Genomic DNA, 72,089 nt, shown 5'->3' on the forward strand with positions numbered 1-72,089 from the left:
AAAAACACTCTGTTTTAGAGAAAACAGCATTCTTTCACTCCGCTGTGTTTCCTATAGGGCACGTACAGTGAGCTAGCTCAGAACAAAAGAACTGTGCTTCCTACACAAACGGGGCATATCTAGTTCAACTCAGTATTGGAAAGTGAGTAATACAGGAGCTTCTCTTCAGTCCAATACACTGTACTGGCTGGGAACAGACGCGAATGCTATTTGCACTGTATATGGCCAGAAAAGCACAAGTGTTCTATTCATAGCCTGAATGAACACTTGCTGTTAGAACTTGAATCTCAACGTGATTCAACTCCGTTTAGGAAGTTTAATTGATCCCTAGTGTGCCATGCAAGAAAAACACTCTGTTTTAGAGAAAACAGCATTCTTTCACTCCGCTGTGTTTCCTATAGGGCACGTACAGTGAGCTAGCTCAGAACAAAAGAACTGTGCTTCCTACACAAACGGGGCATATCTAGTTCAACTCAGTATTGGAAACTGAGTAATACAGGAGCTTCTCTTCAGTCCAATACACTGTACTGGCTGGGAACAGACGCGAATGCTATTTGCACTGTATATGGCCAGAAAAGCACAAGTGTGCTGTTCTTAGCCTGAATGAACACTTGCTGCTAGAACTTGAATCTCAACGTGATTCAACTCCGTTTAGGAAGTTTAATTGAACCCTAGTGTGCCATGCTAGAAAAACGCTCTGTTCTAGAGAAAACAGCATTCTTTCACTCTACTGTGTTTCCTATAGGGCACGTACAGTGAGCTAGCTCAGAACAAAAGAACTGTGCTTCCTACACAAACGGGGCATATCTAGCTCAACTCAGTATTGGAAACTGAGTAAAACAGGAGCTACTCTTCAGTCCAATACACTGTACTGGTTGGAAACAGAAGCGAATGCTATTTGCACTGTATATGGCCAGAAAAGCACATGTGTGCTGTTCATAGCCTGAATGAACACTTGCTGTTAGAACTTGAATCTCAACGTGATTCAACTCCGTTTAGGAAGTTTAATTGATCCCCAGTGTGCCATGCAAGAAAAACACTCTGTTTTAGAGAAAACAGCATTCTTTCACTCCGCTGTGTTTCCTATAGGGCCCGTACAGTGAGCTAGCTCAGAACAAAAGAACTGTGCTTCCTAAACAAACGGGGCATATCTAGTTCAACTCAGTATTGGAAGCTGAGTAAAACAGGAGCTTCTCTTCAGTCCAATACACTGTACTGGCTGGGAGAGACGCGAATGCTCTTTGCACTGTATATGGCCAGAAAAGCACAAGTGTGCTGTTCTTAGCCTGAATGAACACTTGCTGCTAGAACTTGAATCTCAACGTGATTCAACTCCGTTTAGGAAGTTTAATTAAACCCTAGTGTGCCATGCAAGAAAAACGCTCTGTTTTAGAGAAAACAGCATTCTTTCCCTCTACTGTGTTTCCTATAGGGCCCGTAAGTGAGCTAGCTCAGAACAAAAGAACTGTGCTTCCTACACAAACGGGGCATATCTAGTTCAACTCAGTATTGGAAACTGAGTAAAACAGGAGCTTCTCTTCAGTCCAATACACTGTACTGGCTGGGAACAGACGCGAATGCTATTTGCACTGTATATGGCCAGAAAAGCACAAGTGTGCTGTTCTTAGCCTGAATGAACACTTGCTGCTAGAACTTGAATCTCAACGTGATTCAACTCCGTTTAGGAAGTTTAATTGAACCCTAGTGTGCCATGCAAGAAAAACGCTCTGTTTTAGAGAAAACAGCATTCTTTCACTCTACTGTGTTTCCTATAGGGCACGTACAGTGAGCTAGCTCAGAACAAAAGAACTATAGTTCCTACACAAACGGGGCATATCTAGCTCAACTCAGTATTGGAAACTGAGTAAAACAGGAGCTACGCTTCAGTCCAATACACTGTACTGGTTGGGAACAGACGCGAATGCTATTTGCACTGTATATGGCCAGAAAAGCACAAGTGTGCTGTTCTTAGCCTGAATGAACACTTGCTGTTAGAACTTGAATCTCAATGTGATTCAACTCCGTTTAGGAAGTTTAATTGATCCCTAATGTGCCATGCAAGAAAAACACTCTGTTTTAGAGAAAACAGCATTCTTTCACTCCGCTGTGTTTCCTATAGGGCACGTACAGTGAGCTAGCTCAGAACAAAAGAACTGTGCTTCCTACACAAATGGGGAATATCTAGTTCAACTCAGTATTGGAAACTGAGTAAAGCAGGAAGTTCTCTTCAGTCCAATACACTGTACTGGTTGGGTAGAGACGCGAATGCTATTTGCACTGTATATGGCCAGAATAACACAAGTGTGTCGTACTTAGCCTGAATGAACACTTGCTGCTAGAACTTGAATCTCAACGTGATTCAACTCCGTTTAGGAAGTTTAATTGAACCCTAGTGTGCCATGCAAGAAAAACACTCTGTTTTAGAGAAAACAGCATTCTTTCACTCCGCTGTGTTTCCTATAGGGCACGTACAGTGAGCTAGCTCAGAACAAAAGAACTGTGCTTCCTACACAAACGGGGCATATCTAGTTCAACTCAGTATTGGAAACGGAGTAAAACAGGAGCTTCTCTTCAGTCCAATACACTGTACTGGCTGGGAACAGACGCGAATGCTATTTGCACTGTATATGGCCAGAAAAGCACAAGTGTGCTGTTCTTAGCCTGAATGAACACTTGCTGCTAGAACTTGAATCTCAACGTGATTCAACTCCGTTTAGGAAGTTTAATTGAACCCTAGTGTGCCATGCTAGAAAAACACTCTGTTTTAGAGAAAACAGCATTCTTTCACTCTACTGTGTTTCCTATAGGGCACGTACAGTGAGCTAGCTCAGAACAAAAGAACTGTGCTTCCTACACAAACGGGGCATATCTAGCTCAACTCAGTATTGGAAACTGAGTAAAACAGGAGCTACTCTTCAGTCCAATACACTGTACTGGTTGGAAACAGAAGCGAATGCTATTTGCACTGTATATGGCCAGAAAAGCACAAGTGTGCTTTTCATAGCCTGAATGAACACTTGCTGTTAGAACTTGAATCTCAACGTGATTCAACTCCGTTTAGGAAGTTTAATTGATCCCCAGTGTGCCATGCAAGAAAAACACTCTGTTTTAGAGAAAACAGCACTCTTTCACTCCGCTGTGTTTCCTATAGGGCACGTACAGTGAGCTAGCTCAGAACAAAAGAACTGTGCTTCCTACACAAACGGGGCATATCTAGTTCAACTCAGTATTGGAAACTGAGTAAAACAGGAGCTTCTCTTCAGTCCAATACACTGTACTGGCTGGGAACAGACGCGAATGCTATTTGCACTGTATATGGCCAGAATAGCACAAGTGTGCTGTTCTTAGCCTGAATGAACACTTGCTGCTAGAACTTGAATCTCAACGTGATTCAACTCCGTTTAGGAAGTTTAATTGAACCCTAGTGTGCCATGCAAGAAAAACACTCTGTTTTAGAGAAAACAGCATTCTTTCACTCTACTGTGTTTCCTATAGGACACGTACAGTGAGCTAGCTCAGAACAAAAGAACTGTGCTTCCTACACAAACGGGGCATATCTAGTTCAACTCAGTATTGGAAACTGAGTAAAGCAGGAAGTTCTCTTCAGTCCAATACACTGTACTGGTTGGGTAGAGACGCGAATGCTATTTGCACTGTATATGGCCAGAATAACACAAGTGTATCGTACTTAGCCTGAATGAACACTTGCTGCTAGAACTTGAATCTCAACGTGATTCAACTCCGTTTAGGAAGTTTAATTGAACCCTAGTGTGCCATGCAAGAAAAACACTCTGTTTTAGAGAAAACAGCATTCTTTCACTCCGCTGTGTTTCCTATAGGGCACGTACAGTGAGCTAGCTCAGAACAAAAGAACTGTGCTTCCTACACAAACGGGGCATATCTAGTTCAACTCAGTATTGGAAACGGAGTAAAACAGGAGCTTCTCTTCAGTCCAATACACTGTACTGGCTGGGAACAGACGCGAATGCTATTTGCACTGTATATGGCCAGAATAGCACAAGTGTGCTGTTCTTAGCCTGAATGAACACTTGCTGCTAGAACTTGAATCTCAACGTGATTCAACTCCGTTTAGGAAGTTTAATTGAACCCTAGTGTGCCATGCAAGAAAAACACTCTGTTTTAGAGAAAACAGCATTCTTTCACTCTGCTGTGTTAACTATAGGGCACGTACAGTGAGCTAGCTCAGAACAAAAGAACTGTGCTTCCTACACAAACGGCACATATCTAGTTCAACTCGGTATTGGAAACTGAGTAAAACAGGAGCTTCTCTTCAGTCCAATACACTGTACTGGCTGGGAGAGACGCGAATGCTCTTTGCACTGTATATGGCCAGAAAAGCACAAGTGTGCTGTTCTTAGCCTGAATGAACACTTGCTGCTAGAACTTGAATCTCAACGTGATTCAACTCCGTTTAGGAAGTTTAATTAAACCCTAGTGTGCCATGCAAGAAAAACGCTCTGTTTTAGAGAAAACAGCATTCTTTCCCTCTACTGTGTTTCCTATAGGGCCCGTAAGTGAGCTAGCTCAGAACAAAAGAACTGTGCTTCCTACACAAACGGGGCATATCTAGTTCAACTCAGTATTGGAAACTGAGTAAAACAGGAGCTTCTCTTCAGTCCAATACACTGTACTGGCTGGGAACAGACGCGAATGCTATTTGCACTGTATATGGCCAGAAAAGCACAAGTGTGCTGTTCTTAGCCTGAATGAACACTTGCTGCTAGAACTTGAATCTCAACGTGATTCAACTCCGTTTAGGAAGTTTAATTGAACCCTAGTGTGCCATGCAAGAAAAACGCTCTGTTTTAGAGAAAACAGCATTCTTTCACTCTACTGTGTTTCCTATAGGGCACGTACAGTGAGCTAGCTCAGAACAAAAGAACTGTAGTTCCTACACAAACGGGGCATATCTAGCTCAACTCAGTATTGGAAACTGAGTAAAACAGGAGCTACGCTTCAGTCCAATACACTGTACTGGTTGGGAACAGACGCGAATGCTATTTGCACTGTATATGGCCAGAAAAGCACAAGTGTGCTGTTCTTAGCCTGAATGAACACTTGCTGTTAGAACTTGAATCTCAATGTGATTCAACTCCGTTTAGGAAGTTTAATTGATCCCTAATGTGCCATGCAAGAAAAACACTCTGTTTTAGAGAAAACAGCATTCTTTCACTCCGCTGTGTTTCCTATAGGGCACGTACAGTGAGCTAGCTCAGAACAAAAGAACTGTGCTTCCTACACAAATGGGGAATATCTAGTTCAACTCAGTATTGGAAACTGAGTAAAGCAGGAAGTTCTCTTCAGTCCAATACACTGTACTGGTTGGGTAGAGACGCGAATGCTATTTGCACTGTATATGGCCAGAATAACACAAGTGTGTCGTACTTAGCCTGAATGAACACTTGCTGCTAGAACTTGAATCTCAACGTGATTCAACTCCGTTTAGGAAGTTTAATTGAACCCTAGTGTGCCATGCAAGAAAAACACTCTGTTTTAGAGAAAACAGCATTCTTTCACTCCGCTGTGTTTCCTATAGGGCACGTACAGTGAGCTAGCTCAGAACAAAAGAACTGTGCTTCCTACACAAACGGGGCATATCTAGTTCAACTCAGTATTGGAAACGGAGTAAAACAGGAGCTTCTCTTCAGTCCAATACACTGTACTGGCTGGGAACAGACGCGAATGCTATTTGCACTGTATATGGCCAGAATAGCACAAGTGTGCTGTTCTTAGCCTGAATGAACACTTGCTGCTAGAACTTGAATCTCAACGTGATTCAACTCCGTTTAGGAAGTTTAATTGAACCCTAGTGTGCCAGGCAAGAAAAACACTCTGTTTTATAGAAAACAGCATTCTTTCACTCTACTGTGTTTCCTATAGGACACGTAGAGTGAGCTAGCTCAGAACAAAAGAACTGTGCTTCCTACACAAACGGGGCATATCTAGTTCAACTCAGTATTGGAAGCTGAGTAAAACAGGAGCTTCTCTTCAGTCCAATACACTGTACTGGCTGGGAGAGACGCGAATGCTCTTTGCACTGTATATGGCCAGAAAAGCACAAGTGTGCTGTTCTTAGCCTGAATGAACACTTGCTGCTAGAACTTGAATCTCAACGTGATTCAACTCCGTTTAGGAAGTTTAATTAAACCCTAGTGTGCCATGCAAGAAAAACGCTCTGTTTTAGAGAAAACAGCATTCTTTCCCTCTACTGTGTTTCCTATAGGCCCCGTAAGTGAGCTAGCTCAGAACAAAAGAACTGTGCTTCCTACACAAACGGGGCATATCTAGTTCAACTCAGTATTGGAAACTGAGGAAAACAGGAGCTACGCTTCAGTACAATACACTGTACTGGCTGGGAACAGACGCGAATGCTATTTGCACTGTATATGGCCAGAAAAGCACAAGTGTACTGTTATTAGCCTGAATGAACACTTGCTGCTAGAACTTGAATCTCAACGTGATTCAACTCCGTTTAGGAAGTTTAATTGAACCCTAGGGTGCCATGCAAGAAAAACGCTCTGTTTTAGAGAAAACAGCATTCTTTCACTCTACTGTGTTTCCTATAGGGCACGTACAGTGAGCTAGCTCAGAACAAAAGAACTGTGCTTCCTACACAAACGGGGCATATCTAGCTCAACTCAGTATTGGAAACTGAGTAAAACAGGAGCTACTCTTCAGTCTAATACACTGTACTGGTTGGGAACAGACGCGAATGCTATTTGCACTGTATATGGCCAGAAAAGCACAAGTGTGCTGTTCTTAGCCTGAATGAACACTTGCTGCTAGAACTTGAATCTCAACGTGATTCAACTCCGTTTAGGAAGTTTAATTGAACCCTAGGGTGCCATGCAAGAAAAACGCTCTGTTTTAGAGAAAACAGCATTCTTTCACTCTACTGTGTTTCCTATAGGGCACGTACAGTGAGCTAGCTCAGAACAAAAGAACTGTGCTTCCTACACAAACGGGGCATATCTAGCTCAACTCAGTATTGGAAACTGAGTAAAACAGGAGCTACTCTTCAGTCTAATACACTGTACTGGTTGGGAACAGACGCGAATGCTATTTGCACTGTATATGGCCAGAAAAGCACAAGTGTGCTGTTCTTAGCCTGAATGAACACTTGCAGTTAGAACTTGAATCTCAACGTGATTCAACTCCGTTTAGGAAGTTTAATTGAACCCTAGTGTGCCATGCAAGAAAAACACTCTGTTTTAGAGAAAACAGCATTCTTTCACTCCACTGTGTTTCCTATAGGGCCGGTAAGTGAGATAGCTCACAACAAAAGAACTGTGCTTCCTACATAAACGGGGCAAATCTAGTTCAACTCAGTATTGGAAACTGAGTAAAACAGGAGCTTCTCATCAGTCCAATACACTGTACTGGCTGTCAACAGACGCGAATGCTATTTGCACTGTATTTGGCCAGTATAGCAGAAGTGTGCTGTTCTTAGCCTTAATGAATACTTGCTGCTAGAACTTGAATCTCAACGTGATTCAACTCCGTTTAGGAAGTTTAATTGAACCCTAGTGTGCCATGCTAGAAAAACGCTCTGTTTTAGAGAAAACAGCATTCTTTCACTCTACTGTTTTTCCTATAGTGCACGTACAGTGAGCTAGCTCAGAACAAAAGAACTGTGCTTCCTACACAAACGGGGCATATCTAGCTCAACTCAGTATTGGAAACTGAGTAAAACAGGAGCTACTCTTCAGTCCAATACACTGTACTGGTTGGAAACAGAAGCGAATGCTATTTGCACTGTATATGGCCAGAAAAGCACAAGTGTGCTGTTCATAGCCTGAATGAACACTTGCTGTTAGAACTTGAATCTCAACGTGATTCAACTCCGTTTAGGAAGTTTAATTGATCCCCAGTGTGCCATGCAAGAAAAACACTCTGTTTTAGAGAAAACAGCATTCTTTCACTCCGCTGTGTTTCCTATAGGGCACGTACAGTGAGCTAGCTCAGAACAAAAGAACTGTGCTTCCTACACAAACGGGGCATATCTAGTTCAACTCAGTATTGGAAGCTGAGTAAAACAGGAGCTTCTCTTCAGTCCAATACACTGTACTGGCTGGGAGAGACGCGAATGCTCTTTGCACTGTATATGCCAGAAAAGCACAAGTGTGCTGTTCTTAGCCTGAATGAACACTTGCTGCTGGAACTTGAATCTCAACGTGATTCAACTCCGTTTAGGAAGTTTAATTAAACCCTAGTGTGCCATGCAAGAAAAACGCTCTGTTTTAGAGAAAACAGCATTCTTTCCCTCTACTGTGTTTCCTATAGGGCCCGTAAGTGAGCTAGCTCAGAACAAAAGAACTGTGCTTCCTACACAAACGGGGCATATCTAGTTCAACTCAGTATTGGAAACTGAGTAAAACAGGAGCTTCTCTTCAGTCCAATACACTGTACTGGCTGGGAACAGACGCGAATGCTATTTGCACTGTATATGGCCAGAAAAGCACAAGTGTGCTGTTCTTAGCCTGAATGAACACTTGCTGCTAGAACTTGAATCTCAACGTGATTCAACTCCGTTTAGGAAGTTTAATTGAACCCTAGTGTGCCATGCAAGAAAAACACTCTGTTTTAGAGAAAACAGCATTCTTTCACTCCGCTGTGTTTCCTATAGGGCACGTACAGTGAGCTAGCTCAGAACAAAAGAACTGTGCTTCCTACACAAACGGGGCATATCTAGTTCAACTCAGTATTGGAAGCTGAGTAAAACAGGAGCCTCTCTTCAGTCCAATACACTGTACTGACTGGGAGAGACGCGAATGCTCTTTGCACTGTATATGGCCAGAAAAGCACAAGTGTGCTGTTCTTAGCCTGAATGAACACTTGCTGCTAGAACTTGAATCTCAACGTGATTCAACTCCGTTTAGGAAGTTTAATTAAACCCTAGTGTGCCATGCAAGAAAAACACTCTGTTTTAGAGAAAACAGCATTCTTTCACTCTAGTGTGTTTCCTATAGGGCCCGTAAGTGAGCTAGCTCACAACAAAAGAACTGTGCTTCCTACATAAACGGGGCAAATCTAGTTCAACTCAGTATTGGAAACTGAGTAAAACAGGAGCTTCTCATCAGTCCAATACACTGTACTGGCTGTCAACAGACGCGAATGCTATTTGCACTGTATTTGGCCAGTATAGCAGAAGTGTGCTGTTCTTAGCCTTAATGAATACTTGCTGCTAGAACTTGAATCTCAACGTGATTCAACTCCGTTTAGGAAGTTTAATTGAACCCTAGAGTGCCATGCTAGAAAAACGCTCTGTTTTAGAGAAAACAGCATTCTTTCACTCTACTGTTTTTCCTATAGTGCACGTACAGTGAGCTAGCTCAGAACAAAAGAACTGTGCTTCCTACACAAACGGGGCATATCTAGCTCAACTCAGTATTGGAAACTGAGTAAAACAGGAGCTACTCTTCAGTCCAATACACTGTACTGGTTGGAAACAGAAGCGAATGCTATTTGCACTGTATATGGCCAGAAAAGCACAAGTGTGCTGTTCATAGCCTGAATGAACACTTGCTGTTAGAACTTGAATCTCAACGTGATTCAACTCCGTTTAGGAAGTTTAATTGATCCCCAGTGTGCCATGCAAGAAAAACACTCTGTTTTAGAGAAAACAGCTTTCTTTCACTCCGCTGTGTTTCCTATAGGGCACGTACAGTGAGCTAGCTCAGAACAAAAGAACTGTGCTTCCTACACAAACGGGTCATATCTAGTTCAACTCAGTATTGGAAACTGAGTAAAACAGGAATTCTCTTCAGTCCAATACACTGTACTGGCTGGGAACAGACGGGGATGCTATTTGCACTGTATATGGCCAGAAAAGCACAAGTGTGCTGTTCTTAGCCTGAATGAACACTTGCTGCTAGAACTTGAATCTCAACGTGATTCAACTCCGTTTAGGAAGTTTAATTGAACCCTAGGGTGCCATGCAAGAAAAACGCTCTGTTTTAGAGAAAACAGCATTCTTTCACTCTACTGTGTTTCCTATAGGGCACGTACAGTGAGCTAGCTCAGAACAAAAGAACTGTGCTTCCTACACAAACGGGGCATATCTAGCTCAACTCAGTATTGGAAACTGAGTAAAACAGGAGCTACTCTTCAGTCTAATACACTGTACTGGTTGGGAACAGACGCGAATGCTATTTGCACTGTATATGGCCAGAAAAGCACAAGTGTGCTGTTCTTAGCCTGAATGAACACTTGCAGTTAGAACTTGAATCTCAACGTGATTCAACTCCGTTTAGGAAGTTTAATTGAACCCTAGTGTGCCATGCAAGAAAAACACTCTGTTTTAGAGAAAACAGCATTCTTTCACTCCACTGTGTTTCCTATAGGGCCCGTAAGTGAGCTAGCTCAGAACAAAAGAACTGTGCTTCCTACACAAATGGGGAATATCTAGTACAACTCAGTATTGGAAACTGAGTAAAGCAGGAAGTTCTCTTCAGTCCAATACACTGTACTGGCTGGGAACAGACGCGAATGCTATTTGCACTGTATATGGCCAGAATAACACAAGTGTGTGGTACTTAGCCTGAATGAACACTTGCTGCTAGAACTTGAATCTCAACGTGATTCAACTCCGTTTAGGAAGTTTAATTGAACCCTTGTGTGCCATGCAAGAAAAACACTCTGTTTTAGAGAACACAGCATTCTTTCACTCTACTGTGTTTCCTATAGGGCACGTACAGTGAGCTAGCTCACAAGAAAAGAACTGTGCTTCCTACACAAACAGGGCATATCTAGTTCAACTCAGTATTGGAAACTGAGTAAATCAGGAGCTTCTCTTCAGTCCAATACACTGTACTGGCTGGGAACAGACGCGAATGCTATTTGCACTGTATATGGCCAGAAAAGCACAAGTGTGCTGTTCTTAGCCTGAATGAACACTTGCTGCTAGAACTTGAATCTCAACGTGATTCAACTCCGTTTAGGAAGTTTAATTGAACCCTAGTGTGCCATGCAAGAAAAACACTCTGTTTTAGAGAAAACAGCATTCTTTCACTCTAGTGTGTTTCCTATAGGGCCGGTAAGTGAGATAGCTCACAACAAAAGAACTGTGCTTCCTACATAAACGGGGCAAATCTAGTTCAACTCAGTATTGGAAACTGAGTAAAACAGGAGCTTCTCATCAGTCCAATACACTGTACTGGCTGTCAACAGACGCGAATGCTATTTGCACTGTATTTGGCCAGTATAGCAGAAGTGTGCTGTTCTTAGCCTTAATGAATACTTGCTGCTAGAACTTGAATCTCAACGTGATTCAACTCCGTTTAGGAAGTTTAATTGAACCCTAGTGTGCCATGCTAGAAAAACGCTCTGTTTTAGAGAAAACAGCATTCTTTCACTCTACTGTTTTTCCTATAGTGCACGTACAGTGAGCTAGCTCAGAACAAAAGAACTGTGCTTCCTACACAAACGGGGCATATCTAGCTCAACTCAGTATTGGAAACTGAGTAAAACAGGAGCTACTCTTCAGTCCAATACACTGTACTGGTTGGAAACAGAAGCGAATGCTATTTGCACTGTATATGGCCAGAAAAGCACAAGTGTGCTGTTCATAGCCTGAATGAACACTTGCTGTTAGAACTTGAATCTCAACGTGATTCAACTCCGTTTAGGAAGTTTAATTGATCCCCAGTGTGCCATGCAAGAAAAACACTCTGTTTTAGAGAAAACAGCATTCTTTCACTCCGCTGTGTTTCCTATAGGGCACGTACAGTGAGCTAGCTCAGAACAAAAGAACTGTGCTTTCTACACAAACGGGGCATATCTAGTTCAACTCAGTATTGGAAGCTGAGTAAAACAGGAGCTTCTCTTCAGTCCAATACACTGTACTGGCTGGGAGAGACGCGAATGCTCTTTGCACTGTATATGGCCAGAAAAGCACAAGTGTGCTGTTCTTAGCCTGAATGAACACTTGCTGCTGGAACTTGAATCTCAACGTGATTCAACTCCGTTTAGGAAGTTTAATTAAACCCTAGTGTGCCATGCAAGAAAAACGCTCTGTTTTAGAGAAAACAGCATTCTTTCCCTCTACTGTGTTTCCTATAGGGCCCGTAAGTGAGCTAGCTCAGAACAAAAGAACTGTGCTTCCTACACAAACGGGGCATATCTAGTTCAACTCAGTATTGGAAACTGAGTAAAACAGGAGCTTCTCTTCAGTCCAATACACTGTACTGGCTGGGAACAGACGCGAATGCTATTTGCACTGTATATGGCCAGAAAAGCACAAGTGTGCTGTTCTTAGCCTGAATGAACACTTGCTGCTAGAACTTGAATCTCAACGTGATTCAACTCCGTTTAGGAAGTTTAATTGAACCCTAGTGTGCCATGCAAGAAAAACACTCTGTTTTAGAGAAAACAGCATTCTTTCACTCCGCTGTGTTTCCTATAGGGCACGTACAGTGAGCTAGCTCAGAACAAAAGAACTGTGCTTCCTACACAAACGGGGCATATCTAGTTCAACTCAGTATTGGAAACTGAGTAAAACAGGAGCTTCTCTTCAGTCCAATACACTGTACTGGCTGGGAACAGACGCGAATGCTATTTGCACTGTATATGGCCAGAATAGCACAAGTGTGCTGTTCTTAGCCTGAATGAACACTTGCTGCTAGAACTTGAATCTCAAAGTGATTCAACTCCGTTTAGGAAGTTTAATTGAACCCTAGTGTGCCATGCAAGAAAAACACTCTGTTTTAGAGAAAACAGCATTCTTTCACTCTACTGTGTTTCCTATAGGACACGTAGAGTGAGCTAGCTCAGAACAAAAGAACTGTGCTTCCTACACAAACGGGGCATATCTAGTTCAACTCAGTATTGGAAGCTGAGTAAAACAGGAGCTTCTCTTCAGTCCAATACACTGTACTGACTGGGAGAGACGCGAATGCTCTTTGCACTGTATATGGCCAGAAAAGCACAAGTGTGCTGTTCTTAGCCTGAATGAACACTTGCTGCTAGAACTTGAATCTCAACGTGATTCAACTCCGTTTAGGAAGTTTAATTAAACCCTAGTGTGCCATGCAAGAAAAACACTCTGTTTTAGAGAAAACAGCATTCTTTCACTCTAGTGTGTTTCCTATAGGGCCCGTAAGTGAGCTAGCTCACAACAAAAGAACTGTGCTTCCTACATAAACGGGGCAAATCTAGTTCAACTCAGTATTGGAAACTGAGTAAAACAGGAGCTTCTCATCAGTCCAATACACTGTACTGGCTGTCAACAGACGCGAATGCTATTTGCACTGTATTTGGCCAGTATAGCAGAAGTGTGCTGTTCTTAGCCTTAATGAATACTTGCTGCTAGAACTTGAATCTCAACGTGATTCAACTCCGTTTAGGAAGTTTAATTGAACCCTAGAGTGCCATGCTAGAAAAACGCTCTGTTTTAGAGAAAACAGCATTCTTTCACTCTACTGTTTTTCCTATAGTGCACGTACAGTGAGCTAGCTCAGAACAAAAGAACTGTGCTTCCTACACAAACGGGTCATATCTAGTTCAACTCAGTATTGGAAACTGAGTAAAACAGGAATTCTCTTCAGTCCAATACACTGTACTGGCTGGGATCAGACGGGGATGCTATTTGCACTGTATATGGCCAGAAAAGCACACGTGTGCTGTTCTTAGTCTGAATGAACACTTGCTGCTAGAAGTTGAATCTGAACGTGATTCAACTCCGTTTAGGAAGTTTAATTGAACCCTAGTGTGCCACGCAAGAAAAAACACTCTGTTTTAGAGAAAACAGCCTTCTTTCACTCTACTGTGTTTCCTATAGGGCACGTACAGTGAGCTAGCTCAGAACAAAAGAACTGTGCTTCCTATACAAACGGCGCATATCTAGTTCAACTCAGTATTGGAAACTGAGTAAAACAGGAGCTTCTCTTCAGTCCAATACACTGTACTGGCTGGGAAGAGACGCGAATGCTATTTGCACTGTATATGGCCAGAATAGCACAAGTGTGCTGTTCTTAGCCTGAATGAACACTTGCTGCTAGAACTTGAATCTCAACGTGATTCAACTCTGTTTAGGATGTTTAATTGAACCCTAGTGTGCCATGCAAGAAAAACGCTCTGTTTTAGAGAAAACAGCATTCTTTCACTCTACTGTGTTTCCTATAGGGCACGTACAGTGAGCTAGCTCAGAACAAAAGAACTGTAGTTCCTACACAAACGGGGCATATCTAGCTCAACTCAGTATTGGAAACTGAGTAAAACAGGAGCTACGCTTCAGTCCAATACACTGTACTGGTTGGGAACAGACGCGAATGCTATTTGCACTGTATATGGCCAGAAAAGCACAAGTGTGCTGTTCTTAGCCTGAATGAACACTTGCTGTTAGAACTTGAATCTCAACGTGATTCAACTCCGTTTAGGAAGTTTAATTGATCCCTAATGTGCCATGCAAGAAAAACAATCTGTTTTAGAGAAAACAGCATTCTTTCACTCCGCTGTGTTTCCTATAGGGCACGTACAGTGAGCTAGCTCAGAACAAAAGAACTGTGCTTCCTACACAAATGGGGAATATCTAGTTCAACTCAGTATTGGAAACTGAGTAAAGCAGGAAGTTCTCTTCAGTCCAATACACTGTACTGGTTGGGAACAGACGCCAATGCTATTTGCACTGTATATGGCCAGAATAACACAAGTGTGTCGTACTTAGCCTGAATGAACACTTGCTGCTAGAACTTGAATCTCAACGTGATTCAACTCCGTTTAGGAAGTTTAATTGAACCCTAGTGTGCCATGCAAGAAAAACACTCTGTTTTAGAGAAAACAGCATTCTTTCACTCCGCTGTGTTTCCTATAGGGCACGTACAGTGAGCTAGCTCAGAACAAAAGAACTGTGCTTCCTACACAAACGGGGCATATCTAGTTCAACTCAGTATTGGAAACTGAGTAAAACAGGAGCTTCTCTTCAGTCCAATACACTGTACTGGCTGGGAACAGACGCGAATGCTATTTGCACTGTATATGGCCAGAATAGCACAAGTGTGCTGTTCTTAGCCTGAATGAACACTTGCTGCTAGAACTTGAATCTCAAAGTGATTCAACTCCGTTTAGGAAGTTTAATTGAACCCTAGTGTGCCATGCAAGAAAAACACTCTGTTTTAGAGAAAACAGCATTCTTTCACTCTACTGTGTTTCCTATAGGACACGTAGAGTGAGCTAGCTCAGAACAAAAGAACTGTGCTTCCTACACAAACGGGGCATATCTAGTTCAACTCAGTATTGGAAGCTGAGTAAAACAGGAGCTTCTCTTCAGTCCAATACACTGTACTGGCTGGGAGAGACGCGAATGCTCTTTGCACTGTATATGGCCAGAAAAGCACAAGTGTGCTGTTCTTAGCCTGAATGAACACTTGCTGCTAGAACTTGAATCTCAACGTGATTCAACTCCGTTTAGGAAGTTTAATTAAACCCTAGTGTGCCATGCAAGAAAAACGCTCTGTTTTAGAGAAAACAGCATTCTTTCCCTCTACTGTGTTTCCTATAGGCCCCGTAAGTGAGCTAGCTCAGAACAAAAGAACTGTGCTTCCTACACAAACGGGGCATATCTAGTTCAACTCAGTATTGGAAACTGAGTAAAACAGGAGCTTCTCTTCAGTCCAATACACTGTACTGGTTGGGAACAGACGCGAATGCTATTTGCACTGTATATGGCCAGAAAAGCACAAGTGTGCTGTTCTTAGCCTGAATGAACACTTGCAGTTAGAACTTGAATCTCAACGTGATTCAACTCCGTTTAGGAAGTTTAATTGAACCCTAGTGTGCCATGCAAGAAAAACACTCTGTTTTAGAGAAAACAGCATTATTTCCCTCTACTGTGTTTCCTATAGGGCCCGTAAGTGAGCTAGCTCAGAACAAAAGAACTGTGCTTCCTACACAAATGGGGAATATCTAGTACAACTCAGAATTGGAAACTGAGTAAAGCAGGAAGTTCTCTTCAGTCCAATACACTGTACTGGCTGGGAACAGACGCGAATGCTATTTGCACTGTATATGGCCAGAATAACACAAGTGTGTGGTACTTAGCCTGAATGAACACTTGCTGCTAGAACTTGAATCTCAACGTGATTCAACTCCGTTTAGGAAGTTTAATTGAACCCTAGTGTGCCATGCAAGAAAAACACTCTGTTTTAGAGAACACAGCATTCTTTCACTCTACTGTGTTTCCTATAGGGCACGTACAGTGAGCTAGCTCACAAGAAAAGAACTGTGCTTCCTACACAAACAGGGCATATCTAGTTCAACTCAGTATTGGAAACTGAGTAAATCAGGAGCTTCTCTTCAGTCCAATACACTGTACTGGCTGGGAACAGACGCGAATGCTATTTGCACTGTATATGGCCAGAAAAGCACAAGTGTGCTGTTCTTAGCCTGAATGAACACTTGCTGCTAGAACTTGAATCTCAACGTGATTCAACTCCGTTTAGTAAGTTTAATTGAATCCTAGTGTGCCATGCAAGAAAAACACTCTGTTTTAGAGAAAACAGCATTCTTTCACTCTAGTGTGTTTCCTATAGGGCCGGTAAGTGAGCTAGCTCACAACAAAAGAACTGTGCTTCCTACATAAACGGGGCAAATCTAGTTCAACTCAGTATTGGAAACTGAGTAAAACAGGAGCTTCTCATCAGTCCAATACACTGTACTGGCTGTCAACAGACGCGAATGCTATTTGCACTGTATTTGGCCAGTATAGCACAAGTGTGCTGTTCTTAGCCTTAATGAATACTTGCTGCTAGAACTTGAATCTCAACGTGATTCAACTCCGTTTAGGAAGTTTAATTGAACCCTAGAGTGCCATGCCAGAAAAACGCTCTGTTTTAGAGAAAACAGCATTCTTTCACTTTACTGTGTTTCCTATAGGGCACGTACAGTGAGCTAGCTCAGAACAAAAGAACTGTGCTTCCTACACAAACGGGGCATATCTAGCTCAACTCAGTATTGAAACTGAGTAAAACAGGAGCTACTCTTCAGTCCAATACACTGTACTGGTTGGGAACAGAAGCGAATGCTATTTGCACTGTATATAGCCAGAAAAGCACAAGTGTGCTGTTCATAGCCTGAATGAACACTTGCTGTTAGAACTTGAATCTCAACGTGATTCAACTCCGTTTAGGAAGTTTAATTGATCCCTAGTGTGCCATGCAAGAAAAACACTCTGTTTTAGACAAAACAGCATTCTTTCACTCCGCTGTGTTTCCTATAGGGCACGTACAGTGAGCTAGCTCAGAACAAAAGAACTGTGCTTCCTACACAAACGGGGCATATCTAGTTCAACTCAGTATTGGAAACTGAGTAAAACAGGAGCTTCTCTTCAGTCCAATTCAATGTACTGGCTGGGAACAGACGCGAATGCTATTTGCACTGTATATGGCCAGAATAGCACAAGTGTGCTGTTCTTAGCCTGAATGAACACTTGCTGCTAGAACTTGAATCTCAACGTGATTCAACTCCGTTTAGGAAGTTTAATTGAACCCTAGTGTGCCATGCAAGAAAAACACTCTGTTTTAGAGAAAACAGCATTCTTTCACTCTACTGTGTTTCCTATAGGGCCCGTAAGTGAGCTAGCTCAGAACAAAAGAACTGTGCTTCCTACACAAACGGGGCATATCTAGTTCAACTCAGTATTGGAATCTGAGGAAAACAGGAGCTTCTCTTCAGTCCAATACACTGTACTGGCTGGGAACAGACGCGAATGCTATTTGCACTGTATATGGCCAGAAAAGCACAAGTGTGCTGTTCTTAGCCTGAATGAACACTTGCTGCTAGAACTTGAATCTCAACGTGATTCAACTCCGTTTAGGAAGTTTAATTGAACCCTAGTGTGCCATGCAAGAAAAACGCTCTGTTTTAGAGAAAACAGCATTCTTTCACTCTACTGTGTTTCCTATAGGGCACGTACAGTGAGCTAGCTCAGAACAAAAGAACTGTGCTTCCTACACAAACGGGGCATATCTAGCTCAACTCAGTTTTGGAAACTGAGTAAAACAGGAGCTACTCTTCAGTCCAATACACTGTACTGGTTGGGAACAGACGCGAATGCTATTTGCACTGTATATGGCCAGAAAAGCACAAGTGTGCTGTTCTTAGCCTGAATGAACACTTGCTGTTAGAACTTGAATCTCAACGTGATTCAACTCCGTTTAGGAAGTTTAATTGATCCCTAGTGTGCCATGCAAGAAAAACACTCTGTTTTAGAGAAAACAGCATTCTTTCACTCCGCTGTGTTTCCTATAGGGCACGTACAGTGAGCTAGCTCAGAACAAAAGAACTGTGCTTCCTATGCAAATGGGGAATATCTAGTTCAACTCAGTATTGGAAACTGAGTTAAACAGGAGCTTCTCTTCAGTCCAATACACTGTACTGGCTGGGAACAGACGCGAATGCTATTTGCACTGTATATGGCCAGAATAGCACAAGTTTGCTGTTCTTAGCCTGAATGAACACTTGCTGCTAGAACTTGAATCTCAACGTGATTCAACTCCGTTTAGGAAGTTTAATTGAACCCTAGTGTGCCATGCAAGAAAAACGCTCTTTTTTAGAGAAAACAGCATTCTTTCCCTCTACTGTGTTTCCTATAGGGCCCGTAAGTGAGCTAGCTCAGAACAAAAGAACTGTGCTTCCTACACAAACGGGGCATATCTAGCTCAACTCAGTATTGGAAACTGAGTAAAACAGGAGCTTCTCTTCAGTCCAATACACTGTACTGGCTGGGAACAGACGCGAATGCTATTTGCACTGTATATGGCCAGAATAGCACAAGTGTGCTGTTCTTAGCCTGAATGAACACTTGCTGCTAGAACTTGAATCTCAACGTGATTCAACTCCGTTTAGGAAGTTTAATTGAACCCTGGGGTGCCATGCAAGAAAAACGCTCTGTTTTAGAGAAAACAGCATTCTTTCCCTCTACTGTGTTTCCTATAGGGCCCGTAAGTGAGCTAGCTCAGAACAAAAGAACTGTGCTTCCTACACAAACGGGGCATATCTAGCTCATCTCAGTATGGGAAAATGAGTAAAACAGGAGCTTGTCTTCAGTCCAATACACTGTACTGGCTGGGAACAGACGCGTTGCTATTTGCACTGTATATGGCCAGAATAACACAAGTGTGTGGTTCTTAGCCTGAATGAACACTTGCTGCTAGAACTTGAATCTCAACGTGATTCAACTCCGTTTAGGAAGTTTAATTGAACCCTAGTGTCCCATGCAAGAAAAACGCTCTGTTTTAGAGAAAACAGCATTCTTTCCCTCTGCTGTGTTTCCTATAGGGCCCGTAAGTGAGCTAGCTCAGAACAAAAGAACTGTGCTTCCTACACAAACGGGGCATATCTAGTTCAACTCAGTATTGGAAACTGAGTAAAACAGGAGCTTCTCTTCAGTCCAATACACTGTACTGGCTGGGAACAGACGCGAATGCTATTTGCACTGTATATGGCCAGAATAGCACAAGTGTGCTGTTCTTAGCCTGAATGAACACTTGCTGCTAGAACTTGAATCTCAACGTGATTCAACTCCGTTTAGGAAGTTTAATTGAACCCTAGGGTGCCATGCAAGAAAAACGCTCTGTTTTAGAGAAAACAGCATTCTTTCCCTCTACTGTGTTTCCTATAGGGCCCGTAAGTGAGCTAGCTCAGAACAAAAGAACTGTGCTTCCTACACAAACGGGGCATATCTAGCTCAACTCAGTATTGGAAACTGAGTAAAACAGGAGCTTGTCTTCAGTCCAATACACTGTACTGGCTGGGAACAGACGCGATGCTATTTGCACTGTATATGGCCAGAATAACACAAGTGTGTGGTTCTTAGCCTGAATGAACACTTGCTGCTAGAACTTGAATCTCAACGTGATTCAACTCCGTTTAGGAAGTTTAATTGAACCCTAGTGTGCCATGCAAGAAAAACGCTCTGTTTTAGAGAAAACAGCATTCTTTCACTCTACTGTGTTTCCTATAGGGCACGTACAGTGAGCTAGCTCACAACAAAAGAACTGTGCTTCCTACACAAACGGGGCATATCTAGTTCAACTCAGTATTGGAAACTGAGTAAAACAGGAGCTTCTCTTTAGTCCAATACACTGTACTGGCTGGGAACAGACGCGAATGCTATTTGCACTGTATATGGCCAGAATAGCACAAGTGTGCTGTTCTTAGCCTGAATGAACACTTGCTGCTAGAACTTGAATCTCAACGTGATTCAACTCCGTTTAGTAAGTTTAATTGAACCCTAGTGTGCCATGCAAGAAAAACACTCTGTTTTAGAGAAAACAGCATTCTTTCACTCTACTGTGTTTCCTATAGGGCACGTAGAGTGAGCTAGCTCACAACAAAATAACTGTGCTTCCTACACAAACGGGGCATATCTAGTTCAACTCAGTATTGGAAACTGAGTAAAACAGGAGCTACGCTTCAGTCCAATACACTGTACTGGCTGTCAACAGACGCGAATGCTATTTGCACTGTATTTGGCCAGTATAGCACAAGTGTGCTGTTCATAGCCTTAATGAATACTTGCTGCTAGAACTTGAATCTCAACGTGTTTCAACTCCGTTTAGGAAGTTTAATTGAAACCTAGTGTGCCATGCAAGAAAAACACTCTGTTTTAGAGAAAACAGCATTCTTTCCCTCTACTGTGTTTCCTATAGGGCACGTACAGTGAGCTAGCTCAGAACAAAAGAACTGTGCTTATTACACAAACGGGGCATATCGAGTTCAACTCAGTATTGGAAACTGAGTAAAACAGGAGCTTCTCTTCAGTCCAATACACTGTACTGGCTGGGAGAGACGCGAATGCTATTTGCACTGTATATGGACAGAAAAGCACAAGTGTGCTGTTCTTAGCCCGAATGAACACTTGCTGCTAGAACTTGAATCTCAACGTGATTCAACTCCGTTTAGGAAGTTTAATTGAACCCTAGTGTGCCATGCAAGAAAAACGCTCTGTTTTAGAGAAAACAGCATTCTTTCCCTCTACTGTGTTTCCTAGAGGGCCCGTAAGTGAGCTAGCTCAGAACAAGAGAACTGTGCTTCCTACACAAACGGGGCATATCTAGTTCAACTCAGTATTGGAAACTGAGTAAAACAGGAGCTTCTCTTCAGTCCAATACACTGTACTGGCTGGGAAGAGACGCGAATGCTATTTGCACTGTATATGGCCAGAAAAGCACAAGTGTGCTGTTCTTAGCCTGAATGAACACTTGCTGCTAGAACTTGAATCTCAACGTGATTCAACTCCGTTTAGGAAGTTTAATTGATCCCTAGTGTGCCATGCAAGAAAAACACTCTGTTTTAGAGAAAACAGCATTCTTTCACTCCGCTGTGTTTCCTATAGGGCACGTACAGTGAGCTAGCTCAGAACAAAAGAACTGTGCTTCCTATGCAAATGGGGAATATCTAGTTCAACTCAGTATTGGAAACTGAGTTAAACAGGAGCTTCTCTTCAGTCCAATACACTGTACTGGCTGGGAACAGACGCGAATGCTATTTGCACTGTATATGGCCAGAATAGCACAAGTTTGCTGTTCTTAGCCTGAATGAACACTTGCTGCTAGAACTTGAATCTCAACGTGATTCAACTCCGTTTAGGAAGTTTAATTGAACCCTAGTGTGCCATGCAAGAAAAACGCTCTTTTTTAGAGAAAACAGCATTCTTTCCCTCTACTGTGTTTCCTATAGGGCCCGTAAGTGAGCTAGCTCAGAACAAAAGAACTGTGCTTCCTACACAAACGGGGCATATCTAGCTCAACTCAGTATTGGAAACTGAGTAAAACAGGAGCTTCTCTTCAGTCCAATACACTGTACTGGCTGGGAACAGACGCGAATGCTATTTGCACTGTATATGGCCAGAATAGCACAAGTGTGCTGTTCTTAGCCTGAATGAACACTTGCTGCTAGAACTTGAATCTCAACGTGATTCAACTCCGTTTAGGAAGTTTAATTGAACCCTGGGGTGCCATGCAAGAAAAACGCTCTGTTTTAGAGAAAACAGCATTCTTTCCCTCTACTGTGTTTCCTATAGGGCCCGTAAGTGAGCTAGCTCAGAACAAAAGAACTGTGCTTCCTACACAAACGGGGCATATCTAGCTCATCTCAGTATGGGAAAATGAGTAAAACAGGAGCTTGTCTTCAGTCCAATACACTGTACTGGCTGGGAACAGACGCGATGCTATTTGCACTGTATATGGCCAGAATAACACAAGTGTGTGGTTCTTAGCCTGAATGAACACTTGCTGCTAGAACTTGAATCTCAACGTGATTCAACTCCGTTTAGGAAGTTTAATTGAACCCTAGTGTCCCATGCAAGAAAAACGCTCTGTTTTAGAGAAAACAGCATTCTTTCCCTCTGCTGTGTTTCCTATAGGGCCCGTAAGTGAGCTAGCTCAGAACAAAAGAACTGTGCTTCCTACACAAACGGGGCATATCTAGTTCAACTCAGTATTGGAAACTGAGTAAAACAGGAGCTTCTCTTCAGTCCAATACACTGTACTGGCTGGGAACAGACGCGAATGCTATTTGCACTGTATATGGCCAGAATAGCACAAGTGTGCTGTTCTTAGCCTGAATGAACACTTGCTGCTAGAACTTGAATCTCAACGTGATTCAACTCCGTTTAGGAAGTTTAATTGAACCCTAGGGTGCCATGCAAGAAAAACGCTCTGTTTTAGAGAAAACAGCATTCTTTCCCTCTACTGTGTTTCCTATAGGGCCCGTAAGTGAGCTAGCTCAGAACAAAAGAACTGTGCTTCCTACACAAACGGGGCATATCTAGCTCAACTCAGTATTGGAAACTGAGTAAAACAGGAGCTTGTCTTCAGTCCAATACACTGTACTGGCTGGGAACAGACGCGATGCTATTTGCACTGTATATGGCCAGAATAACACAAGTGTGTGGTTCTTAGCCTGAATGAACACTTGCTGCTAGAACTTGAATCTCAACGTGATTCAACTCCGTTTAGGAAGTTTAATTGAACCCTAGTGTGCCATGCAAGAAAAACGCTCTGTTTTAGAGAAAACAGCATTCTTTCACTCTACTGTGTTTCCTATAGGGCACGTACAGTGAGCTAGCTCACAACAAAAGAACTGTGCTTCCTACACAAACGGGGCATATCTAGTTCAACTCAGTATTGGAAACTGAGTAAAACAGGAGCTTCTCTTTAGTCCAATACACTGTACTGGCTGGGAACAGACGCGAATGCTATTTGCACTGTATATGGCCAGAATAGCACAAGTGTGCTGTTCTTAGCCTGAATGAACACTTGCTGCTAGAACTTGAATCTCAACGTGATTCAACTCCGTTTAGTAAGTTTAATTGAACCCTAGTGTGCCATGCAAGAAAAACACTCTGTTTTAGAGAAAACAGCATTCTTTCACTCTACTGTGTTTCCTATAGGGCACGTAGAGTGAGCTAGCTCACAACAAAATAACTGTGCTTCCTACACAAACGGGGCATATCTAGTTCAACTCAGTATTGGAAACTGAGTAAAACAGGAGCTACGCTTCAGTCCAATACACTGTACTGGCTGTCAACAGACGCGAATGCTATTTGCACTGTATTTGGCCAGTATAGCACAAGTGTGCTGTTCATAGCCTTAATGAATACTTGCTGCTAGAACTTGAATCTCAACGTGTTTCAACTCCGTTTAGGAAGTTTAATTGAAACCTAGTGTGCCATGCAAGAAAAACACTCTGTTTTAGAGAAAACAGCATTCTTTCCCTCTACTGTGTTTCCTATAGGGCACGTACAGTGAGCTAGCTCAGAACAAAAGAACTGTGCTTATTACACAAACGGGGCATATCGAGTTCAACTCAGTATTGGAAACTGAGTAAAACAGGAGCTTCTCTTCAGTCCAATACACTGTACTGGCTGGGAGAGACGCGAATGCTATTTGCACTGTATATGGACAGAAAAGCACAAGTGTGCTGTTCTTAGCCCGAATGAACACTTGCTGCTAGAACTTGAATCTCAACGTGATTCAACTCCGTTTAGGAAGTTTAATTGAACCCTAGTGTGCCATGCAAGAAAAACGCTCTGTTTTAGAGAAAACAGCATTCTTTCCCTCTACTGTGTTTCCTAGAGGGCCCGTAAGTGAGCTAGCTCAGAACAAGAGAACTGTGCTTCCTACACAAACGGGGCATATCTAGTTCAACTCAGTATTGGAAACTGAGTAAAACAGGAGCTTCTCTTCAGTCCAATACACTGTACTGGCTGGGAAGAGACGCGAATGCTATTTGCACTGTATATGGCCAGAAAAGCACAAGTGTGCTGTTCTTAGCCTGAATGAACACTTGCTGCTAGAACTTGAATCTCAACGTGATTCAACTCCGTTTAGGAAGTTTAATTGAACCCTAGTGTGCCATGCTAGAAAAACACTCTGTTTTAGAGAAAACAGCATTCTTTCACTCTACTGTGTTTCCTATAAGGCACGTACAGTGAGCTAGCTCAGAACAAAAGAACTGTGCTTCCTACACAAACGGGGCATATCCAGCTCAACTCAGTATTGGAAACTGAGTAAAACAGGAGCTACTCTTCAGTCCAATACACTGTACTGGCTGGGAACAGACGCGAATGCTATTTGCACTGTATATGGCCAGAATAGAACAAGTGTGCTGTTCTCAGCCTGAATGAACACTTGCTGCTAGAACTTGAATCTCAAGGTGATTCAACTCCGTTTTGGAAGTTTAATTGAACCCTAGTGTGCCATGCAAGAAAAACACTCTGTTTTAGAGAAAACAGCATTCTTTCACTCTACTGTGTTTCCTATAGGGCCCGTAAGTGAGCTAGCTCAGAACAAAAGAACTGTGCTTCCTACACAAACGGGGCATATCTAGTTCAACTCAGTATTGGAAGCTGAGTAAAACAGAAGCTTCTCTTCAGTCCAATACACTGTACTGGCTGGGAACAGACGCGAATGCTATTTGCACTGTATATGGCCAGAATAGCACAAGTGTGCTGTTCTTAGCCTGAATGAACACTTGCTGCTAGAACTTGAATCTCAACGTGATTCAACTCCGTTTAGGAAGTTTAATTGAACCCTAGTGTGCCATGCAAGAAAAACGCTCTGTTTTAGAGAAAACAGCATTCTTTCCCTCTACTGTGTTTCCTATAGGGCCCGTAAGTGAGCTAGCTCAGAACAAAAGAACTGTGCTTCCTACACAAACGGGGCATATCTAGCTCAACTCAGTATTGGAAACTGAGTAAAACAGGAGCTTCTCTTCAGTCCAATACACTGTACTGGCTGGGAACAGACGCGAATGCTATTTGCACTGTATATGGCCAGAATAGCACAAGTGTGCTGTTCTTAGCCTGAATGAACACTTGCTGCTAGAACTTGAATCTCAACGTGATTCAACTCCGTTTAGGAAGTTTAATTGAACCCTAGGGTGCCATGCAAGAAAAACGCTCTGTTTTAGAGAAAACAGCATTCTTTCCCTCTACTGTGTTTCCTATAGGGCCCGTAAGTGAGCTAGCTCAGAACAAAAGAACTGTGCTTCCTACACAAACGGGGCATATCTAGTTCAACTCAGTATTGGAAACTGAGTAAAACAGGAGCTACGCTTCAGTCCAATACACTGTACTGGCTGTCAACAGACGCGAATGCTATTTGCACTGTATTTGGCCAGTATAGCACAAGTGTGCTGTTCATAGCCTTAATGAATACTTGCTGCTAGAACTTGAATCTCAACGTGATTCAACTCCGTTTAGGAAGTTTAATTGAACCCTAGTGTGCCATGCAAGAAAAACGCTCTGTTTTAGAGAAAACAGCATTCTTTCACTCTACTGTGTTTCCTAGAGGGCCCGTAAGTGAGCTAGCTCAGAACAAAAGAACTGTGCTTCCTACGCAAACGGGGCATATCTAGTTCAACTCAGTATTGGAAACTGAGTAAAACAGGAGCTTCCCTTCAGTCCAATACACTGTACTGGCTGGGAGAGACGTGACTGCTATTTGCACTGTATATGGCCAGAAAAGCACAAGTGTGCTGTTCTTAGCCTGAATGAACACTTGTTGCTAGAACTTGAATCTCAACGTGATTCAACTACGTTTAGGAAGTTTAATTGAACCATAGTGTGCCATGCAAGAAAAACACTCTGTTTTAGAGAAAACAGCATTCTTTCACTCTACTGTGTTTCCTATAGGGTCGGAACGTGAGATAGCTCAGAACAAAAGAACTGTGCTTCCTACACAAACGGGGCATATCTAGTTCAACTCAGTATTGGAAACCAAGAAAAACAGGAGCTTCTCATCAGTCCAATACACTGTACTGGCTGTTAACAGACGCGAATGCTATTTGCACTGTTTATGGCCAGTATAGCACAAGTGTGCTGTTCTTAGCCCGAATGAACACTTGCTGCTAGAACTTGAATCTCAACGTGATTCAACTCCGTTTAGGAAGTTTAATTGAACCCTAGTGTGCCATGCAAGAAAAACGCTCTGTTTTAGAGAAAACAGCATTCTTTCCCTCTACTGTGTTTCCTAGAGGGCCCGTAAGTGAGCTAGCTCAGAACAAGAGAACTGTGCTTCCTACACAAACGGGGCATATCTAGTTCAACTCAGTATTGGAAACTGAGTAAAACAGGAGCTTCTCTTCAGTCCAATACACTGTACTGGCTGGGAAGAGACGCGAATGCTATTTGCACTGTATATGGCCAGAAAAGCACAAGTGTGCTGTTCTTAGCCTGAATGAACACTTGCTGCTAGAACTTGAATCTCAACGTGATTCAACTCCGTTTAGGAAGTTTAATTGAACCCTAGTGTGCCATGCTAGAAAAACGCTCTGTTTTAGAGAAAACAGCATTCTTTCACTCTACTGTGTTTCCTATAAGGCACGTACAGTGAGCTAGCTCAGAACAAAAGAACTGTGCTTCCTACACAAACGGGGCATATCCAGCTCAACTCAGTATTGGAAACTGAGTAAAACAGGAGCTACTCTTCAGTCCAATACACTGTACTGGCTGGGAACAGACGCGAATGCTATTTGCACTGTATATGGCCAGAATAGAACAAGTGTGCTGTTCTCAGCCTGAATGAACACTTGCTGCTAGAACTTGAATCTCAACGTGATTCAACTCCGTTTTGGAAGTTTAATTGAACCCTAGTGTGCCATGCAAGAAAAACACTCTGTTTTAGAGAAAACAGCATTCTTTCACTCTACTGTGTTTCCTATAGGGCCCGTAAGTGAGCTAGCTCAGAACAAAAGAACTGTGCTTCCTACACAAACGGGGCATATCTAGTTCAACTCAGTATTGGAAGCTGAGTAAAACAGGAGCTTCTCTTCAGTCCAATACACTGTACTGGCTGGGAACAGACGCGAATGCTATTTGCACTGTATATGGCCAGAATAGCACAAGTGTGCTGTTCTTAGCCTGAATGAACACTTGCTGCTAGAACTTGAATCTCAACGTGATTCAACTCCGTTTAGGAAGTTTAATTGAACCCTAGTGTGCCATGCAAGAAAAACGCTCTGTTTTAGAGAAAACAGCATTCTTTCCCTCTACTGTGTTTCCTATAGGGCCCGTAAGTGAGCTAGCTCAGAACAAAAGAACTGTGCTTCCTACACAAACGGGGCATATCTAGCTCAACTCAGTATTGGAAACTGAGTAAAACAGGAGCTTCTCTTCAGTCCAATACACTGTACTGGCTGGGAACAGACGCGAATGCTATTTGCACTGTATATGGCCAGAATAGCACAAGTGTGCTGTTCTTAGCCTGAATGAACACTTGCTGCTAGAACTTGAATCTCAACGTGATTCAACTCCGTTTAGGAAGTTTAATTGAACCCTAGGGTGCCATGCAAGAAAAACGCTCTGTTTTAGAGAAAACAGCATTCTTTCCCTCTACTGTGTTTCCTATAGGGCCCCTAAGTGAGCTAGCTCAGAACAAAAGAACTGTGCTTCCTACACAAACGGGGCATATCTAGTTCATCTCAGTATTGGAAACTGAGTAAAACAGGAGCTTGTCTTCAGTCCAATACACTGTACTGGCTGGGAACAGACGCGATGCTATTTGCACTGTATATGGCCAGAATAGCACAAGTGTGCTGTTCTTAGCCTGAATGAACACTTGCTGCTAGAACTTGAATCTCAACGTGATTCAACTCCGTTTAGGAAGTTTAATTGAACCCTAGGGTGCCATGCAAGAAAAACGCTCTGTTTTAGAGAAAACAGCATTCTTTCCCTCTACTGTGTTTCCTATAGGGCCCGTAAGTGAGCTAGCTCAGAACAAAAGAACTGTGCTTCCTACACAAACGGGGCATATCTAGTTCAACTCAGTATTGGAAACTAAGTAAAACAGGAGCTACGCTTCAGTCCAATACACTGTACTGGCTGTCAACAGACGCGAATGCTATTTGCACTGTATTTGGCCAGTATAGCACAAGTGTGCTGTTCATAGCCTTAATGAATACTTGCTGCTAGAACTTGAATCTCAACGTGATTCAACTCCGTTTAGGAAGTTTAATTGAACCCTAGTGTGCCATGCAAGAAAAACGCTCTGTTTTAGAGAAAACAGCATTCTTTCACTCTACTGTGTTTCCTAGAGGGCCCGTAAGTGAGCTAGCTCAGAACAAAAGAACTGTGCTTCCTACGCAAACGGGGCATATCTAGTTCAACTCAGTATTGGAAACTGAGTAAAACAGGAGCTTCCCTTCAGTCCAATACACTGTACTGGCTGGGAGAGACGTGACTGCTATTTGCACTGTATATGGCCAGAAAAGCACAAGTGTGCTGTTCTTAGCCTGAATGAACACTTGTTGCTAGAACTTGAATCTCAACGTGATTCAACTACGTTTAGGAAGTTTAATTGAACCATAGTGTGCCATGCAAGAAAAACACTCTGTTTTAGAGAAAACAGCATTCTTTCACTCTACTGTGTTTCCTATAGGGCCGGAACGTGAGATAGCTCAGAACAAAAGAACTGTGCTTCCTACACAAACGGCGCATATCTAGTTCAACTCAGTATTGGAAACCAAGTAAAACAGGAGCTTCTCATCAGTCCAATACACTGTACTGGCTGTTAACAGACGCGAATGCTATTTGCACTGTTTATGGCCAGTATAGCACAAGTGTGCTGTTCTTAGCCTTAATGAATACTTGCTGCTAGAACTTGAATCTCAACGTGATTCAACTCGGTTTAGGAAGTTTAATTGAACCCTAGTGTGCCATGCAAGAAAAACGATCTGTTTTAGAGAAAACAGCATTCTTTCACTCTACTGTGTTTCCTATAGGGCACGTACAGTGAGCTAGCTCAGAACACAAGAACTGTGCTTCCTACACAAACGGGGCATATCTAGCTCAACTCAGTATTTTAAGCTGGGTAAAACAGGAGCTTCTCTTCAGTCCAATACACTGTACTGGCTGGGAACAGACGCGAATGCTATTTGCACTGTATATGGCCAGAAAAGCACAAGTGTGCTGTTCTTAGCCTGAATGAACACTTGCTGCTAGAACTTGAATCTCAACGTGATTCAACTCCGTTTAGGAAGTTTAATTGAACCCTAGTGTGCCATGCAAGAAAAACACTCTGTTTTAGAGAAAACAGCATTCTTTCACTCCGCTGTGTTTCCTATAGGGCCCGTAATTGAGCTAGCTCAGAACAAAAGAACTGTGCTTATTACACAAACGGGGCATATCGAGTTCAACTCAGTATTGGAAACTGAGTAAAACAGGAGCTTCTCTTCAGTCCAATACACTGTACTGGGTGGGAGAGACGCGAATGCTATTTTCACTGTATATGGACAGAAAAGCACAAGTGTGCTGTTCTTAGCCCGAATGAACACTTGCTGCTAGAACTTGAATCTCAACGTGATTCAACTCCGTTTAGGAAGTTTAATTGAACCCTAGTGTGCCATGCAAGAAAAACGCTCTGTTTTAGAGAAAACAGCATTCTTTCCCTCTACTGTGTTTCCTAGAGGGCCCGTAAGTGAGCTAGCTCAGAACAAGAGAACTGTGCTTCCTACACAAACGGGGCATATCTAGTTCAACTCAGTATTGGAAACTGAGTAAAACAGGAGCTTCTCTTCAGTCCAATACACTGTACTGGCTGGGAAGAGACGCGAATCCTATTTGCACTGTATATGGCCAGAAAAGCACAAGTGTGCTGTTCTTAGCCTGAATGAACACTTGCTGCTAGAACTTGAATCTCAACGTGATTCAACTCCGTTTAGGAAGTTTAATTGAACCCTAGTGTGCCATGCTAGAAAAACGCTCTGTTTTAGAGAAAACAGCATTCTTTCACTCTACTGTGTTTCCTATAGGGCACGTACAGTGAGCTAGCTCACAACAAAAGAACTGTGCTTCCTACACAAACGGGGCATATCTAGTTCAACTCAGTATTGGAAAATGAGTAAAACAGGAGCTTCTCTTCAGTCCAATACACTGTACTGGCTGGGAACAGACGCGAATGCTATTTGCACTGTATATGGCCAGAATAGCACAAGTGTGCTGTTCTTAGCCTGAATGAACACTTGCTGCTAGAACTTGAATCTCAACGTGATTCAACTCCGTTTAGTAAGTTTAATTGAACCCTAGTGTGCCATGCAAGAAAAACACTCTGTTTTAGAGAAAACAGCATTCTTTCACTCTACTGTGTTTCCTATAGGGCACGTAGAGTGAGCTAGCTCACAACAAAATAACTGTGCTTCCTACACAAACGGGGCATATCTAGTTCAACTCAGTATTGGAAACTGAGTAAAACAGGAGCTACGCTTCAGTCCAATACACTGTACTGGCTGTCAACAGACGCGAATGCTATTTGCACTGTATTTGGCCAGTATAGCACAAGTGTGCTGTTCATAGCCTTAATGAATACTTGCTGCTAGAACTTGAATCTCAACGTGATTCAACTCCGTTTAGGAAGTTTAATTGAACCCTAGTGTGCCATGCAAGAAAAACGCTCTGTTTTAGAGAAAACAGCATTCTTTCACTCTACTGTGTTTCCTAGAGGGCCCGTAAGTGTGCTAGCTCAGAACAAAAGAACTGTGCTTCCTACGCAAACGGGGCATATCTAGTTCAACTCAGTATTGGAAACTGAGTAAAACAGGAGCTTCCCTTCAGTCCAATACACTGTACTGGCTGGGAGAGACGTGACTGCTATTTGCACTGTATATGGCCAGAAAAGCACAAGTGTGCTGTTCTTAGCCTGAATGAACACTTGTTGCTAGAACTTGAATCTCAACGTGATTCAACTACGTTTAGGAAGTTTAATTGAACCATAGTGTGCCATGCAAGAAAAACACTCTGTTTTAGAGAAAACAGCATTCTTTCACTCTACTGTGTTTCCTATAGGGCCGGAACGTGAGATAGCTCAGAACAAAAGAACTGTGCTTCCTAAACAAACGGGGCATATCTAGTTCAACTCAGTATTGGAAACCAAGTAAAACAGGAGCTTCTCATCAGTCCAATACACTGTACTGGCTGTTAACAGACGCGAATGCTATTTGCACTGTTTATGGCCAGTATAGCACAAGTGTGCTGTTCTTAGCCTTATTGAATACTTGCTGCTAGAACTTGAATCTCAACGTGATTCAACTCGGTTTAGGAAGTTTAATTGAACCCTAGTGTGCCATGCAAGAAAAACGATCTGTTTTAGAGAAAACAGCATTCTTTCACTCTACTGTGTTTCCTATAGGGCACGTACAGTGAGCTAGCTCAGAACAAAAGAACTGTGCTTCCTACACAAACGGGGCATATCTAGCTCAACTCAGTATTTTAAGCTGGGTAAAACAGGAGCTTCTCTTCAGTCCAATACACTGTACTGGCTGGGAACAGACGCGAATGCTATTTGCACTGTATATGGCCAGAAAAGAACAAGTGTGCTGTTCTTAGCCTGAATGAACACTTGCTGCTAGAACTTGAATCTCAACGTGATTCAACTCCGTTTAGGAAGTTTAATTGAACCCTAGTGTGCCATGCAAGAAAAACACTCTGTTTTAGAGAAAACAGCATTCTTTCACTCCGCTGTGTTTCCTATAGGCCCGTAAGTGAGCTAGCTCAGAACAAAAGAACTGTGCTTCCTACACAAACGGGGCATATCTAGTTCAACTCAGTATTGGAAACTGAGTAAAACAGGAGCTTCTCTTCAGTCCAATACACTGTACTGGCTGGGAGAGACGCGAATGCTATTTGCACTGTATATGGACAGAAAAGCACAAGTGTGCTGTTCTTAGCCCGAATGAACACTTGCTGCTAGAACTTGAATCTCAACGTGATTCAAATCCGTTTAGGAAGTTTAATTGCACCCTAGTGTGCCATGCAAGAAAAACGCTCTGTTTTAGAGAAAACAGCATTCTTTCCCTCTACTGTGTTTCCTAGAGGGCCCGTAAGTGAGCTAGCTCAGAACAAGAGAACTGTGCTTCCTACACAAACGGGGCATATCTAGTTCAACTCAGTATTGGAAACTGAGTAAAACAGGAGCTTCTCTTCAGTCCAATACACTGTACTGGCTGGGAAGAGACGCGAATGCTATTTGCACTGTGTATGGCCAGAAAAGCACAAGTGTGCTGTTCTTAGCCTGAATGAACACTTGCTGCTAGAACTTGAATCTCAACGTGATTCAACTCCGTTTAGGAAGTTTAATTGAACCCTAGTGTGCCATGCTAGAAAAACGCTCTGTTTTAGAGAAAACAGCATTCTTTCACTCTACTGTGTTTCCTATAGGGCCCGTAAGTGAGCTAGCTCAGAACAAAAGAACTGTGCTTCCTACACAAACGGGGCATATCTAGTTCAACTCAGTATTGGAGCTGAGTAAAACAGGAGCTTCTCTTCAGTACAATACACTGTACTGGCTGGGAGAGACGCGAATGCTCTTTGCACTGTATATGGCCAGAAAAGCACAAGTGTGCTGTTCTTAGCCTGAATGAACACTTGCTGCTAGAACTTGAATCTCAACGTGATTCAACTCCGTTTAGGAAGTTTAATTAAACCCTAGTGTGCCATGCGAGAAAAACGCTCTGTTTTAGAGAAAACAGCATTCTTTCCCTCTACTGTGTTTCCTATAGGGCCCGTAAGTGAGCTAGCTCAGAACAAAAGAACTGTGCTTCCTACACAAACGGGGCATATCTAGTTCAACTCAGTATTGGAAACTGAGGAAAACAGGAGCTTCTCTTCAGTCCAATACACTGGACTGGCTGGGAACAGACGCGAATGCTATTTGCACTGTATATGGCCAGAAAAGCACAAGTATGCTGTTCTTAGCCTGAATGAACACTTGCTGCTAGAACTTGAATCTCAACGTGATTCAACTCCGTTTAGGAAGTTTAATTGAACCCTAGTGTGCCATGCAAGAAAAACGCTCTGTTTTAGAGAAAACAGCATTCTTTCACTCTACTGTGTTTCCTATAGGGCACGTACAGTGAGCTAGCTCAGAACAAAAGAACTGTGCTTCCTACACAAACGGGGCATATCTAGTTCAACTCAGTATTGGAAACTGAGTAAAACAGGAGCTACGCTTCAGTCCAATACACTGTACTGGTTGGGAACAGACGCGAAGGCTATTTGCACTGTATATGGCCAGAAAAGCACAAGTGTGCTGTTCTTAGCCTGAATGAACACTTGCTGCTAGAACTTGAATCTCAACGTGATTCAACTCCGTTTAGGAAGTTTAATTGAACCCTAGTGTGCCATGCTAGAAAAACGCTCTGTTTTAGAGAAAACAGCATTCTTTCACTCTACTGTGTTTCCTATAGGGCACGTACAGTGAGCTAGCTCAGAACAAAAGAACTGTGCTTCCTACACAAACGGGGCATATCTAGTTCAACTCAGTATTGGAAAATGAGTAAAATAAGAGCTTCTCTTCAGTCCAATACACTGTACTGGCTGGGAACAGACGCGAATGCTATTTGCACTGTATATGGCCAGAATAGCACAAGTGTGCTGTTCTTAGACTGAATGAACACTTGCTGCTAGAACTTGAATCTCAACGTGTTTCAACTCCGTTTAGGAAGTTTAATTGAACCCTAGTGTGCCATGCAAGAAAAACACTCTGTTTTAGAGAAAACAGCATTCTTTCCCTCTACTGTGTTTCCTATAGGGCACGTACAGTGAGCTAGCTCAGAACAAAAGAACTGTGCTTATTACACAAACGGGGCATATCGAGTTCAACTCAGTATTGGAAACTGAGTAAAACAGGAGCTTCTCTTCAGTCCAATACACTGTACTGGCTGGGAGAGACGCGAATGCTATTTGCACTGTATATGGACAGAAAAGCACAAGTGTGCTGTTCTTAGCCCGAATGAACACTTGCTGCTAGAACTTGAATCTCAACGTGATTCAACTCCGTTTAGGAAGTTTAATTGAACCCTAGTGTGCCATGCAAGAAAAACGCTCTGTTTTAGAGAAAACAGCATTCTTTCCCTCTACTGTGTTTCCTAGAGGGCCCGTAAGTGAGCTAGCTCAGAACAAGAGAACTGTGCTTCATACACAAACGGGGCATATCTAGTTCAACTCAGTATTGGAAACTGAGTAAAACAGGAGCTACGCTTCAGTCCAATACACTGTACTGGTTGGGAACAGACGCGAAGGCTATTTGCACTGTATATGGCCAGAAAAGCACAAGTGTGCTGTTCTTAGCCTGAATGAACACTTGCTGCTAGAACTTGAATCTCAACGTGTTTCAACTCCGTTTAGGAAGTTTAATTGAACCCTAGTGTGCCATGCTAGAAAAACGCTCTGTTTTAGAGAAAACAGCATTCTTTCACTCTACTGTGTTTCCTATAGGGCACGTACAGTGAGCTAGCTCAGAACAAAAGAACTGTGCTTCCTACACAAACGGGGCATATCTAGTTCAACTCAGTATTGGAAAATGAGTAAAATAAGAGCTTCTCTTCAGTCCAATACACTGTACTGGCTGGGAACAGACGCGAATGCTATTTGCACTGTATATGGCCAGAATAGCACAAGTGTGCTGTTCTTAGACTGAATGAACACTTGCTGCTAGAACTTGAATCTCAACGTGTTTCAACTCCGTTTAGGAAGTTTAATTGAACTCTAGTGTGCCATGCAAGAAAAACACTCTGTTTTAGAGAAAACAGCATTCTTTCCCTCTACTGTGTTTCCTATAGGGCACGTACAGTGAGCTAGCTCAGAACAAAAGAACTGTGCTTATTACACAAACGGGGCATATCGAGTTCAACTCAGTATTGGAAACTGAGTAAAACAGGAGCTTCTCTTCAGTCCAATACACTGTACTGGCTGGGAGAGACGCGAATGCTATTTGCACTGTATATGGACAGAAAAGCACAAGTGTGCTGTTCTTAGCCCGAATGAACACTTGCTGCTAGAACTTGAATCTCAACGTGATTCAACTCCGTTTAGGAAGTTTAATTGAACCCTAGTGTGCCATGCAAGAAAAACGCTCTGTTTTAGAGAAAACAGCATTCTTTCACTCTACTGTGTTTCCTAGAGGGCCCGTAAGTGAGCTAGCTCAGAACAAGAGAACTGTGCTTCATACACAAACGGGGCATATCTAGTTCAACTCAGTATTGGAAACTGAGTAAAACAGGAGCTTCTCTTCAGTCCAATACACTGTACTGGCTGGGAAGAGACGCGAATGCTATTTGCACTGTATATGGCCAGAAAAGCACAAGTGTGCTGTTCTTAGCCTGAATGAACACTTGCTGCTAGAACTTGAATCTCAACGTGATTCAACTCCGTTTAGGAAGTTTAATTAAACCCTAGTGTGCCATGCTAGAAAAACGCTCTGTTTTAGAGAAAACAGCATTCTTTCACTCTACTGTGTTTCCTATAAGGCACGTACAGTGAGCTAGCTCAGAACAAAAGAACTGTGCTTCCTACACAAACAGGGCATATCCAGCTCAACTCAGTATTGGAAACTGAGTAAAACAGGAGCTACTCTTCAGTCCAATACACTGTACTGGCTGGGAACAGACGCGAATGCTATTTGCACTGTATATGGCCAGAATAGAACAAGTGTGCTGTTCTCAGCCTGAATGAACACTTGCTGCTAGAACTTGAATCTCAACGTGATTCAACTCCGTTTAGGAAGTTTAATTGAACCCTAGTGTGCCATGCAAGAAAAACACTCTGTTTTAGAGAAAACAGCATTCTTTCACTCTACTGTGTTTCCTAGAGGGCCCGTAAGTGAGCTAGCTCTGAACAAAAGAACTGTGCTTCCTACACAAACGGGGCATATCTAGTTCAACTCAGTATTGGAAGCTGAGTAAAACAGGAGCTGCTCTTCAGTCCAATACACTGTACTGGCTGGGAGAGACGCGAATGCTCTTTGCACTGTATATGGCCAGAAAAGCACAAGTGTGCTGTATTTAGCCTGAATGAACACTTGCTGCTAGAACTTGAATCTCAACGTGATTCAACTCCGTTTAGGAAGTTTAATTAAACCCTAGTGTGCCATGCGAGAAAAACGCTCTGTTTTAGAGAAAACAGCATTCTTTCCCTCTACTCTGTTTCCTATAGGGCCCGTAAGTGAGCTAGCTCAGAACAAAAGAACTGTGCTTCCTACACAAACGGGGCATATCTAGTTCAACTCAGTATTGGAAACTGAGGAAAACAGGAGCTTCTCTTCAGTCCAATACACTGGACTGGCTGGGAACAGACGCGAATGCTATTTGCACTGTATATGGCCAGAAAAGCACAAGTATGCTGTTCTTAGCCTGAATGAACACTTGCTGCTAGAACTTGAATCTCAACGTGATTCAACTCCGTTTAGGAAGTTTAATTGAACCCTAGTGTGCCATGCAAGAAAAACGCTCTGTTTTAGAGAAAACAGCATTCTTTCACTCTAATGTTTTTCCTATAGGGCACGTACAGTGAGCTAGCTCAGAACAAAAGAACTGTGCTTCCTACACAAACGGGGCATATCTAGTTCAACTCAGTATTGGAAACTGAGTAAAACAGGACCTACGCTTCAGTCCAATACACTGTACTGGTTGGGAACAGACGCGAAGGCTATTTGCACTGTATATGGCCAGAAAAGCACAAGTGTGCTGTTCTTAGCCTGAATGAACACTTGCTGTTAGAACTTGAATCTCAACGTGATTCAACTCCGTTTAGGAAGTTTAATTGATCCCTAGTGTGCCATGCAAGAAAAACACTCTGTTTTAGAGAAAACAGCATTCTTTCACTCCGCTGTGTTTCCTATAGGGCACGTACAGTGAGCTAGCTCAGAACAAAAGAACTGTGCTTCCTACACAAATGGGGAATATCTAGTTCAACTCAGTATTGGAAACTGAGTAAAACAGGAGCTTCTCTTCAGTCCAATACACTGTACTGGCTGGGAACAGACGCGAATGCTATTTGCACTGTATATGGCCAGAAAAGCACAAGTGTGCTGTTCTTAGCCTGAATGAACACTTGCTGCTAGAACTTGAATCTCAACGTGATTCAACTCCGTTTAGGAAGTTTAATTGAACCCTAGTGTGCCATGCTAGAAAAACGCTCTGTTTTAGAGAAAACAGCATTCTTTCACTCTACTGTGTTTCCTATAGGGCACGTACAGTGAGCTAGCTCAGAACAAAAGAACTGTGCTTCCTACACAAACGGGGCATATCTAGTTCAACTCAGTATTGGAAACTGAGTAAAACAGGAGCTACTCTTCAGTCCAATACACTGTACTGGTTGGGAACAGAAGCGAATGCTATTTGCACTGTATATGGCCAGAAAAGCACAAGTGTGCTGTTCATAGCCTGAATGTACACTTGCTGGTAGAACTTGAATCTCAACGTGATTCAACTCCGTTTAGGAAGTTTAATTGATCCCTAGTGTGCCATGCAAGAAAAACACTCTGTTTTAGAGAAAACAGCATTCTTTCACTCCGCTGTGTTTCCTATAGGGCACGTACAGTGTGCTAGCTCAGAACAAAAGAACTGTGCTTCCTACACAAACGGGGCATATCTAGTTCAACTCAGTATTGGAAACTGAGTAAAACAGGAGCTTCTCTTCAGTCCAATACACTGTACTGGCTGGGAGAGACGCGAATGCTCTTTGCACTGTATATGGCCAGAAAAGCACAAGTGTGCTGTTCTTAGCCTGAATGAACACTTGCTGCTAGAACTTGAATCTCAACGTGATTCAACTCCGTTTAGGAAGTTTAATTAAACCCTAGTGTGCCATGCAAGAAAAACGCTCTGTTTTAGAGAAAACAGCATTCTTTCCCTCTACTGTGTTTCCTATAGGGCCCGTAAGTGAGCTAGCTCAGAGCAAAAGAACTGTGCTTCCTACACAAACGGGGCATATCTAGGTCAACTCAGTATTGGAAACTGAGGAAAACAGGAGCTTCTCTTCAGTCCAATACACTGTACTGTACTGGCTGGGAACAGACGCGAATGCTATTTGCACTGTATATGGCCAGAAAAGCACAAGTATGCTGTTCTTAGCCTGAATGAATAATTGCTGCTAGAACTTGAATCTCAACGTGATTCAACTCCGTTTAGGAAGTTTAATTGAACCCTAGTGTGCCATGCAAGAAAAACGCTCTGTTTTAGAGAAAACAGCATTCTTTCACTCTACTGTGTTTCCTATAGGGCACGTACAGTGAGCTAGCTCAGAACAAAAGAACTGTGCTTCCTACACAAACGGGGCATATCTAGTTCAACTCAGTATTGGAAACTGAGTAAAACAGGAGCTTCTCTTCAGTCTAATACACTGTACTGGTTGGGAACAGAAGCGAATGCTATTTGCACTGTATATGGCCAGAAAAGCACAAGTGTGCTGTTCATAGCCTGAATGAACACTTGCTGTTAGAACTTGAATCTCAACGTGATTCAACTCCGTTTAGGAAGTTTAATTGAACCCTAGTGTGCCATGCAAGAAAAACACTCTGTTTTAGAGAAAACAGCATTCTTTCACTCTAGTGTGTTTCCTATAGGGCCGGTAAGTGAGCTAGCTCACAACAAAAGAACTGTGCTTCCTACATAAACGGGGCAAATCTAGTTCAACTCAGTATTGGAAACTGAGTAAAACAGGAGCTTCTCATCAGTCCAATACACTGTACTGGCTGTCAACAGACGCGAATGCTATTTGCACTGTATTTGGCCAGTATAGCACAAGTGTGCTGTTCTTAGCCTTAATGAATACTTGCTGCTAGAACTTGAATCTCAACGTGATTCAACTCCGTTTAGGAAGTTTAATTGAACCCTAGTGTGCCATGCAAGAAAAACGCTCTGTTTTAGAGAAAACAGCATTCTTTCACTCTACTGTGTTTCCTATAGGGCACGTACAGTGAGCTAGCTCAGAACAAAAGAACTGTGCTTCCTACACAAACGGGGCATATCTAGTTCAACTCAGTATTGGAAACTGAGTAAAACAGGAGCTACGCTTCAGTCCAATACACTGTACTGGTTGGGAACAGACGCGAAGGCTATTTGCACTGTATATGGCCAGAAAAGCACAAGTGTGCTGTTCTTAGCCTGAATGAACACTTGCTGCTAGAACTTGAATCTCAACGTGATTCAACTCCGTTTAGGAAGTTTAATTGAACCCTAGTGTGCCATGCTAGAAAAACGCTCTGTTTTAGAGAAAACAGCATTCTTTCACTCTACTGTGTTTCCTATAGGGCACGTACAGTGAGCTAGCTCAGAACAAAAGAACTGTGCTTCCTACACAAACGGGGCATATCTAGTTCAACTCAGTATTGGAAAATGAGTAAAATAAGAGCTTCTCTTCAGTCCAATACACTGTACTGGCTGGGAACAGACGCGAATGCTATTTGCACTGTATATGGCCAGAATAGCACAAGTGTGCTGTTCTTAGACTGAATGAACACTTGCTGCTAGAACTTGAATCTCAACGTGTTTCAACTCCGTTTAGGAAGTTTAATTGAACCCTAGTGTGCCATGCAAGAAAAACACTCTGTTTTAGAGAAAACAGCATTCTTTCCCTCTACTGTGTTTCCTATAGGGCACGTACAGTGAGCTAGCTCAGAACAAAAGAACTGTGCTTATTACACAAACGGGGCATATCGAGTTCAACTCAGTATTGGAAACTGAGTAAAACAGGAGCTTCTCTTCAGTCCAATACACTGTACTGGCTGGGAGAGACGCGAATGCTATTTGCACTGTATATGGACAGAAAAGCACAAGTGTGCTGTTCTTAGCCCGAATGAACACTTGCTGCTAGAACTTGAATCTCAACGTGATTCAACTCCGTTTAGGAAGTTTAATTGAACCCTAGTGTGCCATGCAAGAAAAACGCTCTGTTTTAGAGAAAACAGCATTCTTTCCCTCTACTGTGTTTCCTAGAGGGCCCGTAAGTGAGCTAGCACAGAACAAGAGAACTGTGCTTCATACACAAACGGGGCATATCTAGTTCAACTCAGTATTGGAAACTGAGTAAAACAGGAGCTACGCTTCAGTCCAATACACTGTACTGGTTGGGAACAGACGCGAAGGCTATTTGCACTGTATATGGCCAGAAAAGCACAAGTGTGCTGTTCTTAGCCTGAATGAACACTTGCTGCTAGAACTTGAATCTCAACGTGATTCAACTCCGTTTAGGAAGTTTAATTGAACCCTAGTGTGCCATGCTAGAAAAACGCTCTGTTTTAGAGAAAACAGCATTCTTTCACTCTACTGTGTTTCCTATAGGGCACGTACAGTGAGCTAGCTCAGAACAAAAGAACTGTGCTTCCTACACAAACGGGGCATATCTAGTTCAACTCAGTATTGGAAAATGAGTAAAATAAGAGCTTCTCTTCAGTCCAATACACTGTACTGGCTGGGAACAGACGCGAATGCTATTTGCACTGTATATGGCCAGAATAGCACAAGTGTGCTGTTCTTAGACTGAATGAACACTTGCTGCTAGAACTTGAATCTCAACGTGTTTCAACTCCGTTTAGGAAGTTTAATTGAACTCTAGTGTGCCATGCAAGAAAAACACTCTGTTTTAGAGAAAACAGCATTCTTTCCCTCTACTGTGTTTCCTATAGGGCACGTACAGTGAGCTAGCTCAGAACAAAAGAACTGTGCTTATTACACAAACGGGGCATATCGAGTTCAACTCAGTATTGGAAACTGAGTAAAACAGGAGCTTCTCTTCAGTCCAATACACTGTACTGGCTGGGAGAGACGCGAATGCTATTTGCACTGTATATGGACAGAAAAGCACAAGTGTGCTGTTCTTAGCCCGAATGAACACTTGCTGCTAGAACTTGAATCTCAACGTGATTCAACTCCGTTTAGGAAGTTTAATTGAACCCTAGTGTGCCATGCAAGAAAAACGCTCTGTTTTAGAGAAAACAGCATTCTTTCACTCTACTGTGTTTCCTAGAGGGCCCGTAAGTGAGCTAGCTCAGAACAAGAGAACTGTGCTTCATACACAAACGGGGCATATCTAGTTCAACTCAGTATTGGAAACTGAGTAAAACAGGAGCTTCTCTTCAGTCCAATACACTGTACTGGCTGGGAAGAGACGCGAATGCTATTTGCACTGTATATGGCCAGAAAAGCACAAGTGTGCTGTTCTTAGCCTGAATGAACACTTGCTGCTAGAACTTGAATCTCAACGTGATTCAACTCCGTTTAGGAAGTTTAATTAAACCCTAGTGTGCCATGCGAGAAAAACGCTCTGTTTTAGAGAAAACAGCATTCTTTCCCTCTACTCTGTTTCCTATAGGGCCCGTAAGTGAGCTAGCTCAGAACAAAAGAACTGTGCTTCCTACACAAACGGGGCATATCTAGTTCAACTCAGTATTGGAAACTGAGGAAAACAGGAGCTTCTCTTCAGTCCAATACACTGGACTGGCTGGGAACAGACGCGAATGCTATTTGCACTGTATATGGCCAGAAAAGCACAAGTATGCTGTTCTTAGCCTGAATGAACACTTGCTGCTAGAACTTGAATCTCAACGTGATTCAACTCCGTTTAGGAAGTTTAATTGAACCCTAGTGTGCCATGCAAGAAAAACGCTCTGTTTTAGAGAAAACAGCATTCTTTCACTCTAATGTTTTTCCTATAGGGCACGTACAGTGAGCTAGCTCAGAACAAAAGAACTGTGCTTCCTACACAAACGGGGCATATCTAGTTCAACTCAGTATTGGAAACTGAGTAAAACAGGACCTACGCTTCAGTCCAATACACTGTACTGGTTGGGAACAGACGCGAAGGCTATTTGCACTGTATATGGCCAGAAAAGCACAAGTGTGCTGTTCTTAGCCTGAATGAACACTTGCTGTTAGAACTTGAATCTCAACGTGATTCAACTCCGTTTAGGAAGTTTAATTGATCCCTAGTGTGCCATGCAAGAAAAACACTCTGTTTTAGAGAAAACAGCATTCTTTCACTCCGCTGTGTTTCCTATAGGGCACGTACAGTGAGCTAGCTCAGAACAAAAGAACTGTGCTTCCTACACAAATGGGGAATATCTAGTTCAACTCAGTATTGGAAACTGAGTAAAACAGGAGCTTCTCTTCAGTCCAATACACTGTACTGGCTGGGAACAGACGCGAATGCTATTTGCACTGTATATGGCCAGAAAAGCACAAGTGTGCTGTTCTTAGCCTGAATGAACACTTGCTGCTAGAACTTGAATCTCAACGTGATTCAACTCCGTTTAGGAAGTTTAATTGAACCCTAGTGTGCCATGCTAGAAAAACGCTCTGTTTTAGAGAAAACAGCATTCTTTCACTCTACTGTGTTTCCTATAGGGCACGTACAGTGAGCTAGCTCAGAACAAAAGAACTGTGCTTCCTACACAAACGGGGCATATCTAGTTCAACTCAGTATTGGAAACTGAGTAAAACAGGAGCTACTCTTCAGTCCAATACACTGTACTGGTTGGGAACAGAAGCGAATGCTATTTGCACTGTATATGGCCAGAAAAGCACAAGTGTGCTGTTCATAGCCTGAATGTACACTTGCTGGTAGAACTTGAATCTCAACGTGATTCAACTCCGTTTAGGAAGTTTAATTGATCCCTAGTGTGCCATGCAAGAAAAACACTCTGTTTTAGAGAAAACAGCATTCTTTCACTCCGCTGTGTTTCCTATAGGGCACGTACAGTGTGCTAGCTCAGAACAAAAGAACTGTGCTTCCTACACAAACGGGGCATATCTAGTTCAACTCAGTATTGGAAACTGAGTAAAACAGGAGCTTCTCTTCAGTCCAATACACTGTACTGGCTGGGAGAGACGCGAATGCTCTTTGCACTGTATATGGCCAGAAAAGCACAAGTGTGCTGTTCTTAGCCTGAATGAACACTTGCTGCTAGAACTTGAATCTCAACGTGATTCAACTCCGTTTAGGAAGTTTAATTAAACCCTAGTGTGCCATGCAAGAAAAACGCTCTGTTTTAGAGAAAACAGCATTCTTTCCCTCTACTGTGTTTCCTATAGGGCCCGTAAGTGAGCTAGCTCAGAGCAAAAGAACTGTGCTTCCTACACAAACGGGGCATATCTAGGTCAACTCAGTATTGGAAACTGAGGAAAACAGGAGCTTCTCTTCAGTCCAATACACTGTACTGTACTGGCTGGGAACAGACGCGAATGCTATTTGCACTGTATATGGCCAGAAAAGCACAAGTATGCTGTTCTTAGCCTGAATGAATAATTGCTGCTAGAACTTGAATCTCAACGTGATTCAACTCCGTTTAGGAAGTTTAATTGAACCCTAGTGTGCCATGCAAGAAAAACGCTCTGTTTTAGAGAAAACAGCATTCTTTCACTCTACTGTGTTTCCTATAGGGCACGTACAGTGAGCTAGCTCAGAACAAAAGAACTGTGCTTCCTACACAAACGGGGCATATCTAGTTCAACTCAGTATTGGAAACTGAGTAAAACAGGAGCTTCTCTTCAGTCTAATACACTGTACTGGTTGGGAACAGAAGCGAATGCTATTTGCACTGTATATGGCCAGAAAAGCACAAGTGTGCTGTTCATAGCCTGAATGAACACTTGCTGTTAGAACTTGAATCTCAACGTGATTCAACTCCGTTTAGGAAGTTTAATTGAACCCTAGTGTGCCATGCAAGAAAAACACTCTGTTTTAGAGAAAACAGCATTCTTTCACTCTAGTGTGTTTCCTATAGGGCCGGTAAGTGAGCTAGCTCACAACAAAAGAACTGTGCTTCCTACATAAACGGGGCAAATCTAGTTCAACTCAGTATTGGAAACTGAGTAAAACAGGAGCTTCTCATCAGTCCAATACACTGTACTGGCTGTCAACAGACGCGAATGCTATTTGCACTGTATTTGGCCAGTATAGCACAAGTGTGCTGTTCTTAGCCTTAATGAATACTTGCTGCTAGAACTTGAATCTCAACGTGATTCAACTCCGTTTAGGAAGTTTAATTGAACCCTAGTGTGCCATGCAAGAAAAACGCTCAGTTTTAGAGAAAACAGCATTCTTTCACTCTACTGTGTTTCCTATAGGGCACGTACAGTGAGCTAGCTCAGAACAAAAGAACTGTGCTTCCTACACAAACGGGGCATATCTAGCTCAACTCAGTATTGAAACTGAGTAAAACAGGAGCTACTCTTCAGTCCAATACACTGTACTGGTTGGCAACAGAAGCGAATGCTATTTGCACTGTATATAGCCAGAAAAGCACAAGTGTGCTGTTCATAGCCTGAATGAACACTTGCTGTTAGAACTTGAATCTCAACGTGATTCAACTCCGTTTAGGAAGTTTAATTGATCCCTAGTGTGCCATGCAAGAAAAACACTCTGTTTTAGAGAAAACAGCATTCTTTCACTCCGCTGTGTTTCCTATAGGGCCCGTAAGTGAGCTAGCTCAGAACAAAAGAACTGTGCTTCCTACACAAACGGGGCATATCTAGTTCAACTCAGTATTGGAAACTGAGTAAAACAGGAGCTTCTCTTCAGTCCAATACACTGTACTGGCTGGGAACAGACGCGAATGCTATTTGCACTGTATATGGCCAGAATAGCACAAGTGTGCTGTTCTTAGCCTGAATGAACACTTGCTGCTAGAACTTGAATCTCAACGTGATTCAACTCCGTTTAGGAAGTTCAATTGAACCCTAGTGTGCCATGCAAGAAAAACACTCTGTTTTAGAGAAAACAGCATTCTTTCACTCTACTGTGTTTCCTATAGGGCCCGTAAGTGAGCTAGCTCAGAACAAAAGAACTGTGCTTCCTACACAAACGGGGCATATCTAGTTCAACTCAGTATTGGAAACTGAGTAAAACAGGAGCTTCTCATCAGTCCAATACACTGTACTGGCTGGGAACAGACGCGAATGCTATTTGCACTGTATATGGCCAGAAAAGCACAAGTGTGCTGTTCTTAGCCTGAATGAACACTTGCTGCTAGAACTTGAATCTCAACGTGATTCAACTCCGTTTAGGAAGTTTAGGAAGTTTAATTGAACCCTAGTGTGCCATGCAAGAAAAACACTCTGTTTTAGAGAAAACAGCATTCTTTCACTCTACTGTGTTTCCTATAGGGCCCGTAAGTGCGCTAGCTCAGAACAAAAGAACTGTGCTTCCTACACAAACGGGGCATATCTAGTTCAACTCAGTATTGGAAACTGAGTAAAACAGGAGCTTCTCATCAGTCCAATACACTGTACTGGCTGGGATCAGACGCGAATGCTATTTGCACTGTATATGGCCAGACTAGCACAAGTGTGCTGTTCTTAGCCTGAATGCACACTTGCTGCTAGAACTTGAATCTCAACGTGTTTCAACTCCGTTTAGGAAGTTTAATTGAACCCTCGTGTGCCATGCAAGAAAAACACTCTGTTTTAGAGAAAACAGCATTCTTTCACTCTACTGTGTTTCCTATATGGCTCATACAGTGAGCTAGCTCAGAACAAAAGAACTGTGCTTCCTACACAAACGGGGCATATCTAGTTCAACTCAGTATTGGAAACTGAGTAAAACAGGAGCTTCTCTTCAGTCCAATACACTGTACTGGCTGGGAACAGACGTGAATGCTATTTGCACTGTATATGGCCAGAATAGCACAAGTGTGCTGTTCTTAGCCTGAATGAACACTTGCTGCTAGAACTTGTATCTCAACGTGGTTCAACTCCGTTTAGGAAGTTTAATTGAACCCTAGTGCGCCATGCAAGAAAAACACTCTGTTTTAGAGAAAACAGCATTCTTTCCCTCTACTGTGTTTCCTATAGGGCCCGTAAGTGAGCTAGCTCAGAACAAAAGAACTTTGATTCCTACATAAACGGGGCATACCTAGTTCAACTCAGTTTTGGAAATGAGTAAAACAGGAGCTTCTCTTCAGTCCAATACACTGTACTGCCTGGGAGAGACTCGAATTCTATTTGCACTGTATATGGCCAGAAAACCACAAGTGTGCTGTTCTTAGCCTGAATGAACACTTGCTGCTAGAACTTGAATCTCAACGTGATTCAACTCCGTCTAGGAAGTTTAATTGATCTCTAGTGTGCCATGCAAGAAAAACACTCTGTTTTAGAGAAAACAGCATTCTTTCCCTCTACTGTGTTTCCTAAGGGCCCGTAAGTGAGCTAGCTCAGAACAAAAGAACTGTGCTTCCTACACAAACGGGGCATATCTAGTTCAACTCAGTATTGGAAACTGAGTAAAACAGGAGCTTTTCTTCAGTCCAATACACTGTACTGGCTGGGAACAGACGCGAATGCTATTTGCACTGTTTATGGCCAGAATAGCACAAGTGTGCTCTTCTTAGCCTGAATGAACACTTGCTGCTAGAACTTGAATCTCAACGTGGTTCAACTCCGTTTAGGAAGTTTAATTGAACCCTAGTGTGCCATGAAAGAAAAATGCTCTTTTTTAGAGAAAACAGCATTCTTTCACTCTACTGTGTTTCCTATAGGGCACGTTCAGTGAGCTAGCTCAGAACAAAAGAACTATTCTTCCTACACAAACGGGGCATATCTAGCTCAACTCAGTATTGGAAACTGAGTAAAACAGGAGCTTCTCTTCAGTCCAATACACTGTACTGTTTGGGAACAGACGCGAATGCTAATTGTACTATTTATGGCCAGAAAAGCACAAGTGTGCTGCTCTTAGCCTGAATGAACACTTGCTGCTAGAACTTGAATCTCAACGTGATTCAACTCCGTTTAGGAAGTTTAATTGAACCCTAGTGTGCCATGCAAGAAAAACACTCTGTTTTAGAGAAAACAGCATTCTTTCACTCTACTGTGTTTCCTATAGGGCCCGTAAGTGAGCTAGCTCAGAACAAAAGAACTGTGCTTCCTACACAAACGGGGCATATCTAGTTCAACTCAGTATTGGAAACTGAGTAAAACCGGAGCTTCTCTTCAGTCCAATACACTGTACTGGCTGGGAACAGACGCAAATGCTATTTGCACTGTATATGGCCAGAATAGCACAAGTGTGCTGTTCTTAGACTGAATGAACACTTGGTGCTAGAACTTGAATCTCAACCTGATTCAACTCCATTTAGGAAGTTTAATTGAACCCTAGTGTGCCATGCAAGAAAAACGCTCTCTTTTAGAGAAAACAGCATTCTTTCACTCTACTGTGTTTCCTATAGGGCCCGTACAGTGAGCTAGCTCAGAACAAAAGAACTGTGCTTCCTACACAAACGGGGCATATCTAGTTCAACTCAGTTTTGGAAATGAGTAAAACAGGAGCTTCTCTTCAGTCCAATACACAGTACTGGCTGGCAGAGACTCGAATGCTATTTGCACTGTATATGGCCAGAAAAGCACAAGTGTGCTGTTCTTAGCCTGAATGAACACTTGCTGCTAGGACTTGAATCTCAACGTGATTCAACTCCGTTTAGGAAGTTTAATTGAACCCTAGTGTGCCATGCAAGAGAAACACTCTGTTTTAGAGAAAACAGCATTCTTTCACTCTACTGTGTTTCCTATAGGGCCCGTAAGTGTGCTAGCTCAGAACAAAAGAACTGTGCTTCCTCCACAAACGGTGCATATCTAGTTCAACTCAGTATTGGAAACTGAGTAAAACAGGAGCTTCTCTTCAGTCCAATACACTGTACTGGCTGGGAGAGACGCGAATGCTATTTGCACTGTTTATGGCCAGAATAGCACAAGTGTGCTGTTCTTAGCCTGAATGAACACTTGCTGCTAGAACTTGAATCTCAACGTGATTCAACTCCGTTTAGGAAGTTTAATTGAACCCTAGTGTGCCATGCAAGAAAAACACTCTGTTTTAGAGAAAACAGCATTCTTTCACTCTGCTGTGTTTCCTATAGGGTCCGTAAGTGAGCTAGCTCAGAACAAAAGAACTGTGCTTCCTACACAAACGGGGCATATCTAGTTCAACTCAGTTTTGGAAACTGAGTAAAACAGGAGCTTCTCTTCAGTCCAATACACTGTACTGGCTGGGAACAGACGCGAATGCTATTTGCACTGTATATGGCCAGAAAAGCACAAGTGTGCTGTTCTTAGCCTGAATGAACACTTGCTGCTAGAACTTTAATCTCAACGTGTTTCAACTCCGTTTAGGAAGTTTAATTGAACTCTAGTGTGCCATGCAAGAAAAACACTCTCTTTTAGAGAAAACAGCATTCTTTCACTCTACTGTGCTTCCTATAGGGCACGTACAGTGAGCTACCTCAGAAGAAAAGAACTGTGCTTCCTACACAAACGGGGCATATCTAGTTCAACTCAGTATTGGAAACTGAGTAAAACAGGAGCTTCTCTTCAGTGCAATACACTGTACTGGCTGGGAAGAGACGCGAATGCTATTTGCACTGTATATGGCCAGAAAAGCACAAGTGTGCTGTTCTTAGGCTGAATGAACACTTGCTGCTAGAACTTGTATCTCAACGTGGTTCAACTCCGTTTAGGAAGTTTAATTGAACCCTAGTGCGCCATGCAAGAAAAACACTCTGTTTTAAAGAAAACAGCATTCTTGCACTCTACTGTGTTTCTTATAGGGCCCGGAAAGTGAGCTAGCCCAGAACAAAAGAACTGTGCTTCCTACACAAACGGGGCATATCTACTTCAACTCAGTAATGGAAACTGAGTAAAACAGGAGCTTCTCTTCAGTCCAATGCACTGTACTGGCTGGGAGAGACTCGAATGCTATTTGCACTGTATATGGCCAGAATAGCACAAGTGTGCTGTTCTTAGCCTGAATGAACACTTGCTGCTAGAACTTGAATCTCAACGTGTTTCAACTCCGTTTAGGAAGTTTAATTGAACCCTAGTGTGCCATGCAAGAAAAACACTCTGTTTTAGAGAAAACAGCATTCTTTCACTCTACTGTGTTTCCTATAGGGCACGTACAGTGAGCTAGCTCAGAACAAAAGAACTGTGCTTCCTACACAAACGGGGCATATCTAGTTCAACTCTGTATTGGAAACTGAGTAAAACAGGAGCTTCTCTTCAGTCCAATACACTGTACTGGCTGGGAACACACGCGAATGCTATTTGCACTGTATATGGCCAGAATAGCACAAGTGTGCTGTTCTTAGCCTGAATGAACACTTGCTGCTAGAACATGAATCTCAACGTGTTTCAACTCCGTTTAGGAAGTTTAATTGAACCCTAGTGTGCCATGCAAGAAAAACACTCTGTTTTAGAGAAAACAGCATTCTTTCACTCTAGTGTGTTTCCTATAGGACATGTACAGTGAGCTAGTTCAGAACAAAAGAACTGTGCTTCCTACACAAACGGGGCATATCTAGCTCAACTCAGTATTGGAAACTGAGTAAAACAGGAGCTTCTCATCAGTCCAATACACTGTACTGGCTGGGAACAGACGCGAAAGCTATTTGCACTGTATATGGCCAGAATAGCACAAGTGTGCTGTTCTTAGCCTGAATGAACACTTGCTGCTAGAACTTGAATCTCAACGTGTTTCAACTCCGTTTAGGAAGTTTAATTGAACCCTAGTGTGCCATGCAAGAAAAACACTCTGTTTTAGAGAAAACAGCATTCTTTCCCTCTACTGTGTTTTCTATAGGGCCCGTAAGTGAGCTAGCTCAGAACAAAAGAACTGTGCTTCCTACACAAACGGGGCATATCTAGTTCAACTCAGTATTGGATACTGAATAAAACAGGAGCTTCTCTTCAGTCCAATACACTGTACTGCCTGTGAGAGACGCGAATGCTATTTCCACTGTATATGGCCAGAAAAGCACAAGTGTGCTGTTCTTAGCCTGAATGAACACTTGCTGCTAGAACTTGAATCTCAATGTGATTCAACTCCGTTTAGGAAGTTTAATTGAACCCTAGTGTGCCATGCAAGAAAAACGCCTCGTTTTAGAGAAAACAGCATTCTTTCACTCTACTGTGTTTCCTATAGGGCACGTAGAGTGAGCTAGCTCAGAAAAGGAGAACTGTGCTTCCTACACAAACGGGGCATATCTAGTTCAACTCAGTATTGGAAACTGAGTAAAACAGGAGCTTCTATTCAGTCCAATAAACTGTACTGGCTGGGTACAGACGCGAATGCTATTTGCACTGTATATGGCCAGAATAGCACAAGTGTGCTGTTCTTAGCCTGAATGAACACTTGCTGCTAGAACTTGAATTTCAACGTGATTCAACTCCGTTTAGGAAGTTTAATTGAACCCTAGTGTGCCATGCAAGAAAAACACTATGTTTTAGAGAAAACAGCATTCTTTCACTCTACTGTGTTTCCTATAGGGCCCGTAAGTGAGCTAGCTCAGAACAAAAGAACTGTGCTTCCTAAACAAACGGGGCATATTTAGCTCAACTCAGTATAGGAAACTGAGTAAAACAGGAGCTTCTCTTCAGTCCAATACACTGTACTGGTTGGGAACAGACGCGAATGCTATTTGCACTGTATATGGCCAGAAGAGCACAAGTGTGCTGTTCTTAGCCTGAATGAACACTTGCTGCTAGAACTTGAATCTCAACGTGATTCAACTCCGTTTAGGAAGTTTAATTGAACCCTAGTGTGTCATGCAAGAAAAACGCTCTGTTTTAGAGAAAACAGCATTCTTTCACTCTACTGTGTTTCCTATAGGGCACGTACAGAGAGCTAGCTCAGAACAAAAGAACTGTGCTTCCGACACTAACGGGGCATATCTTGTTCAACTCAGTATTGGAAACTGAGTAAAACAGGAGCTTCTCTTCAGTCCAATACACTGTACTGGTTGGGAACAGACACGAAAGCTATTTGCACTGTATATGGCCTGAATAGCACAAGTGTGCTGTTCTTAGCCTGAATGAACACTTGCTGCTAGAACTTGAATCTCAACGTGATTCAACTCCGTTTAGGAAGTTTAATTGAACCCTAGTGTGCCATGCAAGAAAAACACTCTGTTTTCGAGAAAACAGCATTCATTCACTCTACTGTGTTTCCTATAGGGCCTGTAAGTAAGCTAGCTCAGAACAAAAGAACTGTGCTTCCTACACAAACGGGGCATATCTAGTTCAACTCAGTATTGGAAACTGAGTAAAACGGGAGCTTCTCTTCAGTCCAATACACTGTACTGGCTGGGAACAGACGCGAATGCTATTTGCACTGTATATGTCCAGAATAACACAAGTGTGCTGTTCTTAGCCTGAATGAACACTTGCTGCTAGAACTTGAATCTCAACGTGATTCAACTCCGTTTAGGAAGTTTAATTGAACCCTAGTGTGCCATGCAAGAAAAACACTCTGTTTTCGAGAAAACAGCATTCTTTCACTCTGCTGTGTTAACTATAGTGCACGTACAGTGAGCTAGCTCAGAACAAAAGAACTGTGCTTCCTACACAAACAGGGCATATCTAGTTCAACTCAGTATTGGAAACTGAGTAACACAGGAGCTTCTCTTCAGTCCAATACACTGTACTGGTTGGGAACAGACGCGAATGCTATTTGCAGTGTATATGGCCAGAAAAGCACAAGTGTGCTGTTCTTAGCCTGAATGAACACTTGCTGCTAGAACTTGAATCTCAACGTGATTCAACTCCGTTTAGGAAGTTTAATTGAACCCTAGTGTGCCATGCAAGAAAAACACTCTGTTTTAGAGAAAACAGCATTCTTTAACTCTACTGTGTTTCCTATAGGGCATGTACAGTGAGCTAGCTCAGAACAAAAGAACTGTGCTTCCTAAACAAACGGGGCATATCTAGCTCAACTCAGTATTGGAAACTGAGTAAAACAGGAGCTTCTCTTCAGTCCAATACACTGTACTGGCTGGGAAAAGACGCGAATGCTATTTGCACTGTATATGGCCAGAATAGCACAAGTGTGCTGTTCTTAGCCTGAATGAACACTTGCTGCTAGAACTTGAATCTCAACGTGTTTCAACTCCGTTTAGGAAGTTTATTTGAACCCTAGTGTGCCATGCAAGAAAAACACTCTGTTTTAGAGAAAACAGCATTCTTTCCCTCTACTGTGTGTCCTATAGGGCCCGTAAGTGAGCTAGCTCAGAACAAAAGAACTGTGCTTCCTACACAAACGGGGCATATCTAGTTCAACTCAGTATTGGAAACTGAGTAAAACAGGAGCTTCTCATCAGTCCAATACACTGTACTGGCTGGGAACAGACGCGAATGCTATTTGCACTGTATATGGCCAGAAAAGCACAAGTGTGCTGTTCTTAGCCTGAATGAACACTTGCTGCTAGAACTTGATATTCAACGTGATTCAACTCCGTTTAGGAAGTTTAATTGAACCCTAGTGTGCCATGCAAGAAAAACACTCTGTTTTAGAGAAATCAGCATTCTTTCACTCTGCTGTGTTAACTATAGGGCCCGTAAGTGAGCTAGCTCAGAACAAAAGAACTGTGCTTCCTACACAAACGGGGCATATCTAGTTCAACTCAGTATTGGAAACTGAGTAAAACAGGAGCTTCTCTTCAGTCCAATACACTGTACTGGCTGGGAACAGACGCGAATGCTATTTGCACTGTATATGGCCAGAATAACACAAGTGTGCTGTTCTTAGCCTGAATGAACACTTGCTGCTAGAACTAGAATCTCAACGTGATTCAACTCCGTTTAGGAAGTTTAATTGAACCCTAGTGTGCCATGCAAGAAAAACACTCTGTTTTAGAGAAAACAGCATTCTTTCCCTCTACTGTGTTTCCTATAGGGCACGTAAGTGAGCTAGCTCAGAACAAAAGAACTGTGCTTCCTACACAAACGGGGCATATCTAGTTCAACTCAGTATTGGAAACTGAGTAAAACAGGAGCTTCTCTTCAGTCCAATACACTGTACTGGCTGGGAACAGACGCGAATGCTATTTGCACTGTTTATGCCCAGAATAGCACAAGAGTGCTGTTCTTAGCCTGAATGAACACTTGCTGCTAGAACATGAATCTCAACGTGATTCAACTCTGTTTAGGAAGTTTAATTAAACGCTAGTGTGCCATGCAAGAAAAACACTCTGCTTTAGAGAAAACAGCATTCTTTCACTCTGCGGTGTTAACTATAGTGCACGTACAGTGAGCTAGCTCAGAACAAAAGAACTGTGCTTCCTACACAAACGGGGCATATCTAGTTCAACTCAGTATTGGAAACTGAGTAAAACAGGAGCTTCTCTTCAGTCCAATACACTGTACTGGCTGCGAGAGACTCGAATGCTATTTGCACTGTATATGGCCAGAAAAGCACAAGTGTGCTCTTCTTGGCCTGAATGAACACTTGCTGTTAGGACTTGAATCTCAACGTGATTCAACTCCGTTTAGGAAGTTTAATTGAACCCTAGTGTGCCATGCAAGAAAAACGCTCTGTTTTAGAGAAAACAGCATTCTTTCACTCTACTGTGTTTCCTATAGGGCCCGTAAGTGAGCTAGCTCAGAACAAAAGAACTGTGCTTCCTACACAAACGGGGCATATCTAGTTCAACTCAGTATTGGAAACTGAGTAAAACAGGAGCTTCTCTTCAGTCCAATACACTTTACTGCTTGGGAACAGACGCGAATGCTATTTGCAGTGTATATGGCCAGAAAAGCACAAGTGTGCTGTTCTTAGCCTGAATGAACACTTGCTGCTAGAACTTGAATCTCCACGTTATTCATCTCCGTTTAGGAAGTTTAATTGATCCCTAGTGTGCCATGCAAAAAAACACTCTGTTTTAGAGAAAACAGCATTCTTTCACTCCGTTGTGTTTCCTATAGGGCACGTACAGTGAGCTAGCTCAGAACAAAAGAACTGTGCTTCCTACACAAACGGGGCATATCTAGTTCAACTCAGTATTGGAAACTGAGTAAAACAGGGGCATCTCTTCAGTCCAATACACTGTACTGGCTGATAACAGACGCGAATGCTATTTGCACTGTATATGGCCAGAATAGCACAAGTGTGCTGTTCTTAGCCTCAATGAACACTTGCTGCTAGAACTTGAATCTCAACGTGATTCAACTGCGTTTAGGAAGTTTAATTGAACCCTAGTGTGCCATGCAAGAAAAACACTCTGTTTTAGAGAAAACAGCATTCTTTCCCTCTACTGTGTTTCCTATAGGGCCCGTAAGTGAGCAGCTCAGAACAAAAGAACTGTGCTTCCTACACAAACGGGGCATATCTAGTTCAACTCAGTATTGGAAACTGAGTAAAACAGGAGCTTCTCTTCAGTCCAATACACTGTACTGCCTGTGAGAGACGCGAATGCTATTTCCACTGTATATGGCCAGAAAAGCACAAGTGTGCTGTTCTTAGCCTGAATGAACACTTGCTGCTAGAACTTGAATCTCAATGTGATTCAACTCCGTTTAGGAAGTTTAATTGAACCCTAGTGTGCCATGCAAGAAAAACGCCTCGTTTTCGAGAAAACAGCATTCTTTCACTCTACTGTGTTTCCTATAGGGCACGTAGAGTGAGCTAGCTCAGAAAAGGAGAACTGTGCTTCCTACACAAACGGGGCATATCTAGTTCAACTCAGTATTGGAAACTGAGTAAAACAGGAGCTTCTATTCAGTCCAATAAACTGTACTGGCTGGGAACAGACGCGAATGCTATTTGCACTGTATATGGCCAGAATAGCACAAGTGTGCTGTTCTTAGCCTGAATGAACACTTGCTGCTAGAACTTGAATTTCAACGTGATTCAACTCCGTTTAGGAAGTTTAATTGAACCCTAGTGTGCCATGCAAGAAAAACACTCTGTTTTAGAGAAAACAGCATTCTTTCACTCTACTGTGTTTCCTATAGGGCCCGTAAGTGAGCTAGCTCAGAACAAAAGAACTGTGCTTCCTAAACAAACGGGGCATATTTAGCTCAACTCAGTATAGGAAACTGAGTAAAACAGGAGCTTCTCTTCAGTCCAATACACTGTACTGGTTGGGAACAGACGCGAATGCTATTTGCACTGTATATGGCCAGAAGAGCACAAGTGTGCTGTTCTTAGCCTGAATGAACACTTGCTGCTAGAACTTGAATCTCAACGTGATTCAACTCCGTTTAGGAAGTTTAATTGAACCCTAGTGTGTCATGCAAGAAAAACGCTCTGTTTTAGAGAAAACAGCATTCTTTCACTCTACTGTGTTTCCTATAGGGCACGTACAGAGAGCTAGCTCAGAACAAAAGAACTGTGCTTCCGACACTAACGGGGCATATCTTGTTCAACTCAGTATTGGAAACTGAGTAAAACAGGAGCTTCTCTTCAGTCCAATACACTGTACTGGTTGGGAACAGACGCGAAAGCTATTTGCACTGTATATGGCCTGAATAGCACAAGTGTGTTGTTCTTAGCCTGAATGAACACTTGCTGCTAGAACTTGAATCTCAACGTGATTCAACTCCGTTTAGGAAGTTTAATTGAACCCTAGTGTGCCATGCAAGAAAAACACTCTGTTTTCGAGAAAACAGCATTCATTCACTCTACTGTGTTTCCTATAGGGCCTGTAAGTAAGCTAGCTCAGAACAAAAGAACTGTGCTTCCTACACAAACGGGGCATATCTAGTTCAACTCAGTATTGGAAACTGAGTAAAACGGGAGCTTCTCTTCAGTCCAATACACTGTACTGGCTGGGAACAGACGCGAATGCTATTTGCACTGTATATGGCCAGAATAACACAAGTGTGCTGTTCTTAGCCTGAATGAACACTTGCTGCTAGAACTTGAATCTCCACGTGATTCAACTCCGTTTAGGAAGTTTAATTGAACCCTAGTGTGCCATGCAAGAAAAACACTCTGTTTTCGAGAAAACAGCATTCTTTCACTCTACTGTGTTTCCTATAGGGCACGTACAGTGAGCTAGCTCAGAACAAAAGAACTGTGCTTCCTACACAAACGGGGCATATCTAGTTCAAGTCAGTATTGGAAACTGAGTAAAACAGGAGCTTCTCTTCAGTCCAATACACTGTACTGGCTGGGAACAGACGCGAATGCTATTTGCACTGTATATGGCCAGAAAAGCACAAGTGTGCTGTTCTTAGCCTGAATGAACACTTGCTGCTAGAACTTGAATCTCAACGTGGTTCAACTCCGTTTAGGAAGTTTAATTGAACCCTAGTGCGCCATGCAAGAAAAACACTCTGTTTTAGAGAAAACAGCATTCTTGCACTCTACTGTGTTTCTTATAGGGCCCGGACAGTGAGCTAGCTCAGAACAAAAGAACTGTGCTTCCTAAACAAACGGGGCATATCTAGCTCAACTCAGTATTGGAAACTGAGTAAAACAGGAGCTTCTCTTCAGTCCAATACACTATACTGGCTGGGAACAGACGCGAATGCTATTTGCACTGTATATGGCCAGAATAGCACAAGTGTGCTGTTCTTGGCCTGAATGAACACTTGCTGCTAGGACTTGAATCTCAACGTGATTCAACTCGTTTAGGAAGTTTAATTGAACCCTAGTGTGCCATGCAAGAAAAACGCTCTGTTTTAGAGAAAACAGCATTCTTTCACTCTGCTGTGTTAACTATAGTGCACGTACAGTGAGCTAGCTCAGAACAAAAGAACTGTGCTTCCTACACAAACAGGGCATATCTAGTTCAACTCAGTATTGGAAACTGAGTAACACAGGAGCTTCTCTTCAGTCCAATACACTGTACTGGTTGGGAACAGACGCGAATGCTATTTGCAGTGTATATGGCCAGAAAAGCACAAGTGTGCTGTTCTTAGCCTGAATGAACACTTGCTGCTAGAACTTGAATCTCAACGTGATTCAACTCCGTTTAGGAAGTTTAATTGAACCCTAGTGTGCCATGCAAGAAAAACACTCTGTTTTAGAGAAAACAGCATTCTTTAACTCTACTGTGTTTCCTATAGGGCATGTACAGTGAGCTAGCTCAGAACAAAAGAACTGTGCTTCCTAAACAAACGGGGCATATCTAGCTCAACTCAGTATTGGAAACTGAGTAAAACAGGAGCTTCTCTTCAGTCCAATACACTGTACTGGCTGGGAACAGACGCGAATGCTATTTGCACTGTATATGGCCAGAATAGCACAAGTGTGCTGTTCTTAGCCTGAATGAACACTTGCTGCTAGTACTTGAATCTCAACGTGTTTCAACTCCGTTTAGGAAGTTTATTTGAACCCTAGTGTGCCATGCAAGAAAAACACTCTGTTTTAGAGAAAACAGCATTCTTTCCCTCTACTGTGTGTCCTATAGGGCCCGTAAGTGAGCTAGCTCAGAACAAAAGAACTGTGCTTCCTACACAAACGGGGCATATCTAGTTCAACTCAGTATTGGAAACTGAGTAAAACAGGAGCTTCTCATCAGTCCAATACACTGTACTGGCTGGGAACAGACGCGAATGCTATTTGCACTGTATATGGCCAGAAAAGCACAAGTGTGCTGTTCTTAGCCTGAATGAACACTTGCTGCTAGAACTTGATATTCAACGTGATTCAACTCCGTTTAGGAAGTTTAATTGAACCCTAGTGTGCCATGCAAGAAAAACACTCTGTTTTAGAGAAATCAGCATTCTTTCACTCTGCTGTGTTAACTATAGGGCCCGTAAGTGAGCTAGCTCAGAACAAAAGAACTGTGCTTCCTACACAAACGGGGCATATCTAGTTCAAATCAGTATTGGAAACTGAGTAAAACAGGAGCTTCTCTTCAGTCCAATACACTGTACTGGCTGGGAACAGACGCGAATGCTATTTGCACTGTATATGGCCAGAATAGCACAAGAGTGCTGTTCTTAGCCTGAATGAACACTTGCTGCTAGAACATGAATCTCAACGTGATTCAACTCTGTTTAGGAAGTTTAATTAAACGCTAGTGTGCCATGCAAGAAAAACACTCTGCTTTAGAGAAAACAGCATTCTTTCACTCTGCGGTGTTAACTATAGTGCACGTACAGTGAGCTAGCTCAGAACAAAAGAACTGTGCTTCCTACACAAACGGGGCATATCTAGTTCAACTCAGTATTGGAAACTGAGTAAAACAGGAGCTTCTCTTCAGTCCAATACACTGTACTGGCTGCGAGAGACTCGAATGCTATTTGCACTGTATATGGCCAGAAAAGCACAAGTGTGCTCTTCTTGGCCTGAATGAACACTTGCTGTTAGGACTTGAATCTCAACGTGATTCAACTCCGTTTAGGAAGTTTAATTGAACCCTAGTGTGCCATGCAAGAAAAACGCTCTGTTTTAGAGAAAACAGCATTCTTTCACTCTACTGTGTTTCCTATAGGGCCCGTAAGTGAGCTAGCTCAGAACAAAAGAACTGTGCTTCCTACACAAACGGGGCATATCTAGTTCAACTCAGTATTGGAAACTGAGTAAAACAGGAGCTTCTCTTCAGTCCAATACACTTTACTGGCTGGGAACAGACGCGAATGCTATTTGCACTGTATATGGCCAGAAAAGCACAAGTGTGCTGTTCTTAGCCTGAATGAACACTTGCTGCTAGAACTTGAATCTCAACGTGTTTCAACTCCGTGTAGGAAGTTTAATTGAACCCTAGTGTGCCATGCAAGAAAAACACTCTGTTTTAGAGAAAACAGCATTCTTTCCCTCTACTGTGTTTCCTATAGGGCCCGTAAGTGAGCTAGCTCAGAACAAAAGAACTGTGCTTCCTACACAAACGGGGCATATCTAGTTCAACTCAGTATTGGAAACTGAGTAAAACAGGAGCTTCCCTTCAGTCCAATACACTGTACTGGCTGGGAACAGACGCGAATGCTATTTGCACTGTTTATGCCCAGAATAGCACAAGAGTGCTGTTCTTAGCCTGAATGAGCACTTGCTGCTAGAACATGAATCTCAACGTGATTCAACTCCGTTTAGGAAGTTTAATTAAACCCTAGTGTGCCATAAAAGAAAAACACTCTGTTTTAGAGAAAACAGCATTCTTTCACTCTGCGGTGTTAACTATAGTGCACGTACAGTGAGCTAGCTCAGAACAAAAGAACTGTGCTTCATACACATAAGGGGCATATCTAGTTCATCTCAGTATTGGAAACTGAGTAAAACAGGAGCTTCTCTTCAGTCCAATACACTTTACTGCTTGGGAACAGACGCGAATGCTATTTGCAGTGTATATGGCTAGAAAAGCACAAGTGTGCTGTTCTTAGCCTGAATGAACACTTGCTGCTAGAACTTGAATCTCCACGTTATTCATCTCCGTTTAGGAAGTTTAATTGATCCCTAGTGTGCCATGCAAAAAAACACTCTGTTTTAGAGAAAACAGCATTCTTTCACTCCGTTGTGTTTCCTATAGGGCACGTACAGTGAGCTAGCTCAGAACAAAAGAACTGTGCTTCCTACACAAACGGGGCATATCTAGTTCAACTCAGTATTGGAAACTGAGTAAAACAGGAGCATCTCTTCAGTCCAATACACTGTACTGGCTGATAACAGACGCGAATGCTATTTGCACTGTATATGTCCAGAATAGCACAAGTGTGCTGTTCTTAGCCTCAATGAACACTTGCTGCTAGAACTTGAATCTCAACGTGATTCAACTGCGTTTAGGAAGTTTAATTGAACCCTAGTGTGCCATGCAAGAAAAACACTCTGTTTTAGAGAAAACAGCATTCTTTCCCTCTACTGTGTTTCCTATAGGGCCCGTAAGTGAGCAGCTCAGAACAAAAGAACTGTGCTTCCTACACAAACGGGGCATATCTAGTTCAACTCAGTATTGGAAACTGAGTAAAACAGGAGCTTTTCTTCAGTCCAATACACTGTACTGGCTGGGAACAGACGCGAATGCTATTTGCACTGTATATGGCCAGAATAACACAAGTGTGCTGTTCTTAGCCTGAATGAACACTTGCTGCTAGAACTAGAATCTCAACGTGATTCAACTCCGTTTAGGAAGTTTAATTGAACCCTAGTGTGCCATGCAAGAAAAACACTCTGTTTTAGAGAAAACAGCATTCTTTCCCTCTACTGTGTTTCCTATAGGGCACGTAAGTGAGCTAGCTCAGAACAAAAGAACTGTGCTTCCTACACAAACGGGGCATATCTAGTTCAACTCAGTATTGGAAACTGAGTAAAACAGGAGCTTCTCTTCAGTCCAATACACTGTACTGGCTGGGAACAGACGCGAATGCTATTTGCACTGTTTATGCCCAGAATAGCACAAGAGTGCTGTTCTTAGCCTGAATGAACACTTGCTGCTAGAACATGAATCTCAACGTGATTCAACTCTGTTTAGGAAGTTTAATTAAACGCTAGTGTGCCATGCAAGAAAAACACTCTGCTTTAGAGAAAACAGCATTCTTTCACTCTGCGGTGTTAACTATAGTGCACGTACAGTGAGCTAGCTCAGAACAAAAGAACTGTGCTTCCTACACAAACGGGGCATATCTAGTTCAACTCAGTATTGGAAACTGAGTAAAACAGGAGCTTCTCTTCAGTCCAATACACTGTACTGGCTGCGAGAGACTCGAATGCTATTTGCACTGTATATGGCCAGAAAAGCACAAGTGTGCTCTTCTTGGCCTGAATGAACACTTGCTGTTAGGACTTGAATCTCAACGTGATTCAACTCCGTTTAGGAAGTTTAATTGAACCCTAGTGTGCCATGCAAGAAAAACGCTCTGTTTTAAAGAAAACAGCATTCATTCACTCTACTGTGTTTCCTATAGGGCCCGTAAGTGAGCTAGCTCAGAACAAAAGAACTGTGCTTCCTACACAAACGGGGCATATCTAGTTCAACTCAGTATTGGAAACTGAGTAAAACAGGAGCTTCTCTTCAGTCCAATACACTTTACTGGCTGGGAACAGACGCGAATGCTATTTGCACTGTATATGGCCAGAAAAGCACAAGTGTGCTGTTCTTAGCCTGAATGAACACTTGCTGCTAGAACTTGAATCTCAACGTGTTTCAACTCCGTGTAGGAAGTTTAATTGAACCCTAGTGTGCCATGCAAGAAAAACACTCTGTTTTAGAGAAAACAGCATTCTTTCCCTCTACTGTGTTTCCTATAGGGCCCGTAAGTGAGCTAGCTCAGAACAAAAGAACTGTGCTTCCTACACAAACGGGGCATATCTAGTTCAACTCAGTATTGGAAACTGAGTAAAACAGGAGCTTCCCTTCAGTCCAATACACTGTACTGGTTGGGAACAGACGCGAATGCTATTTGCACTGTTTATGCCCAGAATAGCACAAGAGTGCTGTTCTTAGCCTGAATGAGCACTTGCTGCTAGAACATGAATCTCAACGTGATTCAACTCCGTTTAGGAAGTTTAATTAAACCCTAGTGTGCCATAAAAGAAAAACACTCTGTTTTAGAGAAAACAGCATTCTTTCACTCTGCGGTGTTAACTATAGTGCACGTACAGTGAGCTAGCTCAGAACAAAAGAACTGTGCTTCCTACACAAACGGGGCATATCTAGTTCAACTCAGTATTGGAAACTGAGTAAAACAGGAGCTTCTCTTCAGTCCAATACACTTTACTGCTTGGGAACAGACGCGAATGCTATTTGCAGTGTATATGGCCAGAAAAGCACAAGTGTGCTGTTCTTAGCCTGAATGAACACTTGCTGCTAGAACTTGAATCTCCACGTTATTCATCTCCGTTTAGGAAGTTTAATTGATCCCTAGTGTGCCATGCAAAAAAACACTCTGTTTTAGAGAAAACAGCATTCTTTCACTCCGTTGTGTTTCCTATAGGGCACGTACAGTGAGCTAGCTCAGAACAAAAGAACTGTGCTTCCTACACAAACGGGGCATATCTAGTTCAACTCAGTATTGGAAACTGAGTAAAACAGGAGCATCTCTTCAGTCCAATACACTGTACTGGCTGATAACAGACGCGAATGCTATTTGCACTGTATATGGCCAGAATAGCACAAGTGTGCTGTTCTTAGCCTCAATGAACACTTGCTGCTAGAACTTGAATCTCAACGTGATTCAACTGCGTTTAGGAAGTTTAATTGAACCCTAGTGTGCCATGCAAGAAAAACACTCTGTTTTAGAGAAAACAGCATTCTTTCCCTCTACTGTGTTTCCTATAGGGCCCGTAAGTGAGCAGCTCAGAACAAAAGAACTGTGCTTCCTACACAAACGGGGCATATCTAGTTCAACTCAGTATTGGAAACTGAGTAAAACAGGAGCTTCTCTTCAGTCCAATACACTGTACTGCCTGTGAGAGACGCGAATGCTATTTCCACTGTATATGGCCAGAAAAGCACAAGTGTGCTGTTCTTAGCCTGAATGAACACTTGCTGCTAGAACTTGAATCTCAACGTGATTCAACTCCGTTTGGGAAGTTTAATTGAACCCTAGTGTGCCATGCAAGAAAAACACTCTGTTTTAGAGAAAACAGCATTCTTTCACTCTACTGTGTTTCCTATAGGGCACGTACAGAGAGCTAGCTCAGAACAAAAGAACTGTGCTTCCTACACAAACGGGGCATATCTAGTTCAACTCAGTATTGGAAACTGAGTAAAACGGGAGCTTCTCTTCAGTCCAATACACTGTACTGGCTGGGAACAGACGCGAATGCTATTTGCACTGTATATGGCCAGAATAACACAAGTGTGCTGTTCTTAGCCTGAATGAACACTTGCTGCTAGAACTTGAATCTCAACGTGATTCAACTCGTTTAGGAAGTTTAATTGAACCCTAGTGTGCCATGCAAGAAAAACGCTCTGTTTTAGAGAAAACAGCATTCTTTCACTCTGCTGTGTTAACTATAGTGCACGTACAGTGAGCTAGCTCAGAACAAAAGAACTGTGCTTCCTACACAAAAAGGGCATATCTAGTTCAACTCAGTATTGGAAACTGAGTAACACAGGAGCTTCTCTTCAGTCCAATACACTGTACTGGCTGGGAACAGACGCGAATGCTATTTGCAGTGTATATGGCCAGAAAAGCACAAGTGTGCTGTTCTTAGCCTGAATGAACACTTGCTGCTAGAACTTGAATCTCAACGTGATTCAACTCCGTTTAGGAAGTTTAATTGAACCCTAGTGTGCCATGCAAGAAAAACACTCTGTTTTAGAGAAAACAGCATTCTTTAACTCTACTGTGTTTCCTATAGGGCATGTACAGTGAGCTAGCTCAGAACAAAAGAACTGTGCTTCCTAAACAAACGGGGCATATCTAGCTCAACTCAGTATTGGAAACTGAGTAAAACAGGAGCTTCTCTTCAGTCCAATACACTGTACTGGCTGGGAACAGACGCGAATGCTATTTGCACTGTATATGGCCAGAATAGCACAAGTGTGCTGTTCTTAGCCTGAATGAACACTTGCTGCTAGAACTTGAATCTCAACGTGTTTCAACTCCGTTTAGGAAGTTTATTTGAACCCTAGTGTGCCATGCAAGAAAAACACTCTGTTTTAGAGAAAACAGCATTCTTTCCCTCTACTGTGTGTCCTATAGGGCCCGTAAGTGAGCTAGCTCAGAACAAAAGAACTGTGCTTCCTACACAAACGGGGCATATCTAGTTCAACTCAGTATTGGAAACTGAGTAAAACAGGAGCTTCTCATCAGTCCAATACACTGTACTGGCTGGGAACAGACGCGAATGCTATTTGCACTGTATATGGCCAGAAAAGCACAAGTGTGCTGTTCTTAGCCTGAATGAACACTTGCTGCTAGAACTTGATATTCAACGTGATTCAACTCCGTTTAGGAAGTTTAATTGAACCCTAGTGTGCCATGCAAGAAAAACACTCTGTTTTAGAGAAATCAGCATTCTTTCACTCTGCTGTGTTAACTATAGGGCCCGTAAGTGAGCTAGCTCAGAACAAAAGAACTGTGCTTCCGACACTAACGGGGCATATCTAGTTCAACTCAGTATTGGAAACTGAGTAAAACAGGAGCTTCTCTTCAGTCCAATACACTGTACTGGCTGGGAACAGACGCGAATGCTATTTGCACTGTATATGGCCAGAATAACACAAGTGTGCTGTTCTTAGCCTGAATGAACACTTGCTGCTAGAACTAGAATCTCAACGTGATTCAACTCCGTTTAGGAAGTTTAATTGAACCCTAGTGTGCCATGCAAGAAAAACACTCTGTTTTAGAGAAAACAGCATTCTTTCCCTCTACTGTGTTTCCTATAGGGCACGTAAGTGAGCTAGCTCAGAACAAAAGAACTGTGCTTCCTACACAAACGGGGCATATCTAGTTCAACTCAGTATTGGAAACTGAGTAAAACAGGAGCTTCCCTTCAGTCCAATACACTGTACTGGCTGGGAACAGACGCGAATGCTATTTGCACTGTTTATGCCCAGAATAGCACAAGAGTGCTGTTCTTAGCCTGAATGAGCACTTGCTGCTAGAACATGAATCTCAACGTGATTCAACTCCGTTTAGGAAGTTTAATTAAACCCTAGTGTGCCATAAAAGAAAAACACTCTGTTTTAGAGAAAACAGCATTCTTTCACTCTGCGGTGTTAACTATAGTGCACGTACAGTGAGCTAGCTCAGAACAAAAGAACTGTGCTTCCTACACAAACGGGGCATATCTAGTTCAACTCAGTATTGGAAACTGAGTAAAACAGGAGCTTCTCTTCAGTCCAATACACTTTACTGCTTGGGAACAGACGCGAATGCTATTTGCAGTGTATATGGCCAGAAAAGCACAAGTGTGCTGTTCTTAGCCTGAATGAACACTTGCTGCTAGAACTTGAATCTCCACGTTATTCATCTCCGTTTAGGAAGTTTAATTGATCCCTAGTGTGCCATGCAAAAAAACACTCTGTTTTAGAGAAAACAGCATTCTTTCACTCCGTTGTGTTTCCTATAGGGCACGTACAGTGAGCTAGCTCAGAACAAAAGAACTGTGCTTCCTACACAAACGGGGCATATCTAGTTCAACTCAGTATTGGAAACTGAGTAAAACAGGAGCATCTCTTCAGTCCAATACACTGTACTGGCTGATAACAGACGCGAATGCTATTTGCACTGTATATGGCCAGAATAGCACAAGTGTGCTGTTCTTAGCCTCAATGAACACTTGCTGCTAGAACTTGAATCTCAACGTGATTCAACTGCGTTTAGGAAGTTTAATTGAACCCTAGTGTGCCATGCAAGAAAAACACTCTGTTTTAGAGAAAACAGCATTCTTTCCCTCTACTGTGTTTCCTATAGGGCCCGTAAGTGAGCAGCTCAGAACAAAAGAACTGTGCTTCCTACACAAACGGGGCATATCTAGTTCAACTCAGTATTGGAAACTGAGTAAAACAGGAGCTTCTCTTCAGTCCAATACACTGTACTGGCTGGGATATACGCAAATGCTATTTGCACTGTATATGGCCAGAATAGCACAAATGTGCTGTTCTTAGCCTGAATGAACACTTGATGCTAGAACTTGAATCTCAACGTGTTTCAACTCCTTTTAGGAAGTTTAATTGAACCCTAGTGTGCCATGCAAGAAAAACACTCTGTTTTCGAGAAAACACCATTCTTTCACTCTACTGTGTTTCCTACAGGGCCCGTAAGTGAGCTAGCTCAGAACAAAAGAACTGTGCTTCCTACATAAATGGGGAATATCTAGTTCAACTCAGTATTGGAAACAGAGTAAAACAGGAGCTTCTCTTCAGTCCAATACACTTTACTGGCTGGGAACAGACGCGAATGCTATTTGCACTGTATATGGCCAGAAAAGCACAAGTGTGCTGTTCTTAGCCTGAATGAACACTTGCTGCTAGAACTTGAATCTCAACGTGTTTCAACTCCGTGTAGGAAGTTTAATTGAACCCTAGTGTGCCATGCAAGAAAAACACTCTGTTTTAGAGAAAACAGCATTCTTTCCCTCTACTGTGTTTCCTATAGGGCCCGTAAGTGAGCTAGCTCAGAACAAAAGAACTGTGCTTCCTACACAAACGGGGCATATCTAGTTCAACTCAGTATTGGAAACTGAGTAAAACAGGAGCTTCCCTTCAGTCCAATACACTGTACTGGCTGGGAACAGACGCGAATGCTATTTGCACTGTTTATGCCCAGAATAGCACAAGAGTGCTGTTCTTAGCCTGAATGAGCACTTGCTGCTAGAACATGAATCTCAACGTGATTCAACTCCGTTTAGGAAGTTTAATTAAACCCTAGTGTGCCATGCAAGAAAAACACTCTGTTTTAGAGAAAACAGCATTCTTTCACTCTGCGGTGTTAACTATAGTGCACGTACAGTGAGCTAGCTCAGAACAAAAGAACTGTGCTTCCTACACAAACGGGGCATATCTAGTTCAACTCAGTATTGGAAACTGAGTAAAACAGGAGCTTCTCTTCAGTCCAATACACTTTACTGCTTGGGAACAGACGCGAATGCTATTTGCAGTGTATATGGCCAGAAAAGCACAAGTGTGCTGTTCTTAGCCTGAATGAACACTTGCTGCTAGAACTTGAATCTCCACGTTATTCATCTCCGTTTAGGAAGTTTAATTGATCCCTAGTGTGCCATGCAAAAAAACACTCTGTTTTAGAGAAAACAGCATTCTTTCACTCCGTTGTGTTTCCTATAGGGCACGTACAGTGAGCTAGCTCAGAACAAAAGAACTGTGCTTCCTACACAAACGGGGCATATCTAGTTCAACTCAGTATTGGAAACTGAGTAAAACAGGAGCTTCTCTTCAGTCCAATACACTGTACTGGTTGGGAACAGACGCGAATGCTATTTGCACTGTATATGGCCAGAAAAGCACAAGTGTGCTGTTCTTAGCCTGAATGAACACTTGCTGCTAGAACTTGAATCTCAACGTGATTCAACTCCGTTTAGGAAGTTTAATTGAACCCTAGTGTGCCATGCAAGAAAAACGCTCTGTTTTAGAGAAAACAGCATTCTTTCACTCTACTGTGTTTCCTATATGGCCCGTAAGTGAGCTAGCTCAGAACAAAAGAACTGTGCTTCCTACACAAACGGAGCATATCTAGTTCAACTCAGTATTGGAAACTGAGTAAAACAGGAGCTTCTCTTCAGTCCAATACACTGTACTGGCTGGGAGAGACTCGAATGCTATTTGTACTGTATATGGCCAGAAAAGCACAAGTGTGCTGTTCTTGGCCTGAATGAACACTTGCTGCTAGGACTTGAATCTCAACGTGATTCAACTCCGTTTAGGAAGTTTAATTGAACCCTAGTGTGCCATGCAAGAAAAACGCTCTGTTTTAGAGAAAACAGCATTCTTTCACTCTATTGTGTTTCCTATAGGGCCCGTAAGTGAGCTAGCTCAGAACAAAAGAACTGTGCTTCCTACACAAACGGGGCATATCTAGTTCAACTCAGTATTGGAAACTGAGTAAAACAGGAGCTTCTCTTCAGTCCAATACACTGTACTGGCTGGGAACAGACGCGAATGCTATTTGCACTGTATATGGCCAGAATAGCACAAGTATGCTGTTCTTAGCCTGAATGAACACTTGCTGCTAGAACTTGAATCTCAACGTGGTTCAACTCCGTTTAGGAAGGTTAATTGAACCCTAGTGCGCCATGCAAGAAAAACACTCTGTTTTAGAGAAAACAGCATTCTTTCACTCTACTGTGTTTCTTATAGGGCCCGGACAGTGAGCTAGCTCAGAACAAAAGAACTGTGCTTCCTACACAAACGGGGCATATCTAGTTCAACTCAGTATTGGAAACTGAGTAAAACAGGAGCTTCTCTTCAGTCCAATACACTGTACTGGCTGGGAGAGACTAGAATGCTATTTGCACTGTATATCGCCAGAAAAGCACAAGTGTGCTGTTTTTAGCCTGAATGAACACTTGCTGCTAGAACTTGAATCTCAACGTGATTCAACTCCGTTTAGGAAGTTTAATTGAACCCTAGTGTGCCATGCAAGAAAAACGCTCTGTTTTAGAGAAAACAGCATTCTTTCCCTCTATTGTGTTTCCTATAGGGCCCGTAAGTGAGCTAGCACAGAACAAAAGAACTGTGCTTCCTACACAAACGGGGCATATCTAGTTCAACTCAGTATTGGAAACTGAGTAACACAGGAGCTTCTCTTCAGTACAATACACTGTACTGTCTGGGAACAGACGCGAATGCTATTTGCACTGTATATGGCTAGAATAGCACAAGTGTGCTGTTCTTAGCCTGAATGAACACTTGCTGCTAGAACTTGAATCTCAACGTGTTTCAATTCCGTTTAGGAAGTTTAATTGAAACCTAGTGTGCCATGCAAGAAAAACACTCTGTTTTAGAGAAAACAGCATTCTTTCCCTCTACTGTGTTTCCTATAGGGCCCGTAAGTGAGCTAGCTCAGAACAAAAGAACTGTGCTTCCTACACAAATGAGGCATATCTAGTTCAACTCAGTATTGGAAACTGAGTAAAACAGGAGCTTCTCTTCAGTCCAATACACTGTACTGGCTGGGAACAGACGCGAATGCTATTTGCACTGTTTATGGCCAGAATAGCACATGTGTGCTGTTCTTAGCCTGAATGAACACTTGCTGCTGGAACTTGAATCTCAACGTGAATCAACTCCGTTTAGGAAGTTTAATTGAACCCTAGTGTGCCATGCAAGAAAAACACTCTGTTTTAGAGAAAACAGCATTCTTTCACTCTACTGTGTTTCCTAGAGGGCCCGTAAGTGAGCTAGCTCAGAACAAAAGAACTGTGCTTCCTACACAAATGAGGCATATCTAGTTCAACTCAGTATAGGAAACTGAGTAAAACAGGAGCTTCTCTTCAGTCCAATACACTGTACTGGCTGGGAGAGACTCGAACGCTATTTGCACTGTATATGGTTAGAAAAGCACAAGTGTGCTGTTCTTAGCCTGAATGAACTGTGCTTCCTACACAAACGGGGCATATCTAGTTCAACTCAGTATTGGAAACAGAGTAAAACAGGAGCTTCACTTCAGTCCAATATACTGTACTGGCTGGGAACAGACGCGAATGCTATTTGCACTGTATATGGCCAGAATAACACAAGTGTGCTGTTCTTAGCCTGAATGAACACTTGCTGCTAGAACTTGAATCTCAACGTGATTCAACTCCGTTTAGGAAGTTTAATTGAACCCTAGTGTGCCATGCAAGAAAAACACTCTGTTTTAGAGAAAACAGCATTCTTTCACTCTACTGTGTTTCTTATAGGACCCGGACAGTGAGCTAGCTCAGAACAAAAGAACTGTGCTTCCTACACAAACGGGGCATATCTAGTTCAACTCAGTATTGGAAACTGAGTAAAACAGGAGCTTCTCTTCAGTCCAATACACTGTACTGGCTGGGAGAGACTAGAATGCTCTTTGCACTGTATATGGCCAGAAAAGCACAAGTGTGCTGTTCTTGGCCTGAATGAACACCTGCTACTAGGACTTGAATCTCAACGTGATTCAACTCCGTTTAGGAAGTTTAATTGAACCCTAGTGTGCCATGCAAGAAAAACGCTCTGTTTTAGAGAAAACAGCATTCTTTCACTCTACTGTGTTTCCTATAGGGCCCGTACGTGAGCTAGCTCAGAACAAAAGAACTGTGCTTCCTACACAAACGGGGCATATCTAGTTCAACTCAGTATTGGAAACTGAGTAAAACAGGAGCTTCTCTTCAGTCCAATACACTTTACTGGCTGGGAACAGACGCGAATGCTATTTGTACTGTTTATGGCCAGAATAGCACAAGTGTGCTGTTCATAGCCTGAATGAACACTTGCTGCTAGAACTTGAATCTCAACGTGATTCAACTCCGTTTAGGAAGTTTAATTGAACCCTAGTGTGCCATGCAAGAAAAACACTCTTTTTTAGAGAAAACAGCATTCTTTCCCTCTACTGTATTTCCTATAGGGCCCATAAGTGAGCTAGCTCAGAACAAAAGAACTTTGCTTCCTACACAAACGGGGCATATCTAGTTCAACTCAGTATAGGAAACTGAGTAAAATGGGAGCTTCTCTTCAGTCCAATACACTGTACTGGCTGAGAGAGACTCGAAAGCTATTTGCACTGTATATGGCCAGAAAAGCACAAGTGTGCTGTTCTTAGCCTGAATGAACACTTGCTGCTAGGACTTGAATCTCAACGTGATTCAACTCCGTTTAGGAAGTTTAATTGAACCCTAGTGTGCCATGCAAGAAAAACGCTCTGTTTTAGAGAAAACAGCATTCTTTCCCTCTACTGTGTTTCCTATAGGGCCCGTAAGTGAGCTAGCTCAGAACAAAAGAACTGTGCTTCCTACACAAACGGGGCATATCTAGTTCAACTCAGTATTGGAAACTGAGTAACACAGGAGCTTCTCTTCAGTCCAATACACTGTACTGTCTGGGAACAGACGCGAATGCTATTTGCACTGTATATGGCTAGAATAGCACAAGTGTGCTGTTCTTAGCCTGAATGAACACTTGCTGCTAGAACTTGAATCTCAACGTGTTTCAATTCCGTTTAGGAAGTTTAATTGAAACCTAGTGTGCCATGCAAGAAAAACACTCTGTTTTAGAGAAAACAGCATTCTTTCCCTCTACTGTGTTTCCTATAGGGCCCGTAAGTGAGCTAGCTCAGAACAAAAGAACTGTGCTTCCTACACAAATGAGGCATATCTAGTTCAACTCAGTATTGAAAACTGAGTAAAACAGGAGCTTCTCATCAGTCCAATACACTGTACTGGCTGGGAGAGACTCGAATGCTATTTGCACTGTATATGGCCAGAAATGCACAAGTGTGCTGTTCTTAGCCTGAATGAACACTTGCTGCTAGAACTTGAATCTCAACGTGATTCAACTCCGTTTAAGAAGTTTAATTGAACCCTAGTGTGCCATGCAAGAAAAACGCTCTGTTTTAGAGAAAACAGCATTCTTTCACTCTACTGTGTTTCCTATAGGGCATGTACAGTGAGCTAGCTCAGAACAAAAGAACTGTGCTTCCTACACAAACGGGGCATATCTAGCTCAACTCAGTATTGGAAACTGAGTAAAAAAGGAGCTTCTCTTCAGTCCAATACACTGTACTGGCTGGGAACAGACGCGAATGCTATTTGCACTGTTTATGGCCAGAATAGCACAAGTGTGCTGTTCTTAGCCTGAATGAACACTTGCTGCTAGAACTTGAATCTCAACGTGATTCAACTCCGTTTAGGAAGTTTAATTGAACCCTAGTGTGCCATGCAAGAAAAACACTCTGTTTTAGAGAAAACAGCATTCTTTCCCTCTACTGTGTTTCCTATAGGGCCCGTAAGTGAGCTAGCTCAGAACAAAAGAACTGTGCTTCCTACACAAATGAGGCATATCTAGTTCAACACAGTATAGAAAACTGAGTAAAACAGGAGCTTCTCTTCAGTCCAATACACTGTACTGGCTGGGAGAGACTCGAACGCTATTTGCACTGTATATGGTTAGAAAAGCACAAGTGTGCTGTTCTTAGCCTGAATGAACACTTGCTGGTAGGACTTGAATCTCAACAAGATTCAACTCCGTTTAGGAAGTTTAATTGAACCCTAGTGTGCCATGCAAGAAAAACGCTCTGTTTTAGGGAAAACAGCATTCTTTCACTCTACTGTGTTTCCTATAGGGCCCGAAAGTGAGCTAGCTCAGAACAAAAGAACTGTGCTTCCTACACAAACGGGGCATATCTAGTTCAACTCAGTATTGGAAACTGAGTAAAACAGTAGCTTCTCTTCAGTCCAATACACTGTACTGGCTGGGAACAGACGCGAATGCTATTTGCACTGTTTATGGCCAGAATAGCACAAGTGTGCTGTTCTTAGCCTGAATGAACACTTGCTGCTAGAACTTGAATCTCAACGTGATTCAACTCCGTTTAGGAAGTTTAATTGAACCTTAGTGTGCCATGGAAGAAAAACACTCTGTTTTAGAGAAAACAACATTCTTTTACTCTACTGTGTTTCCTATAGGGCCCGTAAGTGAGCTAGCTAAGAACAAAAGAACTGTGCTTCCTACACAAACAGGGCATATCTAGTTCAACTCAGTATTGGAAACTGAGTAAAACAGGAGCTTCTCTTC

This window comes from Peromyscus maniculatus, chromosome 11 (assembly GCF_049852395.1).
Source record: "Peromyscus maniculatus bairdii isolate BWxNUB_F1_BW_parent chromosome 11, HU_Pman_BW_mat_3.1, whole genome shotgun sequence".
Classification (NCBI taxonomy): Eukaryota; Metazoa; Chordata; class Mammalia; order Rodentia; family Cricetidae; genus Peromyscus; species Peromyscus maniculatus.